Genomic DNA, 69,256 nt, shown 5'->3' on the forward strand with positions numbered 1-69,256 from the left:
TGCATTTTCCTAATTGTCTTTATTTTGTGGTGGTTTTTCCCAGGGCATTATTCCCAACCCGTTGTTTCTGTGGGGATGCCCCATGCCCAGCTCAGGGCAGGCTGGGGGGCATCCCTGTGGCACTGCTGGGCTGTGTGGGCACAGTGGGCACTGAAACCACCTCAATTCATCTCTCAGCATCTTCCATCCTGGCAGCTCATCCCCCAGAAGCTGCTGCAGGAGTGGGTGGGTTCCATCCTGACTCCCATGGGTGTCTCTGATGCCCTTGGGCACAGACAGGCACAAACTGTCACCCCAACCCTTCACCTCCCGAGCTTTCCTGTGCCAGGCAAGACCTTTTTTTTAAGCAGGAAATGAGCAAAAAACCTCAATTTCCTCTTTTTGTCCCATGACACCTCTTGCCCAGCCTTTGAGGGCAGCAGCATCCTGGTTATTTTGCCATCAGTGCCACCCTCCCTCGTGCCCAGGATGTGGGTGCTGGGACCCTCCCTGGGCCCTGGGCAGCAGTGGGGGCAGCAGTTTTGGGGTGAACAGGGTGAAAGTGGCCCAGGGCCCTTTTCTCCAGCAGATGGAGGCATTGCTTTGCTTCCAGCACCCCAGTCCGTGCTGGCAGTGCCAGGCCTGGGGCTGGCATGGGAGCAGGGTGGTCATGTGGTGGGATTTGGGGAGGTGCCCCTTTGCCAGGGACACTGGACTGGCCTTGGTCTCGTGGGGATGGCCATGGCAGCTCAGCCAAGGGTTGGGATGGCCTTGGGTGGGGTCAGGCTGTCCCCTGGGGTTGGTGGGACAGCAAAGGGGACCAAGGGGGTCACTGCAGTCTCAGAAGAGGAACCACCTCACAGAATGACAGAATGACAGAATGTGCTGAGTTGGAAGGGACCCACACGGGTCATCAAGTCCAACCCCTGGTCCTGCACATCTCCAAGAGTCTCATCGTGTGCCCCAGAGCATCGTCCAAACCCTCCTGGAGCTCTGGCAGCCTTGGGGCTGTGCCCACTGCCCTGGGGAGCCTGGTCAGTGCCCACCACCCTCTGGGGGAAGGACCTTTCCCTGAGATCCATCCCAACCCCCTGGCACAACTCCAGCCCTTCCCTGGGGCCTGGCACTGTCACACAGAGCAGAGATCGGAGCTGCCCCTCAGGAGGAGCTGCAGACCCCAAGGAGTCTCCCCTCAGTCTTCTCTTCTCCAGCTGAACAAACCCTGTGGAGGGTGAAATCCCTTCCCCATCCTGCCAGTCCAGCTGGATTTGGGCTCCCTTGGGAAGGAAAGATGGGAGGAGGAATCTCCCCAAGAATCCCACCCTTTGCCCCAGAGCATTGTCCAAACCCTCCTGGAGCTCTGGCAGCCTTGGGGCTGTGCCCACTGTCCTGGGGAGCCTGGTCAGTGCCCACCACCCTCTGGGGGAAGAACCTTTCCCTCTTTCCCTGACATCCATCCTAATCCCTCTGACACAACTCCAGGCCATTCCCTGGGTCCTGTCCCTGGTCCCAGAGCAGAGCTCAGGGCCTGCCCCTCCACCTCCCCTCGGGAGGAGCTCTCAGTCAGACCAAGCTGTCAGTCAGACCAGGAGATCCCAGCTTTGGGATCACTGCCAGGGTGGAGAGGATCATCCAAACCCTCCTGGAGCTCTGGCAGCCTTGGGGCCGTGCCCACTGCCCTGGGGAGCCTGGTCAGTGCCCACCACCCTCTGGGGGCAGAACCTTTCCCTGAGATCCATCCCAACCCCCCTGACTCAACTCCAGGCCATTCCCAGGGTCCTGTCCCTGGTCCCCACAGAGCAGAGCTCAGTGCCTGCCCCTCCTCTGTCCCTGCTATGAGGTCTCCCCTCAGTCTCCTCCTCTGCAGTTGAACACACCCAGTGCCCTCAGTGCCATCACACGCTGCCCCTCCAGGCCCTTCCCCATCTCCACTGCCCTCTTTGGACACTCCCTGATGGTTTCATGTCCTTCCTTCCATTGTGTCACCCCAAACTGCCCCAACATTGCAGGTGAGGCCACCCCAGCTCAGAGCAGAGGGGACAACCCCCCGTTCTCCTGCGAGCAGGAGCTGCGGCGCTGCCTCTGCCCCTTCGGTTGAGGGGCATCCTCATCAACACTCCATTAGCAATTAATAATGGATTAATCGCAGCAGCAGTTGTTTAACACAGGTGCATTAATCATTTATTAGTGATTAATTAATATGGGCTGTGGTACCCTCTGAGAGGTGGTTGAGCACTTTATTCAGGGCTTTGCAGGGCTGATGGTGCTGATGGGCTGCAAATCATAGCAGAGCCCTGCAGGGAAAGGTCTGCCACAATCCCAGAATTCCAGAATTCCAGGGTTTTCCCAGGCTGGAGAGCACAAAGCCACAAACCCTGCCCGTGGGGCAGGTTCCTCTGCCCCTCCCAGGTCCTGCTTGGGCTTTGTCTGCTGATTTTGGCTTTTCTCATCGAGGAAGAAAAGGGAGAAAAAAACCAAACGAGCCACAAAAGTTCTTTTTTTTTCTTTTTTTTTTTTTCTTTTTTGTTGTTTGCTCACAAATACATTTCACATGCTCTTTACATATAAAACTGTGCCAGGTCTGCAGTGCCCACACCTGTCTCTGCTCCCTCTGGGAGGGTCTGAGCCCGACCCCCTCCACACCCCCCACCCCACCCACCCCCAAGGTAAAAAATCCCATCCCAGACACCGAATATGGGGTGAGGTCAGTGGGACTCCAGTGGGGCCCCAGTGGGACCCTTGTGGGACCCTTGATAGGGCCAGGTGGGACCCCAGTAGGACCCTGGTGGGGTCCCTGATGGGACCCCTGTGGGACTCCAGTGGGACCCTGGTGGGACCCCAGTGGGACCCTGATGGGATCCCTGATGGGACCCCCATGAGACTCCAGTGGGACCCCTGTGGGACCCTGATGGGATCCCTGATGGGACCCCCATGAGACTCCAGTGGGACCCCTGTGGGACCCTGATGGGATCCCTGATGGGACCCCCATGAGACTCCAGTGGGACCCCTGTGGAACTCCAGTGGGACCCTGATGGGATCCCAGTAAGTTCCAGGTGAGACCCCAGTAGGACCCCTGTGGGACCACTGTGGGATCCCTGGTGGGACTCCAGTAGGACTCCAGTGAGATCCCAGTAGGACCCCTGTGGGACTCCAGTGGGACCCTGATGGGATCCCAATAAGACCCATGTGAGACCCCAGTAGGACCCCTATGGGACCCTTGATTGGACCCCAGGGGGACCCTTCATGGGACCCTGGTGAGACCCCAGTAGGACACCTATGGGACCCCTGTGGAACCCTTCATGGGACCCCCGGGGGACCCCAGTGGGACCCTTGATGGGACCCCCGTGAGACTCCAGTTGGACCCCTGTGGGACTCCAGTGGGATCCTGATGGGATCCCAATAAGACCCAGGTGAGACCCCAGTAGGACCCCTATGGGACCTCAGTGGGACCCTGGCTGGGACCCTGGCGGGACAATTCATGGGACCCCAGTGGGACTCCGGTGGGACCCTTGATGGGACTCCGGTGGGACCCCAGTAGGACCCCTATGGGACCCTTGATTGGACCCCAGTAGGACCCTGGTGAGACCCCAGTAGGCCCCCTGTGGGACCCAAGTGGGACCCTTCATGGGACCCCTGTGGGATCCCAGTGGGACCCTTGTGGGACCCTGGTGAGACCCCAGTAGGACCCCCATGGGACCGTCAGGGGACTCCAGTGGGACCCCTGATGGGATCCCAATAAGACCCAGGTGAGAACCCAGTAGGACCCCTATGGGACCTCAGTGGGACCCTGGTTGGGATCCTGGTGGGATTCCAGTCGGACCCCAGCAGGACCATTCATGGGACCCCAGTGAGACCCCAGTGGGACCCTTGATGGGACCCTCATGGGACTCCAGTAGGACCCCTGTGGGACCACTGTGGGACCTCAGTAGGACCCCAGTGGGACCCTTGATGGGACCCCAGTAGGACCCTGGTGAGACCCCAGTGGGACCCTTGATGGGACCCCAGTAGGACCCTGGTGAGACCCCAGTAGGACCACTGTGGGACCTCAATAGGACCCCAGTGGGACCCTTGATGGGACCCTTGATGGGACCCCAGTGGGACTCCAGTTGGACCCCAGTGGGACCCTGATGGGATCCCCATAAGACCCAAGTGAGACCCCAGTAGGACCCTTGATGAGACCCTTGCTGGGACCCCTGTGGGACCCTGGTGGGACATGGCATGCACGACTGGGGGGCCAGGGGCATGCAGGGGCTGGCAGGGAGGGAGGGATGGGGGGATGGATGGGAAGGGATGGGCAGCATCCCCACCACGTTGGGGCTGGATCCTGGCAGTGCCAGAGAGGTGGGAGCAGCTGGGGAGAACCTCAGGGAGGAGGGCTGGGGGCTGCCCCTCTTCCCCCTGGGGGCTGGGGGGCACCCAGGGTGTGGGGGGCATTCTGAGCAGCCACTTGTGCCCCACAAAGCAAAGCTCCTGAGGGCACAGAGCCCTGACCCCCCAGGTGGTTCTGCCCCAAAGAGCAGGGGATGCCCACCAGGAGATGGGCAGCTCCTCCTCCAGCTCCCAGCCTGACCAGGTGGGGAAGGGTCATCCAGGTGGGGAAGGGGCCTGCAGGAGTGGGGACAGAGGTGGGACCTGTGGCAGGAAACCCCCAGGGTGCACTTGGGAGGAGAAAGAGCAGGAGAAAGAAGAGGAGGAGGAGAAAGAAGAGGAGGAGGAGAAAGAAGAGGAGGAGGAGGAGAAAGAAGAGGAGGAGAAAGAAGAGGAGGAGTAGAAAGAGGAGGAGGAGGAGGAGAAAGAAGAGGAGGAGAAAGAAGAGGAGGAGGAGAAGAAAGAAGAAGAGGAGGAGGAGAAAGAAGAGGAGAAGAAGAAGAGGAGGAGGAGAAAGAGGAGGAGGAGGAGGAGAAAGAAGAGGAGAAAGAGGAGGAGGAGGAGGAGAAAGAAGAGGAGAAAGAAGAGGAGAAAGAAGAGGAGGAGGAGGAGAAAGAAGAGGAGGAGGAAGAGAAAGAAGAGGAGAAGAAGAGAAGGAGGAGAAAGAGGAGGAAGAGGAGGAGGAGGAGAAAGAAGAGGAGGAGGAAGAGAAAGAAGAGGAGAAGAAGAGAAGGAGGAGAAAGAGGAGGAGGAGGAGGAGGAGGAGAAAGAAGAGGAGGAGAAAGAAGAAGAAGAAGAGGAAGAGGAGGAGGAAGACGAGCAGGAGGAGGAGAATGAGGAGGAGGAGGAGGAGGAGGAAACAACAGGCTCCCTGGACCACACAGGTCACATCCAGGCTGTTCCCTTCCAGCTGGGTCACCTCCACTCCTTCTCCCAATCAAAACCCTGTGCCCAGAGGCAAAGCCAGAGCAGAGCCTGGGTAGGGTGGGTGGGAAGCAGGAGCCACCCCCGTGGCAGAGCTGGGGACATCAACCCTCTGTCCTCAGCACTGGAGGGTGCAGGGTGCAGGTGGACACCACGGAGGTGCCAGCCAGGATGTTCTCCTGAACTGCTTGTTCCAGGCCTCTCCTTTTCTTTCCCAGATTCCCTGCACAGGAAGAGGCAGGTCCTGCTCTCCCACAGCCCTGCAATTTGCAGCCCAAAGGAAATGCCCCCAAAGTGCCTTTAGCACCAGCAGGAATCCAAACCCCCACCCCTTCACCCCACCACTCCCACGGTGGCTTGGGCAGATGCAGAGACCTCACCCCGGGGCTGCTCCTCCTGATTTTAATGAGCTTGGCCTCATTTTGCCTTTTTTTGTCCCTTTTTTCCTGCTGGCACCTCCTCAGAGCCCAGCCCTGGATGGGACATTATTGCTTGTGCAGGAGCATCCCCAGGCTCCTGCCTTGGCAGATGATGCAGCTTAAATCCACTCCTGGGAAGCTCTCAAGGCACGGCTGTGCCCTGGTGGGTCTGTCTTTGCCAAGGGGCAGGAGGAGACCCCCAGCTTGGCACAACCTCCCCCAGAGCCCCCAAGTCCTGCATCGCCCCGGAAGACTTTTCTCTTGGAAATTCATTTAAAAAAAGAAAAAATACCCCAATCATTGGACCAAAAAACCCACCAACACCACGAAAAAAACCATGAACAACCACCAGGAAAGTTTTATCTGAAGAGTCTCTTAAAAAAAAAAGGGAAAGAGGGGGAAAACCAGGAAGAATTTTTTTCCCCAGGTCCAAACACTGTGGATCTTTTGGCTCGAGAAATGCATAGTTGGTAGCAAAAATTTCGGCTACATTGGGAGCCCCTGGAGCTGGGACTGCCCCTGAGCCGAGGGCTCATGGAGAGCCCCGAGGTCTCACATTGGGGTCAGCCCCTCCCTGACCCTGAGGTCCACCCAGTGCCACCCCTGCTGGCCTGTGGCACCTCTGGTGTGTCTCCAGCCACGTCCCAACACCAGCCCCGGGGGCTCCCACACCCCTCCCGGCCCCGTCGCGCCGTGACTGCACCCGGGGCCGGGCACCAGACAACTGTTCTCCTCTGGGAGAGGCTCAGATCATCTTCATGTTGAACTTCCTGGCCCCTCCCTGGCCGGTGGTGGTGATGGGCCCATCCACCTTGCGGAAGGAATACTCCACGGAGAAGTTGTTCTTGTGCTGCCCTCGGCCGCGGCTCCACACGAAGAGGAGCAGGAAGCAGAAGAGCACCACGCCCAGGAAGGTGATGCAACCCATGGCCGTGGACACCAGGATGGTCTTGAGGTCCAAGGTGAACTTCAAGAAGACCTGGGTGTCGTTGTGGAAGGTGTCGTTGAAGTCGCTGAGGTACAGGGTGCGGTTGGCGTGGTGGGCGCCGTTGGCCGCGCGCCCCTTCACCGTCAGCGTGGCAAAGTAGGTGTCGTTGCCGCCGGCGTTGGTGGCGATGCAGATGTAGGTGCCGCTGTCCTGCACCTGGGCAAAGCGGATCTCCAGCGTGCCCCCGGGCAGCACCGTGGCCCTGCCCGTGCTGCGGGTGGTGATCATGCGGTGCTGGGGGGACACCCACGCGATGGAGGGGTCGGGCTCGCCGTCGGCGCGGCACAGGAAGGACACCGACTGTCCCTCCCGCGCCGTCACGTGCTGCAGCTTCCGGTCGCGGATCTTGGGCTTCTGGCAGGTGAAGTACTCGAAGAGCACCGAGTCGGGGAAGTGGCGCAGGGCGTCGCCCTGGATCTCGGGCGGGGAGGAGCACATGGGCTGCTGCCCGTCGAAGTTGAGCGTCTTGCGGCGCTGCAGGATCCAGAGCAGGCGGCAGTCACAGGCCAGGGGGTTCCTGTCCACCCGCAGCGTCTCCAGCGTGTTCACCGAGTGGAAGGTGCTCTCCTCCAGAGTGGACAGGAAGTTGCTGGAGAGGTTGAGCAGCCGGATTTGTCTCAGGCCGGAGAAAGCCTGTGGCTCCACGGACACCAGGAGGGCACCCACGATGTGGAGCTCCTGGAGCCGGATGAGGTCCTTAAAGGAGCCCTTCAGCACAGTGCTAATGGGGTTGTAGGACAGGTTGAGGTACCGCAGGTACACCAGGTTCCTCAAGGCAGCGGCGGGCACGGCTGTGATGTTGGTGTAGGTGATGGAGAGCGAGGTGAGGTTCAGGCCCTGGAAGCTGGTGGGGGAAACCTCTTCCAGCAGCGGCCAGTTGTCGATCTCCAGCTGCAGGAGGTTGTAGAGCTTCTTGAAGTTCTGGTCCTCCAGCGCAGAGATGCTGAGGTGCCGCAGCCGCAGCACCTCCAGGTTCTGGAGGTAGGAGAGCGACTCGGCCGAGATGGAGGTCAGGTTGCACCTCTCAATGGTCAAGTGCTCCAGGCCCAGCAGCCCCGAGAAGGCGCGCTGGGAGATGTACACCAGGTCATTGTCACCCACATCCAGGCTCTTCAGGTTCCTCAAGTCCTGGAACATGTAGTCCAGCAGGATGACCAGCTTGTTCTCACTGATGTCCAGGAGGGTGAGGTTGGTCAGCTTGGTGAAGACCCCCGGGGGGATGAGCTTGAGCTGGTTGCCCCTCAGCCTCAAGGTCTGCAGGTTGAACAGGTTGCTGAAGGCTCCAGGCTCCACATTGGAGATGATGTTCTCGCTGAAGTCCAGCTCCTCCAGCAGCGGGTACGGCGAGAGGTCGCCGGGGTTGAGGCAGCGGATGCGGTTCTTGTTGAGCTCCAGGATCCTGGTCTCGGTGGGGATGCCCTCGGGGATGGCGGTGAGGCGCTTGCGGTGGCACACCACGGATTTGATGTGCGGGGCACACTCGCAGCGGGCCGGGCACGCCCCCGCCCGTGGGGGGCTCAGCAGCACCACGTGCAGCGCCAGCACCGGCAGCCAACATGTCATGGTGTGGAGCATCTCTAGGGGCTCAGTGCCACCCGCCCAGGCGTCTGCAACGGGGAGAGAGCGCAGTCAGTGCCAGCCAGGGGCGACTAACAAAGTCCAACCCAACCCACGTCGCCCATGTGGTCCCCAAACCACCACCCATGGGGCTGAGAAAGCCCCAGTCCTGCCCAGGAAACCCTCCAGACCTGATGTGTGACCTGGTGATGGTGCCCTGGGCAAACCTGGGGTGAAGGAGCCTCTCTGGGCACACACAGAGGAGAAGAGGGAAACTGAGATGGGAAAGATTCTCTGCAGAGCCACAGCTCAGCCTCTGCTCTCTCCCACAGGCTCACCCCACTCTGTTTGGTGCACACATGGGCACAGGGGACTGTGGGCACCCTGGGGTAACGGGGGCACAGACCCCCAAGGCAGGACAGGAGCAAAGGACACCCTGGGATAATGGGGGGCACAGACCCCCAGGGCAGGACAGGAGCAAAGAGCCCCCTGGGATAATGGGGGGCACAGACCCCCAGGGCAGGACAGGAGCAAAGGACACCCCGGGATAACAGGGGGCACAGACCCCCAGGGCAGGACAGGAGCATAGGACACCCCGGGATAATGGGGGGCACAGACCCCCAGGGCAGGACAGGAGCAAAGAGCCCCCTGGGATAATGGGGGGCACAGACCCCCAGGGCAGGACAGGAGCGAAGAGACACCAGCAGAGGCCTTGCACACTCGAGACACGGGCGGGATGCCCATCCCTCTGCTCCCCTCGTGGCTGGATCCTCCTCTCATCCAGCGGCACAAATCCAAGCATCCTCCTCCCTCCGGCCCCCACTGAGCCGAGCACCAGCCCCTTTAAGCCGCGCCTCTGGGAGCCACAAACCCCTTCCACGCCCCGGGGGCGTTGGGGCCGCACGTAGGGACGGTCACGTCCCCATCCCCGTCCCCATCCCCATCCCCATCCCCGTCCCCATCCCCATCCCCGTCCCCGTCCCCGTCCCCATCCCCGTCCCCATCCCCATCCCCATCCCCGTCCCCGTCCCCGTCCCCATCCCCGTCCCCGTCCCCGTTCCCGTCCCCGTCCCCGTCCCCGTTCCCGTCCCCGTCCCCGTCCCCGTCCCCGTCCCCATCCCCATCCCCGTCCCCATCCCCATCCCCGTTCCCGTTCCCGTTCCCGTTCCTGTCCCCGTCCCCGTCCCCGTCCCCGTTCCCATCCCCATCCCCGTCCCCGTCCCCGTTCCCGTCCCCGTTCCCGTTCCTGTCCCCGTCACCGTTCCCGTCCCCATCCCCATCCTCGTCCCCATCCCCGTCCCCATCCCCGTCCCCGTCCCCGTTCCCGTCCCCAGCCCCGCTCGCCCCCTCGGAGCGCAGATTAAAGCGGCCTCGGGCACAATCTTTGCCGGGGAGGGATTAACCCGGGCCGTGCCCGCGGTGCCCCCGCTGCCCTCCTTTGCAGGGATTGGCACTTCGCCGCCGCTTTCCCTTTTCTTTGCCTCCCCTTTGCCGCCCCCCGTGCCCTCCCGTGCCCCAAATCTGCCAGGCTGCCTGGAAAAGCATCTCCCAGCGCCGCTCCAAACACCTCAGCCACCTTTCCTTAATGAAACACGGTCGTTAAGCTAATTAAGTGGCACCGGGGGGTGTTTCTGGGCCTGGCAAGAGAACTTTGGGGTACCAAGGGCAGTGCCAGCCCCCCCTGCAGGGGTGCAGTGAGCAGGGAGGGCACTGACCCTCCCAGCGTGGGGGGCTTGGCCCGTCACTCCAGAGCACTGGGACAAACTGGGCTGCAGTCCCAGAGCACTGGGAGAAACTGGTGTGCAGTTCCCCAGCACTGGGCCAAACTGGTGTGCAGTTCCAAACTGGTGTGCAGTTCTACAGCACTGGGCCAAACTGGGGTACAGTCCCATAGCACTGGGCCAAACTGGTGTGCAGTTCCACAGCACTGGGCCAAACTGGGGTACAGTCCCATAGCACTGGGCCAAACTGGTGTGCAGTTCTACAGTACTGGGTCAAACTGGTGTGCAGTTCTACAGCAGTGGGGCCAAACTGGGGTGCAGTTCCAAACTGGTGTGCAGTTCCACAGCACTGGGCCAAACTGGTGTGCAGTTCCCCAGCACTGGGTCAAACTGGTGTGCAGTTCCATAGCACTGGGCTAAACTGGGGTACAGTCCCATAGCACTGGGACAAACTGGTGTGCAATTCCACAGCACTGGGCCAAACTGGTGTGCAATTCCACAGCACTGGGCCAAACTGGTGTGCAGTTCCACAGCACTGGGTCAAACTGGTGTGCAGTTCCATAGCACTGAGCCAAACTGGGGTACAGTCCCACAGCACTGGAACAAACTGGTGTGCAATTCCACAGCACTGGGCCAAACTGGTGTGCAGTCCCCTGGGGCAGCCAGGCTGGCTCCAGCCCTTCTGCCTTCAGTGAAGCCCCAACTGCGGCTCCAGGGAGCACTGGGAGAAGGCCAAGCCTCCCTCAGACGTCCCTCCTGTCCCTCTGGGCCTGTCAGGGTCCCCAGATGTGTCTGTTGGAGCTCAGCAGGACGTGGGGAGATGGGATGGGAGGGTGTGACATCTGTGGGTGCTCCAGCCCATCGTGCTGTGGCTGCATCTTCCATCTTGGTGCCACCACGTGTCCTCATTGCCCAAAAGCTTCCAAACAGGTCCAACTTAAGATGTTTAGGGGTGGGATGAGCAGTGGGGACCCCAGACCCCCCAGAGAGGTGACACTGATGGCGTGAGGACAGCAGGAGCTGGCCCATCCCAGCCCCTCTGCCCAGCACCTCCTGCTCCACACACCCCCTGTGCTGACAAAGGACACCACAGGCCGGTGTCACCCTCCCTGCTGTCCCCAAGGGGGTGGTGGCACTTGGGAACAGCCGCGGGGGGCACTGTTGATCCTCGCTGTGCTCACATGGCAGGGAAGGATTCAGTCTCCACGGATAATGTCCTGCCCTGATCCCATTATCCAAGCAGAGCAATTTCTGGCAATAAACCCATTTCTTGGTGCAATTTTGGAACCAGGAGGGATTATCTTTTCCAGACATGGGGATGTGGTGCTGAGGGACAAGTGGTGGCCCTGGCAGTGTTGGGGTGACAGGTGGACTCGATGACCCTTAGAGGGATTTTCCAACCTCAGTGATTCTGTTCTGTGATTCAATGACTCTCTTTTTTTTTTTTGATGCATGCCCTAATTTTATCACATTTCCCTTTTTCTTCCAATGACCAACAGGGAAGTGTTTTCATTTCATACGTGCAGGGAGGGGATTGAACAGCCAGTGGATGCAGCTTTGGCTTCCCTTGCTGGGGACAGTGGGGTGTGACTGGACACCCCACCACAGACCTGTCCCTTTTCCCCTCTCCCACCACTGCTCAGCTTCACTCCTTGCACCAACCCCCCTACCCAGGACTGGGGGTCCCCAAATGCCACCCAGGCACCGGCTCAGGGATTTGGCTGGAGCTGCTTGGCAGCCTCTGCCTTGCAGTGCCCACAGGCACTTTGTGGTGGCTCTACCTGGCTGGTGGCCCCAGAAACCCGAGCTGGATGTGGGGTGAGGTGGGAGCAGCTTCTTGGGGTCCTCTTGGCTCTCAAGGTTCTGCTCCTGCTCTGTCGTGGATGGGAAGGACATGCCCAGACAAACCCACAGGGAAAAACCCCTCCCAATTTATTGTGACACTTATTTGTTCTATTTAGTGTCTCCACACTCAATAACTGCACCCAGATGCTCTGCCAGGCGAAGGGTCTCCCTCACTGTGCCCACCACCCCTCCCTGCCAGGGGCTGGGGGGTTGCCCTTGCCCTCCCTGCCCGAGGCAGCCGAGCCCAGCCCAGCTCTGCTCCCTGTTCATTATGAATGAGCCCGAGGTAACCCGACTCCACTTTTGGTTACTCCTTGGGCCACCTGATCCTCTAAGCAAAGGTTGGCACCCGCTGGAGTTGGTTTCCCTGGCAGATGGGCAGCGGGAGCTGCAGCCCTGGGCTCACCTTCCTGCCCTGCAGCCACATCATCAGGCAGAGCCTCACCCGTGGGTGCACTGATGGTGCCAGACACAGCCCCCTCAGTGGGTGCACTGGTGGTGCCAGGCACAGCCCCCACCCCTGGGTGCACCGGTGGTGCCAGGCACAGCCCCTGCACTGCTGGTGCCAGGCACAGCCCCCTCAGTGGGTGCACTGGTGGTGCCAGGCACAGCCCCCACCCCTGGGTGCACTGGTGGTGCCAGGCACAGCCCCTGCACTGCTGGTGCCAGGCACAGCCCCCACCTGTGGTGCACTGGTGGTGCCAGGCACAGCCCCCACCCCTGGGTGCACTGGTGGTGCCAGGCACAGCCCCCACCCCTGGGTGCACCGGTGGTGCCAGGCACAGCCCCTGCACTGCTGGTGCCAGGCACAGCCCCCACCCCTGGGTGCACTGGTGGTGCCAGGCACAGCCCCCACCCCTGGGTGCACTGGTGGTGCCAGGCACAGCCCCAACCTGTGGGTGCACCGGTGGTGCCAGGCACAGCCCCCACCCCTGGGTGCACTGGTGGTGCCAGGCACAGCCCCTGCACTGCTGGTGCCAGGCACAGCCCCCTCAGTGGGTGCACTGGTGGTGCCAGGCACAGCCCCCACCCCTGGGTGCACTGGTGGTGCCAGGCACAGCCCCTGCACTGGTGGTGCCAGACACAGCCCCCTCAGTGGGTGCACTGGTGGTGCCAGGCACAGCCCCCACCCCTGGGTGCACTAGTGGTGCCAGGCACAGCCCCTGCACTGCTGGTGCCAGGCACAGCCCCCACCTGTGGGTGCACTGGTGGTGCCAGACACAGCCCCAACCTGTGGGTGCACTGGTGGTGCCAGACACAGCCCCAACCTGTGGGTGCACTGCTGGTGCCAGGCACAGCCCCCACCTGTGGGTGCACTGGTGGTGCCAGACACAGCCCCCACCTGTGGGTGCACTGGTGGTGCCAGGCACAGCCCCCACCTGTGGGTGCACTGGTGGTGCCAGGCACAGCCCCTGCACTGCTGGTGCCAGGCACAGCCCCCACCTGTGGGTGCACTGGTGGTGCCAGGCACAGCCCCCACCTGTGGGTGCAGTGGTGGTGCCAGACACAGCCCCAACCTGTGGGTGCACTGGTGGTGCCAGGCACAGCCCCCACCCGTGGGTGCACTGGTGGTGCCAGACACAGCCCCAACCTGTGGGTGCACTGGTGGTGCCACACACAGCCCCTGCACTGGTGGTGCCAGGCACAGCCCTGGTGCCCTCAGCAACCCCCACGCTGGCAATTAATGGGTGAGCCCCTTCCCTGCCAGTCTGGGGGAAATCCGAGCTCAGGAGCAGGGAGTGATGGTGAGGTCACTCCCTGGGCATCCTGCAGAGCTGCCCTGGCTACAGTGCCCCCGAGCCCCCTGCAGTGCCCCGCAGCCCCCTGCAGGGTCCCCCAGCCCCCAGCAGTGCCCCTGAGCCCCCTGCAGTGCTGCCCCAGCCCCCTGCAGTGCCCCCCATCCCACTGCAGTGCCCCCCAGCCCCCAGAAGTGCCCCTAAGCCCCCTGCAGTGCCCTCCAGCTCCCTGCAGTGTCCCCCAGCCCCCTGCAGTGCTGCCCCAGCCCCCTGGAGTGCCCCTGAGCTCCCTGCAGTGCCTGAGCCCTCTGCAATGCCCCTGAGCCACCAGCAGTGTCCCCCACCCCCCTGCAATGCCCCTGAGCCCCCCACAGTGCCTCCCAGCCCTCTGCCATGCCCCTGAGCCCCCTGCAGTGCCCCTGAGCACTCTGCCGTGCCCCTGAGCCCCCTGCAGTGCCCCCCAGCCCTCTGCAGTGCCTCCCAGCCCCCTGCAGTGCCCCCAAGCCCCCTGCAGTGCCCCCCATCCCCCTACAGAGCCCCTGAGCCCTCTGCAGTGCCCTCCAGCCCCCTGCAGTGCCCCCTGAACCCCCTGCAGTGTCTCCCAGCCCCCTGCAGTGCCCCTGAGCCCCCAGCAGTGCCCTCCAGCCCCCTGCAGTGCCCCCAAGCCCCCTGCATTACCCCCGACCCCCTGCATTGCCCCCGACCCCCTGCAGTGCCCCTGAGCCCCCTGCAGTGCCCCCCAGCCCTCTGCAGTGACCCCCAGCCCCCTGCAGTGCCCCTGAGCCCCCTGCAGTGCCCGAGCCCTCTGCAGTGGCCCCCAGCTCCCTGCAGTGCCCCGCAGCCCCCTGCAGTGCCCCCCACACCCCTGCAGTGCCCCTGAGCCCTCCACAGTGTCCCCCACCCCCCTGCAATGCCCCTGAGCCCCCCACAGTGCCTCCCAGCTCCCTGCAGTGCCCCCCAACCCCCTGCAGTGCCTCCCAGCCCCCTGCAGTGCCCCCCAACCCCCTGCAGTGCCTCCCAGCCCCCTGCAGTGCCCCCCATCCCCCTACAGAGCCCCTGAGCCCTCTGCAGTGCCCCCCAGCCCTCTGCAGTGCCCCCTGAACCCCCTGCAGTGTCTCCCAGCCCCCAGCAGTGCCCCTGAGCCCCCTGCAGTGCCCCCAAGCCCCCTGCATTGCCCCCGACCCCCGGCAGTGCCCTCCAGCCCCCTGCAGTGCCCCTGAGCCCCCTGCAGTGCCTCCCAGCCCCCTGCAGTGCCTCCCAGCCCCCTGCAGTGCCCCCAAGCCCCCTGCATTGCCCCCGACCCCCGGCAGTGCCCCCCAGCCCCCTGCAGTGCCTCCCAGCCCCCTGCAGTGCCCCCCAGCCCCCTGCAGTGCCTCCCAGCCCCCTGCAGTGCCCCCCAGCCCCCTGCAGTGCCCCTGAGCCTCCTGCAGTGCCCCCTGAACCCCCAGCAGTTCCCTCCAGCCCCCTGCAGTGCCCCCGAGCCCCCTGCAGTGCCCCCCAGCCCCCTGCAGTGTCCCCTGAACCCCCAGCAGTGCCCCTCCAGCCCCCTGCAGTGCCCCTCCAGCCCCCTGCAGTGCCCCCCAGCCCCCTGCAGTGCCCTCCAGGGCCCCACGGGCAGAGCCACCCTGTTTATTAATAGCCCATTGCTGGGATAGTGCAGCACTTCCCGGGGCTTGCCTGGTCCTGGGGGAGCCAAGGCCAATTAAGACTCCAGCAGAAGGCCTAGATAGAGGCTCTTCTTCACATTTAATTTGTTTTTAAAAATAACCTGCCCGCTGCATGCAGGGCTGGGGGGACAGAGCCAGCAGAGCTGGGGCTGAGGGGCTGCGACGGAAAAATGGAGCAGAGCCATTTTGGCCACTTGTGAGGCCCTGGAAGAGCCTCCTCCCTCCCCATGACCCCACCAGGATGTGTGACCTCCTGCCCATTCTGTCCCAGCCACTGGCAGCACAGAGGAGCTTGTTCTTGGATGCTCCCTGGCCACCCTGTGGCTGATCCATCCCTGGAAGGGTCCAAGGCCAGGCTGGAGCAACCTGAGCTATGGAAGGTGTTCCTGCCCATGGCAGGGGGTGGGACTGGATGTTCTTCAAGGTCCCTTCCAACCCAAACCATTCTGGCATTCCAGGATTCCTTCAGGTGTGATTTCATAGAATCAGAGAATCAGTTGGGTTGGAAGAGACCTCTGAGATCATCAAATCCAACCCTTGATCCAACCCCACTTTGATTACCAGATCATGGCACTCAGTGCCACGTCCAGTCTCATCTTAAAAACCTCCAGGGTCAGAGAATCCACCCCCTCTCTGGGCAGCCCATTCCAATGTCTGACCACTCTCTCTGGAAAGAATTTCTTTCTGATATCCAACCTAAACCTCCCCTGGCAGAGCTTCATTCCCTCTCCCCACCATTTCTCAGAGCAGAGGAGGCAGCACAGGCCCTTCCACCCCCTCCAAACATCTCCTGCTTTGCTGGCACGTGCTCAGCACCATCAGCTCCTCCACAGCAATTGCTCCTCTGCTGCCATTTCTCCCTTTTCCTGAATAAAGGCCAGAAATTCAGCCCAGGTTGACATCTGCAGGTTCCCCTTCTTGGACATCACCTGAATTCAAACACCTCAGTCAAAGCAACATCTTCTTTTATTCTTCCATAGATGTGCAGGATGCAAATGGTCCTGCTGAGACCTTCTCCTTCCAGACCCCCATCGACTTCCAGAAGCCAATCCCTGCTGCTCCAGGGGGATACCCCAGGCCTGCCCTGTCAATCAGTCCCCCCAGGTCCCTTTCTGCCCTTTCTCTTTTAAGTCTCAGCATCATTTTCAGCCCCATTTGCTGAGATGGTCTCAGCAGGACCATTTGCATCCTGCACAGGAAGCTCAACAGGAGCCACCAGTGTGTCCAGGTGGCCAAGAAGGCCAAGGGGATCCTGGCCTGGATCCAAAGTAGCGTGGCCAGCAGGTCCAGGGCAGTGACCCTTCCCCTGGACTCTGCCTTGGGGAGGCCACACCTTGAGTGTTGTGTTCAGTTCTGGGCCCCTCAGTTGAGGCAAGAGATTGAGGGGCTGGAGCGGGGCCAGAGAAGAGCAACGAGGCTGGAGAAGGGACTGGAGGTGGCACTGAGTGTCCTCTGAAACACCTCCAGGGACAGAGAATCCACCAGGTCTTGATCCAACCCCACTGGGATCACCAGCCCAGGGCACGGAGTGCCAGAGTGATCCCAGTGGGGTTGGATCAAGGGTTGGACTTGATGAGCTCAGAGGTCTCTTCTAAGCCAAGTGAGAAGAGAAGAGCAACGAGGCTGGAGAAGGGACTGGAGCACAAGTGCTGTGGGGAGAGGCTGAGGGAGCTGGGGGTGTTCAGCCTGGAGAAGAGGAGGCTCAGAGGTGACCTCAGCACTGTCTGGAACTGCCTGAAGGGAAGTTCTGGCCAGCTGGGGGTTGGTCTCTTCTCCCAGGCACTCAGCAATAGGACAAGGGGGGCTCAAGCTCTGCCAGGGGAAATTGAAGTTGGAGATCAGGTAGAAATTCTTTGCAGAGAGAGTGCTCAGGGATTGGAATGGGCTGCCCAGAGAGGGGGTGGATTCCCCATCCCTGGAGGTTTTTCAGCTGAGCTTGGCCGTGGCACTGAGTGCCATGATCTGGTAAAGGGACTGGAGTTGGACCAAGGGTTGGACTTGATGATCTCAGAGGTCTTTTCCAACCCAATCCATTCTATGATTCTATGAAAAGGTCAAGGGGGGAGGGATAATACCAGCCCTACCACACAGTCCCAGGGAGGTGCCCGTGCCAGCAACTCGTGCCAGTGTCAGTGTGTCCCAAATTTGGCACAGCACAGGAGAGGACTCCTACAAACACCAGAGGCAGCCAAATGCTGCTGGGAACACCCCGAGTGCTGCCCACCCTTTGCTGGCAGCCAGCCCTGTCCCTGCTGCCACCCTCGCTGTCCCCAGCCCACACCCAGCTCTGTGCCAGTGGCTCTCAGGGAATCATAGAATCGATTGGGTTGGAAAAGACTTCCAAGATCATCAAGTCCAACCCTTGGGAAGGCAGTGCCAACCCTGGCTTGGCTGTGCCAGCACCTGACAGACACATTCCCCCCCGGGCTGGGTTTGGGGGCAGAGGGAGTGTCCAGAAATCCCAGTGGAAGCAGCATGGTGTTTCCTGGCTCATTCACAGCCTGCCAGGATTGGGGGAAGAGCTTTGGAGTCAATCCCAGATGTGACCCAGACCAGATCTGGATTCCCAGGGGTAGGACAGGGTTGCACTGAGCAGGATCTGGGACTCAACCCCCCCCCCCCCCCCGAGCTGCTGGCAGAGCTTGGGGCAGAGGATGGGCACCCTGAACCCCAGTGCCAACCACTCCCTGAGCCCTGGCCCCAAGCTCTGCACACCTGGCCATGTCTCAGTTGGTTAAAACTTGGTTGTAATAATGCCAAGGTCATGGGTTCAATCCCCTGTGTGGGCCATTGACTTAAGGGTTGGACTCGACGATCCTTGTGGGTCCCTTCCAACTCAGAATAGTCTGGGATTCTGTGAAACTCTAAGGAGACTTCATGGTGACCTCAGGGCAGCCAGAGCTGCCACAGGACAGAGCTCCAGTCCCCAGGCCTGTGCCAAGGTGTGCCCAGATGATGCTCCTTCCTCCCTGCCAGGACACCTCAAGCCCTCAATCACACCTGGAAACAACAGGCAGAAAAAAACCCCTCCAGGTGGTTTTGGGGTTGCAAAGGCACAAAATTGGGGTCCCCATGGAGTTTCTGCATGCCCAGCTCTCACTGGTGATGCCACCAGCACTGACCTGTCACACCACGGGCTGGTGGAGATCCCTGGGAGGGCTTTTGGTGTTTTTTATGCCCAAATGTGAAGTCAGGGATTCAAACCATGTTTTCCCAGACACTGCTGCAGCCTGTGGCAGAGCACAGTTCCCAGAGCCACTGAGATGAGGACCAAAGGTGACCTGTGCCACCCCCAAAACCAAACCTGTGGCTCCTGTAGCTTTATTTTATCCAAAACAGTGGATTTGTGGCCACAATGGAAAAGCCCCAGAAACGCCATGAGGGGATGGGGAGGATGGAGGTGATGGGGAGGAGCTGCAGGGACATCCCCAGGACCTTCCCTGGCTCCTGAGGTGACACCAGCAGGTTCCTCCCTCTGTGTAGAAAACAGCCCAGTTTCTGCTGGGGGGGAGTGGAGGAGATTAAATCAGAGCTGAGACTTAAACAAAAAGGCAGGACAGCCGGAGGGTCAAAGGAGGCCAGTGCTGTGCCCACGCCTCGCTCGCCCAGGCTCTGGTGATCAGGCAATTAGCAAACCAAGCATGAGAGTAATGCAGCTGAAACAGGGAGGGGAGGACAGAGCTGGGGGTAAGAAGGAAGAAAATCAATCACTAAACCTAATGGAGAATTATCCAGTAGAGAGTTTTTCCTAATCCCATCAGAGGCTGGCTGGGAAACAAATTCTCCTGGCTCTGCCGCTCTCGGCGCGTTGTTTCTGGGTCAGTCCCTTTCCCAGCAGAGCTGGGCTGGGCTGGCAGGAGGAGCAGAGGGGAGATCTGGGGGGCTGGGTGGGCAGTGGGGCAGCCCTGGGGGCATGGGGGGCACTATGTGGGTCCCCCCCACCTTGCAGAACGTGGTGAATGGCCTGAGGGTCCCCAAGGCACTGGGTGGCCAAGTGACTGTCCCCACCAGGCCATGTCAGAGCCCAGCAGTGGGGCTGGGACTGTGCTGGAGGTGCTCCTGGTGGGCACCCTCCTGCCCCTCACACAACAGATTTCCCTGACAATGTGCAGAAAGGGAAGAGAAAGCACTAAGGGAGCTGCGTGCCAGGGGATGGGCACTGCTGGGGCACAGCACAGCAACCCCAGGCAAGGCTCAGGGCACGGCTGGAGAACACAAAGAGCTCCTCCAGAAGGGAGTTATTTTGGTGCCTGGCAGCTGCTGCCTCTCCTGCAGCTCCTTCTGCTCAGCAGCCCCAGGGCTTGGGGCCAGCGAGGTGGCACCGGAGCAGCGACTGCACAGGCAGGGGGGACCTTCCCAGCCATGGTTGGTGCCTTCATGGAGCCACCTTCCCACCCAAGGTCCCACCTGGAGTCCTCAACAGCCACAGGACTCTCCATTCCCACCCACATGGGGACTCCCAGCCCTCGCAAACACCACGAAACCCCAGAAATGAGGATTCCTGAATGAGCTGAGCCACTGAGGAGACGACAAGAGAGAAGTCACTGCTTATTTTTAGAGACAACCTTCTGATTCCTGAGCACGTGGCCCAGGCAAGACTGTGCAGGCAGCCACAGATTGGCCACAATCTGCTTTTCTTCTTGATAGACATCATGTCTGAATCTCTATCTCCACAAGATGCTCCCAGGAGAGAAGACATTTAGAGACGACCACAACGAACAACATTTCTGAAAGGTCACTGCCTGTACCAGGGAGGAGGTGCAGAAGCCACTCAGCAGCATCAGGGGCTTTGGGGAGGTGTTTAATATTCCAGGAGCATCTTTATTTCTCTACCAAGGTGAGTAACTCCTGTGAAAGGAGGGAAGGGAGGGCAGGACATGTTGGTGCTGCACTTATTTCTACCCAAGCAGCTGGATTGAACCACCACTCAGACCTGGGAAATGGTGACTGGGACTAAACCTGACCTGGATCTCAACAACTTCACTACCTGCTGGGCCACAGAGGAGGTAAAGCTCAGCTTGACTCCCAACTGCAGCCCAGAACATGTTGATGCCACTGAGCTGTTCCACCAGTGCCATCAGAAGTGCCTGTCCCCAGATGGACACCAGGGGTTCTTTTTTGAGAATTCCCAGCAAGTTCCTTCTGCACAGGGAGATATTTAATTTGCAGAAGCCCATTAACATCATGGGAGGGATGAGGAGGGTCTGGAAGGCAAATGTGGGCTGACAGCCCATGTCCCCAGGGCCATCCCAGTCTGTCACCAGGACCAGTTGCCTGGTGTCCAGTTGGTGTCCTTGCCCCTGAACACCCACCCAGCTGAGAGACACTCCATGTCAAGGAGACTCCCAGATCCCTCTCCAGGTCCCTCCATCCTTCCAGCAGGTTGACACTCCCTTCCAACTTGGTGTCATCAGCAAATTTGCTGCTGATGGACTCAATCCCCTCATCTCAAACAAGGGCTCCCCAGCAGGACAGAGGCTGTGCCACCCAGTGCCACCCAGTGCCACAGAGGGACCCCACGACTCTGCTGTGACAATTATAAAGGTTTGTGGAATGATGAAGGTTTTGGGGCTGCAGGCAGCTCTCTAGACCTAAAGGTAGGATGGTACCTCTTGGAACCAGATGGGAACAGTGAAAGATAATTAATTGTGTGAGAAAACTGGCAAGGGAACTAAAACAAAGTGAGGAAAGGAGGATTTGAGAGAAATGGAATGTGGGAAGATAAATTTCTCATGAAACAAAAGTACATCTGGACAGTGAGTAACATCCAATTAGAAGCTGTAAGAAAGTTTATGGACACTGATATGAACAAATGGTAGCTGAGCATGGGTGGGATTTTACAAGATATTTTGTGTAACTTGTAGTTAGTGAGAGGCTTCTGTTTTCTTTCTTTTTTCCTTCTTCACGTTCTTTTTGGTGTGATATAATAAACTATCATATGTGTGGGTGCCAGTTCAGCAGGTGGGACCAGTTTATCCCTGTGTGGGTGTGACCAAAGCTGGGCATTCTAAACCCTCTGGGCCATTGCCCAGCAACTGTTCCCAATGGCCCATTGGCAGCAGCTGCCCAGGGCACAGCTGAGCCCTCAGGCTGGGAGCTGGCTGGGAAAGAAGCCTGGCAGAGGAGCTGGGAGAACTGCCCTGCAGGGACTCCTTGGCACCTCCACACCCACCTGAGGGCTCAGCTCTGCCCATGGGCCAGCAACGATTCCAAAATTCCCCCTGACTGCCAGAGTCAGATCCCCCAGTGTGGAACTCCCTGCCCTGGGGGAGGCACTGGGGGCTCCCACCCAAACCTGAGGGGAGACAATCTTGGGGTTGGGCACTTCTGGGACCACTCATTGGATCCAGAGGAGGAGCAGAACCTGGACAGGAGGAGCCACCACTCTCCCCCAGACTGTGCCATCATCTGCACCAACAGGTTTGTCCCTTCCTTTTCCTTTGGCCTCGGAGGAACCACGTGGGGCTCAGCACAGGGGCCACCAAACCCCCCCTGTGTTTGTGCCCCAGGGGGTGGGTTATGCTACTGAGTTTTGTGATTTAAACCAAATTTCCCTTTGTGTCATTACATTTATTGTAATACTGTTATGAAATTGTAACTCTGACTTATAATCTCTCCTGAACTGGGGTCATTTCTCCTGCCCAGTTACCTTTAAACCAGCACAGTGTGACACACCTGCCACCTGTGCTCCTTTTGCCCACCACAACAAAACACGACCACAACTGGTGCCCCGTGGGAGCTTTATGACTTCATGGACCTCACGCAGCACTCGCAGCTCCGAGCCCCGGAGTGATGATTAATGGTGGCCCCAGCAAAGCATACGCTGTAATTAGCCACCCTTCAGCCTGATGGATGGCACTGCCCGCGGCGCTCGGGCTGCTGCACGGGCAGCCACCCCCCCGGTGCCAGCCCTGGGCTCAGCGCTGTGCCAGTCTGGCCAGTGGTGCTGTGCAGCAGCCACCCCCTCGGTGCTAGCCCTGGGCTCAGCACCGTGCCAGTCTGGCCAGTGGTGCTGTGAGTGGTGCTGTGCAGCAGCCATCCCCCTGGTGCCAGCCCTGGGCTCAGCACCGTGCCACTCTGACCAGTGGTGCCCAGTAGAGCCCCCCCCAGTGCCAGCCCTGGGCTCAGCGCTGTGCCAGTCGGGCCAGTGGTGCTGTGCAGAGCCCCCCCAGTGCCAGCTCTGGGCTCAGAGCCGTGCCAGTCTGGTCAGTGGTGCCCAGCAGAGCCCCCCCAGTGCCAGCCTTGGGCTCAGCGCCATGCCAGTCTGGTCAGTGGTGCCCAGCAGAGCCCCCCCAGTGCCAGCCTTGGGCTCAGCACTGTGCCAGTCTGGTCAGTGGTGCCCAGCAGAGCCCCCCCAGTGCCAGCCCTAGGCTCAGCGCCATGCCAGTCTGGTCAGTGGTGCCCAGCAGAGCCCCCCCAGTGCCAGCCCTAGGCTCAGCGCCATGCCAGTCTGGTCAGTGGTGCCCAGCAGAGCCCCCCCAGTGCCAGCCCTGGGCTCAGTGCCGTGCCAGTCTGGTCAGTGGTGCCCAGCAGAGCCCCCCCAGTGCCAGCCTTGGGCTCAGCGCCGTGCCAGTCTGGCCAGTGGTGCCCAGCAGAGCCCCCCCAGTGCCAGCCCTGGGCTCAGCCCCACACCAGTCTGGCCAGTGGTGCTGTGCAGAGCCCCCCAGTGCCAGTCCTGGGCTCAGCCCCACACCAGTCTGGCCAGTGGTGCTGTGCAGAGCCCCCCCAGTGCCAGCCCTGGGCTCAGCACCGTGCCAGTCTGGTCAGTGGTGCTGTGCAGAGCCCCCCCAGTGCCAGCCTTGGGCTCAGCGCCATGCCAGTCTGGTCAGTGGTGCCCAGCAGAGCCCCCCCCAGTGCCAGCCCTAGGCTCAGCGCCATGCCAGTCTGGTCAGTGGTGCCCAGCAGAGCCCCCCCAGTGCCAGCCCTGGGCTCAGTGCTGTGCCAGTCTGGTCAGTGGTGCTGTGCAGAGCCCCCCCAGTGCCAGCCTTGGGCTCAGCGCTGTGCCAGTCTGGCCAGTGGTGCCCAGCAGAGCCCCCCCAGTGCCAGCCCTGGGCTCAGCCCCACACCAGTCTGGCCAGTGGTGCTGTGCAGCAGCCACCCCCCCCGGTGCCAGCCATGGGCTCAGCGCTGTGCCAGTCTGACCAGTGGTGCTGTGAGTGGTGCTGTGCAGCAGCCATCCCCCTGATGCTAGCCCTGGGCTCACCCCCACACCAGTCCAACCAGTGGTGCCCAGCAGAGCCCCCCCAGTGGCAGCCCTGGGCTCAGTGCTGTGCCAGTCTGGCCAGTGGTGCTGTGCAGCAGCCACCCCCTCAGTGCCAGCCCTGGGCTCAGCGCTGTGCCAGTCTGGCCAGTGGTGCTGTGCAGCAGCCACCCCCTCAGTGCCAGCCCTGGGCTCAGCGCTGTGCCAGTCTGGCCAGTGGTGCTGTGCAGAGCCCTCCCAGTGCCAGCCCTGGGCTCAGCACCATGCCAGTCTGACCAGTGGTGCTGTGCAGCAGCCACCCCCTGGTGCCAGCCCTGGGCTCAGCACCGTGCCACTCTGTCCAGTGGTGCCCAGCAGAGCCCCCACGGTGCTGCTTGGACGATGTGAGTGCCAGTTGCCTCCCACAGACCCCGTTTGTGTGCCCACCCGGGTGTGCCAACCCTCGTTAGGTCAGGTCAGTGGTTGAGCTCAGCCGGCCTGAGCCCCATGGGAGGTTGGCACAGAAATCATGCCATGATCACTGTTGGCTGCTGCCAGTGCTGCACCTCCTCCTGATCCCTCCCCTGGTGGGCACCCACCAGCCAGGAATTGGTGCTCAGGGCAGTCCCAGCCACCTCTCTGAGGCTCCTGGACACAACAACAGCTTCTTTCCAGGCTTGATGCTCAGAAAGGAGGGCTCGGCCCCATGGGGTGCCATCACCCATGGCAGGGGCTGCCTGGCATGCCCAGCCTCCCTCCAGAGAGGAGTCCTGGGCTGGCTGTTCCCATCCCGTGGGCTCCACACCTTGGGAGGGTGATCCATCATTCCAGAGGCTTTAATTCGACTGGATGGCTGGAGTTGTGGGCAGATGGACGGACTGACAGGCCAGACTGACAGACAGCTGCCTGCTCCGAGGACAGCAGGGAGAGGCAGCTGTGGGTGGCAAACAACCAGGGCCTGGCAGGACTGCTCAGCTCTCTGCAGGAAAAGCAGCTCAGAGCTCTGCAGGCAAAACTCTGTGGGAGCAGAGCTGGAGCCCCAAATCCTGCTTGGAGTGGGAATTCCAGGCAGGAGGAGCACGGAGTGACAGCCTCCCCTCCACCTTCCAGCTCTGCTCAGCATCAGCCCTGGGCTGAAGGCGTTTTTGAAGCCCTGTCTGCAGCTGCTGCATCGGGAATTTTATTGCCATCCCAATTATGATCACGGAAGCAGCGAAAGCAAAATGCCATTACGGGGTGAGATAAGGGCTGGCATTGCCATCCATCCCTCATCCTGCCAGGTGGGAGTGACACCAACCCCCCTGGAACAACCCCTGAGAGGGGAGGGCACAGGGGCTCATCCCAGCCCCCCCCCGAGCCCTGCAGAGCACAGATCTCTGCCAGCCTCGCTGCTCAGATGGCAGGGGGAGCCTGTGGAGCCCGGGGGGGTCCAGCTGTGCCACCCCCACAACGCCCCCAGGCTGGAGATGGCAGCGAGCGCTGACATTTGGAGCGAGACACGCTGGCGTCAGTCCCCAGATCTGCAGCTCCAGGGCATCAGCTGGGGCTGTGGCACCAGGACAGCAGCTCCTTGGCCATGTGCAGCCACGAGAGGTTCCCAAAAGTCTCTGTGGTGGGAGGGGAAGGGGATGGCAGGGCTGTGCTGTTCAACTCCCTGTCCAGCACCTCCAAGCAGAGCAAGGGCAAAGCCTCCAGAGTCCCTCTGCCAGGGTGGAGCTGGTGGACTCTCAGATGCCAAGAAACCTGCCCAAATCCCAGATCACTGCTCCTCAAATGGGTGCCGTGCCCACATCCTGGCACAACCAAGGCTGGGATCTCCACTAAGGCCAAGGCTGGGATCCCCACTTGTGGCCAAGGCTGGGATCCCAATCTGTGTCCAAGGCTGGGACCTCAACCTGTGACCAAGACTGGGATCTCAACTTGTGTCCAAGGCTGGGATCCCAACCTGTGTCCAAGGCTGGGATCCCAACCTGTGTCCAAGGTTGGAGTCCCAACCTGTGCCCAAGACTGAGATTCCAACCTGTGTCCAAGACTGGGATCCCAACCTGTGTCCAAGGCTGGGATCTAAACCTGTGTCCAAAGCTGGGGTCTAAACCTGTGTCCAAGGCTGGGATCCCAACCTGTGTCCAAGGCTGGGATCCCAACCTGTGTCCAAGGCTGGGATCTCAACCTGAGTCCAAGGCTGGGATCCCAACCTGTGTCCAAGACTGGGATCCTCCCTGTGTTCAAGACTGGGATCTACCTGTGTCCAAGGCTGGAATCCTCCCTGTGTCCAAGGTTGGAGTCCCAACCTGTGCCCAAGACTGAGATTCCAACCTGTGTCCAAGGCTGGGATCCCAATCTGTATCCAAGACTGGGATCCCAACCTGTGTCCAAGGCTGGGATCTAAACCTGTGTCCAAGGCTGGGATCCCAACCTGTGTCCAAGGCTGGGATCCCAACCTGTGTTCAAGACTGGGATCCTCCCTGTGTCCAAGGCTGGGATCCCAATCTGTGACCAAGGCTGTGACCACTGCTCCCTCCCAGCTACCTCAGAACAAGCTCCAGAGCTGCACCCCCTGAGCTTCACATTCAGCCCCACCTGAGTTACTTCTTGCTCATTTTGGGGTCATGGCAACAGGTCGGAGATTTCCTACGTGGGATAAACCCCCAGCTCGGTGGGTGGGGACACAGAGGGGGGTGATGCCACCAAGCAGGGCTGGCCAGGAGCTAAAGATGAGCTGAGTTTCAAGTGTCCCAGTGCAGGGTGTGAGGGCAGGGGTGATGCTGATCCCCCAGCCCTGGGCAGCACTCACCGTTCTGCAGGTCTGGGGCTGCACCATCTGGGTCTGCTGAGGCATCCGAGCCTGGGGGTGCTCACATGGCAAAGGGTCCAACACAGCCAGCTCTGGCCCCTCTGGACAGAACAGCACAAGGAGATGACTGTGAATCACCTTTTCAGGGTGTTCAGCTCAGAAATCCCAAATAAATCCCCCCAAAGCTCAAGGATGTGGCACATGGACCCCTCCCAGAGAGGGGAAGCATCCCTAGTGCTGCTCCAGCCTGATGAGTGACCTGCCCATTGCAGCTTATATAAATAAATAATTATAAAATTACAGAGCACTTTGCACCCTGAAAGATCTCCTGGAAGCAGGAGAGTGTCTGAGCCCAGCACTGCCATGGACAGAGCAAAGCTCTTTGGGAATCACCTATGGGGGTTTCAGGAGATGGCACCCACCCAGTGGATCCTCTCATTTGGGGGGATTCAACCCAAATTTCACAGAATCATAGAATGGATTGGGTTGGAAAAGACCTCCGAGATCATCAAGTCCAACCCTTGGTCCAACTCCAGTCCCTTTACCAGATCATGGCACTCAGTGCCACGGCCAAGCTCAGCTGAAAAACCTCCAGGGATGGGGAATCCACCCCCTCTCTGGGCAGCCCATTCCAATCCCTGAGCACTCTCTCTGCAAAGAATTTCTACCTGATCTCCAACTTCAATTTCCCCTGGCAGAGCTTGAGCCCCCCTTGTCCTATTGCTGAGTGCCTGGGAGAAGAGACCAACCCCCAGCTGGCCAGAACTTCCCTTCAGGCAGTTCCAGACAGTGCTGAGGTCACCTCTGAGCCTCCTCTTCTCCAGGTTCAACACCCCCAGCTCCCTCAGCCTCTCCCCACAGCACTTGTGTTCCAGTCCCTTCTCCAGCCTCGTTGCTCTTCTCTTCTCACTTGGCTTGGAAGAGACCTCTGAGCTCATCAAGTCCAACCCTTGATCCAACCCCACTGGGATCACTCTGGCACTCCGTGCCCTGGGCTGGTGATCCCAGTGGGGTTGGATCAAGACCTGGTGGATTCTCTGTCCCTGGAGATGTTTCAGAGGACACTCAGTGCCACCTCCAGTCCCTTCTCCAGCCTCGTTGCTCTTCTCACTGGGGTTGGAAAAGACCTCAGAGATCATCAAGTCCAACCCTTGGTCCAACTCCAGTCCCTTTACCAGATCATGGCACTCAGTGCCACGTCCAGTTTGGAAGCAGAAGGGCCACTGTGTCCATCCCTTGGGTATTTTGTGGGGTTAAAAGATGTTCCCAAACACTTTTTGCAGCTGATGCTCAACACCAACCTACAAGCAAATGGTTTGCTGGTTTTACTAAAGCGTCTTGAGCTCTGTGGATCAAGTTTAATTTGCCTGTGACAAAGAAAGAGGGAATTTAAGTGGCTTCTTCTGGAGGGGAATCCAAACTCCTCCTGTTTAACAGCCCCCAAAAGTCCCAGACTTGGGTCCTGCTCAGCTACACCTGCACAGAGATGCTGCTGCTCCAGCTCAGCAGCTGCTCCAGCCCCTCAAGACCCCTGTCCAGGTCCCCCCTTGTCCCTGTCCCCAGAGCAGCAGCAGCAGCAGCAGCCAGGGAAGTTAATTCCTGCTGAGAGAGGCTTGGGCAGCCTGAGCCAAAGGAGCTTTCCCTGGCAGGGATTTGCTGGGGAAGGATGGAGGGATGAGGAGACAGCTCTGCAGGGCACCAGAGCTGGGGACACACAGATCACACCCACCCTGTGCCCAGGGGACAGCCCTGGGGACACCAGAGAGCCCAGAGCTGACTCCAGGAGGGTGAGTGCCCCCCTGCCATGTGCTCCTGGGAGCTCCAGCACCATCCAGGTGCTGCTCATGGAGAGGTGGAACATCCCTTTGGGGCTTCCTGGAGAGCTGACAGCACACAGAGCTCTGGAAAAGCTCAAATTCCTCCAGGGAAGTGTCACTACCCCAAACCAAAGCCAGAGGGATTCCTCCAAACCCCACCAGCTGGGCAGACACCACATGGAGGGGTCCACTTGCCCAGGCACCCCCAAAGAGGGGTCCTGCACAGCCCCTGGGGTGGGGGGTGCCAGGGCTTCAAGACTGAGTGACAATCCCATCCCAGCTCATTCCCTGCTCCAGATCTTCCTCTTGTCCACTATCCCTGGGGCACCCAAGCTTCTCCCTGGGAAGGCAAACACCCATTTCCAACTCCAGAAGATCTTCCTCTTGTCCACTATCCCTGGGGCACCCAAACTTCTCCCTGGGCCACCCAAACTTCTCCCTGGGGGGACAAACACCCATTTCCAGCTCCAGAAGATCTTCCTCTTGTCCAGTGTCTCTGGGGCACCCAAACTTCTCCCTGGGAGGACAAACACCCATTTCCAACTCCAGAAGATCTTGTCCACTACCCCTGGGGCACCCAAACTTCTCCCTGGGTGGACAAACACCCATTTCCAACTCCAGAAGATCTTCCTCTTGTCCACTGTCCCCCAGGGCACCCAAACTTCTCCCTGGGTGGACAAACACCCATTTCCAGCTCCAGAAGATCTTGTCCAGTGTCTCTGGGGCTCCCAAACTTCTCCCTGGGAGGGCAAACACCCATTTCCAGCTCCCAGAAGGTCCCAGTGATGCCCTGGGTGAGCCCTTCACCCCACCCTGCTGCTTCACAGGTGGCAGGGATGCCAACACCCCCCAGCCTGGGTGGCATACAGGGAGCTCTGGCAGGGATGTGCCCCTCCAAAGGAGCAGCACTTCCTTAGCAACCAACCTCTCCTGCCATGGGTGGGGCTGGCAGGGGCATCCAGGGGATGCAGCAGCCTCTCCAGGGTGGTCTGAGGCAGGGCTGGGACAGCAGGGACAGGGAAGTCTCCAGGGCTGGCAGAAGGATGGGAAAAGCCCAAGATGCCAGGCAGGGATGCCCCTGCAGCACACACAGTGTAGGAGTAACTCACACCCACACCTAAAAACAGTGGCAAGAGTGACCCAAACCAGGCCCCCAAAACACCTTGGCCTGCCCTCAGCACCTGTAGGGGGATGTTTGTGGCACCACCACAAGGGTTTTGCCCAGAAGGGATCCAGAGGGATCCCAGCTCCATGGAGTGGTGCCCAAAGATGTGCTGGGCATACCTGGCACTCTGCAGGGCACTGGGGCTGCTCCAGTGCCCAAGGAATGTGGTCACTGGGAGGGCAGAGGGTTTGTTCCCCACTCCAGTGGGCTCTGGAGTTCCAGAAGGGATGGAGGAGGCGCCATCACCAGCCAGGGGTTAAACACAGCCCCAGCAGAGCAGCTCAGCTGCTGTTCCTGCCAAGCTCCAGCTCAGTGGGTGGATAAAGCAAAATTTAAACCAAATTCCAGCAAGATGAACACATCCCTGTGTTTACTGCAAACCTGCTGGGAGCAAACTGCAGGAAACCCAAACCTGCTCAGCCCCTGGTGCTGCCTGGCCCCTCCTGCCCTCCCTGCAGGCAGCCAAGCATGGAGAGGTTTTGCTTCCAGACCCATCTGAGCCTTGGGAATGCTGGAATTTCAGCCCACTTTAGAGACCACCTGGGCTTGGCTTGTTACAGGAGTCACTGCCAGCCCTGGGAACAATCAGGGGCTCAGCTGATGGTCTTGGCATTTGTTTTTGGCAGCTCCCAGGTCACTTAGCAACCTCTGGTTCAGGTTACCTCAGGGGTTTTTGTCTCCAAATACATTTTAATCCCTGTGAAAGGGGACCCACCAGCACGTGGGGGCAGTGGCTGAACCACCCTCTGGTCCCATCCTTACACTGGCACAGCTCCCCGTGCCCCCCGTGTTGGTACCACCAGAGCAGTTGCCACTGTCTGGCCCCTGTGCCTTGTATTTTAAGGAATATATTCTAAAAGTTTGTATTTTAACTGTTCTTTAGGCTGCTCAGTCTTCCCTGGGGACACCCCCTTGTTGCGGGGGATGATGCCAAAGGGGCTTTTGTTCTGATTTTCACATTTTGTAGGTTTTAGGAACACAGTAGTTGTAGATTTTTAGAGGGTTAATATTTCTAACAGTTTAATGCCTTTCTATCACTACCCCTGTCCCAGAACAGCTCAGATTCCTTTAGTTAATTAATCTTGTTCAGACTCCTTTCCAAGGTAGAGCTGAAGGATATCAGAAGGCCCACAGAATGAAACACAAACACAGGTCAGAGTGACCCAAAAGCCAAAACTGGATGAACTCCAAGAGACCTTTGTGTGCCTGAAGAAGAAGAGTTGATGAAGACAGAGGGTCTTGACGACCCCAGACCCAATTCCGGGGGGTTGGACCAGGGGTGGGACTGGGGCTGGACTGAGAAATGTGTAAAGCAATGATTGGAGGGATCTGATTATAAAAGCCATGGAAACAAGAACTGGGACACATGGATGTCATCCTGTATTCCTGTGGGCTGTAGGGCCTGTGTTATTAAAGGACCTTTACTTTTTATCTTACCCTGCACTAACGTGGCTCCAAGTCCTGGTTTGGGGGGAAGGGTCATTCATGGCATCAGGGAGAAGCCAGATATGGCCATGGACTCTCTGAGCCCTTTCCAATAACCAGTGGTGTGAAACAAGGTTGTGTTCTTGCACCAACCCTATTCACAATCTTCTTCAGCAGGATGCTCCAAAGAGCCACGGCAGAGCTCGATGAAGAAAACGGCATCTCCATCCGATATCGTGCCAATGGAAGCCCATTCAGCCCAAGGTGACTGAAGGGCCACACCAAGACCCTGAATCACCTTGTCCTGAGCTGCTCTTTGCTGACGGTGCCGCCCTCGTTGCTCACACAGAGGCAGCTCTGCAGCACTTCACATCCTGCTTTGCAGAGGCTGCTGAGCTTTTGGGGCTGGAAGGCAGCCTGAAGAAGATGGAAGTTCTCTACCAACCTGCACCTCAAGAAGTCTTCCATCATCCCCACATCACCACAGGCAATTCAGAGCTTAAGCCAGTCCAGCAGTTCACCTGTCTGGGAAGGATCATTTCCTCAGACGGTAAGATCGACAAAGAGACAGACAACAGGCTGGCAAAGGCACACAGAGCTTTGGAAAACTCCATAAAAGAGTCTGGTCCAATAAACACCTGAAGAAAAGTACAAAGATCAGTGTCTACAGAGCCATTGTACTGTCTACTCTTTTATATGGGTCTGAATCCTGGGACATCCACCGCCACCACCTGCGGCTTCTCGAACGCTTCCACCAGCGCTGCCTCCGTTCAGTCCTAAACATCCACTGGGCTGATTACGTGACCAATGTGTCTGTTCTGAACAGGCAGGGTCACCAACTGAGGCCATGCTGATGAGAACGCAGCTGCGCTGGGCAGGGCACGTCTCCAGGATGGAGGATCACCCACTGCCCGGGGCAGGGCACGTCTCCAGGATGGAGGATCACCCACTGCCCAGGGCACGTCTCCAGGATGGAGGATCACCCACTGCCCAGGGCACATCTCCAGGATGGAAGATCACCCACCCACTGCCCAGGGCACATCTCCAGGATGGAGGATCACCCACTGCCCAGGGCACGTCTCCAGGATGGAGGATCACCCACTGCCTGGGGCAGGGCACGTCTCCAGGATGGAGGATCACCCACCCACCGCCCAGGGCACGTCTCCAGGATGGAGGATCACCCACTGCCTGGGGCAGGGCACGTCTCCAGGATGGAGGATCACCCACCGCCCAGGGCACGTCTCCAGGATGGAGGATCACCCACCGCCCAGGGCACGTCTCCAGGATGGAGGATCACCCACTGCCTGGGGCAGGGCACGTCTCCAGGATGGAGGATCACCCACCCACCGCCCAGGGCACGTCTCCAGGATGGAGGATCACCCACCCACTGCCCAGGGCACGTCTCCAGGATGGAGGATCACCCACTGCCTCCCAAAGATTGTGCTCTGTGGTGAACTCGCCACCGGCTGCCGCAAGAGAGGAGCCCCGAAGAAGAGATACAAGGACTGCCTGAAACAACAGCTCAGCCTTGGCCATATTGAGTGCCCCAATGGTCCACTCTGGCCTCCAATTGGGATTCATGGAGACACACCATTCACGACGCTGCTGCTTCCTTTGAGAATGCACAGAGGGTCAGTCTTGAGGAGAACAGACAGCACAGACAGAACCATTCCTTGCCAATGTCACCCAGGGAGATGTTCCCTGTGCCTTCTGTGACCGGACCTGCCTATCCCGTATCGGCCTTTTTAGCCACCAGCAGCTCACACCAAGCCTGGGCAGTGCCCTTCCCAAATCTTCGTTCGTGAAGCCTGGCCATGAGTGATGATGATGATGACGGAGCCATTGTACTGTCTACTCTCTTATATGGGTCTGAATCCTGCGTCATCTACCACCACCACCTGCGGCTTCTCGAACGCTTCCATCAGCGCTGCCTCCGTTCAGTCCTGAACATCCACTGGGCTGATTACGTGACCAATGTGTCTGTTCTGAACAGGCAGGGTCACCAATCAAGGCCATGCTGCTGAGAACGCAGCTGTGCTGGGCAGGGCACGTCTCCAGGATGGAGGATCACCCACCGCCCAGGGCACGTCTCCAGGATGGAGGATCACCCACCCACCGCCCAGGGCACGTCTCCAGGATGGAGGATCACCCACCGCCCAGGGCACGTCTCCAGGATGGAGGATCACCCACCCACCGCCCAGGGCACGTCTCCAGGATGGAGGATCACCCACCGCCCAGGGCACGTCTCCAGGATGGAGGATCACCCACTGCCCAGGGCATGTCTCCAGGATGGAGGATCACCCACTGCCTCCCAAAGATTGTGCTCTATGGTGAACTCACCACCGGCTGCCGCAAGAGAGGAGCCCCGAAGAAGAGATACAAGGACTGCCTGAAACAACACCTCAGCCTTGGCCATATTGAGTGCCCCAATGGTCCACTCTGGCCTCCAATTGGGATTCATGGAGACACACCATTCACGACGCTGCTGCTTCCTTTGAGAATGCACAGAGGGTCAGTCTTGAGGAGAACAGACAGCACAGAAAGAACCATTCCTTGCCAATGTCACCCAGGGAGATGTTCCCCTGTGCCTTCTGTGACTGGACCTGCCTATCCCGTATTGGCCTTTTTAGCCACCAGCAGCTCACACCAAGCCTGGGCAGTGCCCTTCCCAAATCTTCGTTCACAAAGTCTGGCCATGATGATGGAGGCTGCTCAGTGGAGGAACCAAGGGATGAGTCTCCTCTCCCCGGGTGCCACATGGGACTTACCTCTCCATGGAGGACAGTGCAAGTTCCCAGGGCAAGTTCTGGGCATGGGAGACTCTTGAAGAAGAAATTCAGCAGCAAAGTCAAAAGCCAAACAGACCCAAGTGTCCTGGAAAGCAGCAGAGACACTTGGACCTTCAGAGGACCAGAGCAGGATGTCCAAGGTGAGCTCTGCTAAGGCAGGAGCATCCCCTGGAATGAGCACACGACTCTTCCATGTACAGCAGGAAATCTGTGACTCATCCCAGACAGCAGTGGGAAGGGACCTGGGGGTCCTGGCAGGTTGGGTATCAGTCAGCAGAGTGTCCTGGCAGCCCAAAGGGCCACCGTGTCCTGGGGGGCATCAGGCCCAGCATCATTGGCTGGTGAGGGAGGGGATTGTCCTGCTCTGCTCTGAGCTGGGGCAGTTTGGGGGTCACAATATAAGAAGGATCTGAAGCTGTTGGAGTGTCCAAAGGAGGGACATGGAGGTGGAGAAGGGTCTGAGGAGCAGCTGAGGGCACTGGGCTTGTTCAGCTGGGACAGAGGACACTGAGGGGAGACTCCTCGGGGGCTGCAGCTCCTTCCGAGGGGAGGTGGAGGGGCAGGCCCTGAGCTCTGCTCTGGGACCAGGAACAGGACCCAGGGAATGGCTGGAGCTGTGCCAGGGAGTTGGGATGGATCTCAGGGAAAGGTTCTTCCCCCAGAGGGTGGTGGGCACTGACCAGGCTCCCCAGGGCAGTGGGCACGGCCCCAAGGCTGCCAGAGCTCCAGGAGGGTTTGGACAATGGGACAGGGTGGGATTCTTGGGGAGCTTCCTCTTCCCATCTTTCCTTCCCAAGGGAGCCCAAATCCAGCTGGACTGGCAGGATGGGGAAGGGATTTCACCCTCCACAGGGTTTGTTCAGCTGGAGAAGAGAAGCCTGAGGGGAGACTCCTTGGGGTCTGCAGCTCCTCCTGAGGGGCAGCTCCGATCTCTGCTCTGTGTGACAGTGCCAGGCCCCAGGGAATGGCTGGAGCTGTGCCAGGGGGTTGGGATGGATCTCAGGGAAAGGTTCTTCCTCCAGAGGGTGGTGGGCACTGACCAGGCTCCCCAGGGCAGTGGGCACGGCCCCAAGGCTGCCAGAGCTCCAGGAGGGTTTGGACAATGGGACAGGGTGGGATTGTTGGGGTGTCTGTGCAGGGCCAGGGGTTGGATTGATGATCCCTGTGGATCCCTTCCAGCTCAGGACATTCCAGGAGCACTTCAACACCCCTGATGGTGCCCAGGCTCCAGCCAGCATTGCACTGCCCTGGCACCCAAGAGCAGGGAGCAGTAAAGCCTTCTGCTCATTAGTGTAATTAATGTCAGGCCTCCCAGGCAGTCAGGCTTCCATTTGACCTTTAGGTATTGAAATATGAACAATAAAAGTGACACGTTATCACAGAGGAGGTGTCAGGAGATGCTCATTTGAAATTCTCTCTCAGGGAAAAACCCCTAAAAAGAGTCTCTCAGCAAAAGTAAAGGGGAAAACTTGGAAAACCAGCAGGGAAGGAGGAAAAATTCAGCTCTATTTGTCCACAGAAACACAGCAGGGATGTGGCACCACCCAGTCCTCAGGGGGCACACCCAGAAATGACCCCAGGGAGAGAAATGGGAAGAGAAATAAAGCAGAGCTGTTAAAAACATGAAACAGAGGGGGGAAAACTGTTTCTGAAGAGTCTTGGGAAAGTGGGAAGTCTCTGAGATGGAGGAGCTGAGCCAGACTCCAGTGGCACATTATGGAACCAGCATGGATGGGATGGATCCCAGTCCAGCAGGGAGTGATCCCTCCTTTGGATGATGATCCACAGCTCACTGGGCAGCAACAGCCTGAGCAGAGGGACCCCAGAGCAAGGAAAACTCCTGGGAGTGTTGGTGGTGATGGATGGGCCTGATCCAGCAGGTCCCAACCCCGTCTGTCACTACAACAGCACTGCCAGAGGTGGCCAGATGTTGGGGCAGGGCTGAGCAAGGCAGGGGAAGGCAGAGGGGCCACATCCCAGGGGGACAATCACTCCCCAGGCTGGGAATTGCTTTGCCACAAGGCCGGTGCTCGATGCAAAACACCCTGAAGTACTAATTGAGAGGAAGCTCAACATGAGCCAAGAGTGTGCCCAGGTGGCCAAGAAGGCCAATGGGATCCTGGCCTGTATCAAAAATAGCGTGGCCAGCAGGCCCAGGGCAGTGACCCTTCCCCTGGACTCTGCCTTGGGGAGGCCACACCTTGAGTGTTGTGTTCAGTTCTGGGCCCCTCAGTTGAGGCAAGAGATTGAGGGGCTGGAGCGGGGCCAGAGAAGAGCAACGAGGCTGGAGAAGGGACTGGAGGTGGCACTGAGTGTCCTCTGAAACACCTCCAGGGACAGAGAATCCACCAGGTCTTGATCCAACCCCACTGGGATCAGCAGCCCAGGGCACGGAGTGCCAGAGTGATCCCAGTGGGGTTGGATCAAGGGTTGGACTTGATGAGCTCAGAGGTCTCTTCCAAGCCAAGTGAGAAGAGAAGAGCAACGAGGCTGGAGAAGGGACTGGAGCACAAGTGCTGTGGGGAGAGGCTGAGGGAGCTGGGGGTGTTGAGCCTGGAGAAGAGGAGGCTCAGAGGTGACCTCAGCACTGTCTGCAACTGCCTGAAGGGAAGTTCTGGCCAGCTGGGGGTTGGTCTCTTCTCCCAGGCACTCAGCAATAGGACAAGGGGGGCTCAAACTCTGCCAGGGGAAATTGAAGTTGGAGATGAGAAAGAAATTCTTTGCAGAGAGAGTGCTCAGGGATTGGAATGGGCTGCCCAGAGAGGGGGTGGATTCCCCATCCCTGGAGGTTTTTCAGCTGAGCTTGGCCGTGGCACCGAGTGCCATGATCTGGTAAAGGGACTGGAGTTGGACCAAGGGTTGGACTCGATGATCTTGGAGGTCTTTTCCAACCCAATCCATTCTATGATTCTGTGATTCTATTCTATGAAGGGAAGGAGAGAAACCAGAGCCTGAACTTCCCGATGGGAAAGGTCCAACCTGCACCATAACTCCTGGAATGGCAGAGCTGGGACACTGAGCATGGCTGGGAGGGATGTGTGGCATCACCTGCTGTGATTCCTCAGGAGCAGGGGGAAGGTTCCAGCTCCATGCCAGCCCCGAGCACGAGGATTAGCCAAGGATTGTTCCCACCCCACTCCATTAGTCACACTTAGTTAATATTCCTCCTTATTGCAAAAGGTCACAATCCGAGCTCATTTATGTCACTCCACCTTCCCCTTGCAATTGCAGGGTCCTGCTCATTTCCCAGCCCTAATTAATGTCTAATTATGGGGCCCTGCAGCACACAGAGGTCTTGGCCACACCACCCACCTCCCAGCGAGGAGATGCCCCATGGAAAGCTGCCCCAGGAACAACCTTTTTCCCCTGGAAGCACTGAGGGAACCAGATGGACCTTCCTCCAAATGAGATTTAAATGGAAAAGCACAAAATAGCAAATTCTGCCAATACTGAAGGGTTGGTGTCCAGCTGTCCTGAGCAGGGGAAGGTCACACCAGGTGACCCTCTGGAAAAAACAGGCTAGAAGGACCAACCACCCTCGTGGGTGCCCCTCTGGCTGCTCTGGGTTGGAAACAACAGCCAGGACATGGCTCTGGGCCTTGAGCTCAACACCTCCCACCCTTCTAAGAGGAAACAAACCCACCCATCCAGTTTGAGGTTCCACACCACGAAGATGTGGCTGATGGAGTTTGGATGCTCAGCCAGAGCCACTTTAGTTCCCCTGCTCTGCTCTGCCAACTGACCTGTGAGGAGCATCACACTATGAGGCCCTTGGAAGATGGAAGGTGCCTTCCCAAGCCTGCCTGAACCCTGCTCAGCCCAGCCATGGTCCATCCCCAGGGGCAGCTCAGGGTCTGACCAGGCTGTGGCACAGGGAAGCTGCTCCCACAACACCCTTCTCCATCATTTCAGTCTAGAGCTGAACCCCTTCATCCACCTGGACTGAAACAGTGGCCAAAGTGAGTAGGAAGAGCAAGTGGGGCCTTGGGGGCTCTTTTCTGGAGATGCCAAGGGTGGGAGATGAGCTGGAGATCAGGTGCATCCCCTGTGTGTGTTATTGCTGCTCCTTCCCTCCTGTGTGACCAACCACGATGTCCCCACACTCCTGGCTCTGAAGCCAGTGGGTTCCTTGGCCCCAGGACCATCCCCACCTCCCAGGCTCACTCCAGCTCCCACAGGACCCTCCTTGAACTTCCTGGGAACATCCAAGTCCTGCAACGTGGCAGCTGCTCAAATGCACCCAGGGCAGCAAAATGGAGAGAGGGACAATATTTGATTTAATTTTTTCCACTATTCCCTTCCCATTAAATGTTTTCTCTCCTCCTTTCCAAGAACCTCCTTTATTCCTCCCCATCTCCCTCTAGCAACGGTATCTCGGAGAGACAATGAATTTTTAATAAGAGGGGGCGGTGGGAAGAGGCAGCCCCGGAGGCAGAGAGAGAAAAGCCTTGATCTGTTAAACAACCCACAGCAGCACAAAGGCACATTCCGGGAGGGGGAACCACGGGAGGGACCACCCAGCGCCTCGGGGAGGGGCATGGACAGCCCTTTCCAGGAGAATCCTGCTCGGAGGAGCTTTGCCAGGCTCTCCACACACACCTGGGCATGGCTGAGGTGGGGCTGGGTGTGCCAGACCCCCAACCAGGCCATGGCACAGGAAGGGGGACCCTCCAGTCTCCTGCCTTGTGGCACCATGAGTTGTCCCCCTGCAGCACCTCCCTGGGAGGGTGGGCAGGCCCTGGCACAGGTTGGGCAGAGCAGCTGCGGCTGCTCCATCCCTGGAAGTGTCCAAGGCCAGGTTGGACAGGGCTTGGAACAACCTGGGCTGGTGGGAGGTGGCACTGCCCATGGCAAGGGTGGCACTGGATGGGTTTTGAGGTCCCTTCCAACTCCAGCCATCTTGGGATTCTGTGACCTCCAAGTTGACCTGTCCCCCCTCTCCTGGTCCCTGTCCCCCCCCTGCTGGCCCCTGTCCCCTCTCCTGGCCCTTGTACCCCCTCCTGTCCCCTGTACCCTCTCCTGTTCCCTGTACCCCCTCCTGGCTCTTGTGACCCCCCCTCCTGGCCCCTGTGCCCCCTCCTGGCCCTTGTGCCCTCTCTCCTGGCCCCTGGCCCCCCATCCTGGTCCCTGTACCCCCCACCTGGTCCCTGTACCCCCTCCTGGCCCCTGTGCCCCCTCCTGGCCCCTGTACCCCCCTCTCTTGCCCCCTGTCCCCCCCTCCTGGCCCCTGGCCCCTCTCCTGGCCCTTGTACCCCCTCCTGGCCCCTGTACCCTCTCCTGGTCCCTGTGCCTTCCTCCTGGCCCCTGTACCCCCCCTCCTGTCCCCTTGCCCCCCCTCCTGGCCCCTGTACCCCCCCCTGCTCCCTGTACTCCCTCTCCTGGCCCCTGTACCCCTCTCCTGTCCCCTGTCCCTCCTCTCCTGTCCCCTGTACCCCTCTCCTGGCCCCTGTACCCCCCTCCTGTCCCCTTGCCCCCCCTCCTGTCCCCTGTACCCCCTCCTGACCCCTTGTCCCCCCTCCTGGCCCCTGTACCCCCCCTCCTGTCCCCTGTACCCCCCCTCCTGTCCCCTTGCCCCCCCTCCTGGCCCCTGTACCCCCCCTCCTGGCCCCTGTACCCCCCCTCCTGTCCCCTGTACCCCCTCCTGGCCCCTGTGCCCCCTCAATCCTGCCCAGGCTCTGCAGGGCACAGAGCTGAGGATGCCCAGCTCCCCTCCCACGGTGCCCAGCCCTGTCTCCCCCTCACAGGCTGAGCCTAAATATAGCCCCTGGTTCTCTTTCCTTGTAGTGCTCTGAGTGAAAAGTCCTTTCCCATGAACTCACTGTTGCTTAATAAAGCACAAACCCTGGGAGACCTCAGTGCTGGGCTCTGGCACTTTAATTGTCACTGCCACTTGTTCCTCTGAGCTCTGGAATGTGCCAGCTGCTATTTTGGTTGGCACATCAGGAGTTGAACGAGCCACTCCAGGTCTGAGCTGGTGAGAGCTGGGGCAGCTTTAGGCACCTCCCCATGTGATGGATGGGGCAGCAAATTCCACCAGGCTTGTGGCTGTGGAGTGACAAATTCAGGGAGAAGGAGGCAGGAAAAGCCAGGGAAGAGCTGGGCTGAGCCAGAAGGTGCAGGAAGGAGGAGGGCACGTGCCAGGAGGGCTTTGCCATGCGGTGAGATGGATGGATCTGCCAGCCTGGCACCTGGGCTGCCAGCCATGGGGTGCCAGTGTGGATGCCAAGGCACTGTGACCACCTGGGCATCACAGCCCAGCCCCTTCTTTGGCTTTGGTTTTTAATTCCTCTCCAGGGAAGGTGTTTCTCACAGTCTGCCCCAATTCTCCACCCAAGTCCCAGCTATTTGTCCACACTTGAGGGAATTTGCTCCTGTCCTTGGTTTTCTGTGAAGAAGAGAGAAAAGCCTGGGCCAAACTTTGGGAAATGTGGGCCTTGGCTGTTTCTGTGCCACGTTGGAGCCACCACCCCAAACCTGCTCGTTCTGCTCCCCAAATCCCACCCCAAAGAGTCCCCTGGGGACCCTCCAGCCCACCTGAAGTGGGATTGTCCAATTGGAGAGATGTCACTTGGTTGGACAAGCCAAATGTTGGAAATTTGGGTCTTGGCCATTTCTGTGCCACATTGGAGCCACCACCCCCAACCTGCAGGTTCTGCTCCCCAAATCCCACCCCAGCAGAGCCCCCTGGGGACCCCCCAGCCCACCTGAAGGAGAACTGGGACTGTCTCATGGCAGAGACTTCAGGACTGAAGGTCAAAGTTGGGTTAAAACACCCCCATTTTGAGCCAAACTTTTGGAAGTTTCAGTCTATGCCGTTTCTGTGCCACATTGGAGCCACCACCCCAAACCTGCAGGTTCTGCTCCCTAAATCCCACCCCAAAGAGCCCCCTGGGGACCCTCCAGCCCACCTGAAGTGGGATTGTCCAATTGGAGAGACGTCACTTAGTTGGACAAGTCAAATGTTGGAAATTTGGGTCTTGGCCATTTCTGTGCCACGTTGGAGCCACCACCCCAAACCTGCTCATTCTGCTCCCCAAATCCCACCCCAAAGAGCCCCCTGGGGACCCCCAGCCCACCTGAAGGAGAACTGGGACTGTCTCATGGCAGAAACTTCAGGACTGAAGGTCAAAATTGGGTTAAAACACCCCCATTTTGAGCCAAACTTTTGGAAGTTTCAGCCTATGCCGTTTCTGTGCCACGTTGGAGCCACCACCCCAAACCTGCAGGTTCTGCTCCCCAAATCCCACCCCAAAGAGTCCCCTGGGGACCCTCCAGCCCACCTGAAGTGGGATTGTCCAATTGGAGAGACGTCACTTAGTTGGACAAGCCAAATGTTGGAAATTTGGGTCTTGGCCATTTCTGTGCCACGTTGGAGCCACCACCCCAAACCTGCTCGTTCTGCTCCCCAAATCCCACCCCAAAGAGTCCCCTGGGGACCCTCCAGCCCACCTGAAGTGGGATTGTCCAACTGGAGAGACGTTGCTTGGTTGGACAAGCCAAATGTTGGAAATTTGGGTCTTGGCCATTTCTGTGCCACGTTGGAGCCACCACCCCAAACCTGCTCGTTCTGCTCCCCAAATCCCACCCCAAAGAGCCCCCTGGGGACCCCCAGCCCACCTGAAGGAGAACTGGGACTGTCTCATGGCAGAGACTTCAGGACTGAAGGTCAAAGTTGGGTTAAAACACCCCCATTTTGAGCCAAACTTTTGGAAGTTTCAGTCTATGCCGTTTCTGTGCCATGTTGGAGCCACCACCCCAAACCTGCTCGTTCTGCTCCCCAAATCCCCCCCCAGCAGAGCCCCCTGGGGACCCCCCAGCCCACCTGAAGGAGAACTGGGACTGTCTCATGGCAGAGACTTCAGGACTGAAGGTCAAAGCCTGGGGCCAGGGAGGGCTCTACACTGACAACAAGCACCATCTCCCTGCTGTGCCACCCACACCAGCCCTGGCTTGGTGTCCTGCCCTGCCTGAGCCCCGGGCACCCCACAGAGCTGGAGCACCCCGGGGGTTCCAGCCACAACCCCAAAGCCCCACAAGCTAAAGCAGAAGGACCCAGAGGAGAAACCAGCACGTGCCACCCCCAACGGTCCCACACCCCCTGAGCCAAACCTCATGGAAGCATCTTCTGTGCCTTCCAAGGTAACCCCCACACAAACTTCACTCCCAAAGAGTGGAAGGGTGAGGCCTGAAGCCCAATCCCATTCCCTCTCCATGGCCAGGAGCCAGCACAGCTCCCAGCAGAGTTTCCAGGTGCTCTCGTGGGGTTTATTGCTTTCCTTCACCTCCTCTCAAATCTCTGCTCTGAACATTTCTGCCCTCCCTGTTCATTTTGGTGCTTTTCCAGGACTCCCAGAGCGGCTCTTTGGGCTCTGGTGGCATCACCTGGTGCCCCTCCCTGCTGCAGTCCCTGCCCATGGACCACAGAGATGCTGCAGAATCCCAGAATCCCAGACTATTCTGAGTTGGAAGGACCCACAGGGATCATCGAGTCCAACTCTTCAGTCAATGGCCCACACAGGGGATTGAACCCATGACCTTGGTGTTATTCCAACCAAGTTTGAACCAACTGAGCTGATCTCAGGCTCCATGGATGCTCCATGATGCTCCTTCCACCCTGCTTAGACAATTCCATGCTCACTTTACAGCCACACACACACAGAGGCAGCAGGAGCTGGGCTGTCTGAGAGAATGTGCCAACCTACAAAGGACTAAACCAGGCACAGACAGGGAAACTGAGGCACGGGATGGGCACTGAGGGGTGTTACAGAGAGCCCCTGTGGCTGGGGACAAGCTTGGGAATGGCCTCACTTGCCCTTCCTGCTTCCCTTCGCTCCCAAACGTGGCATTTGGGACTCGGGGAGATGTTGCTGGTGACAGGAATCCCACCCGGGTTGCCCACAGAGCTGGCACTGCCAACTGCCCACCCCGAGCGCTCCCGGCCCCGCGCTCCGCTCCGCGCTCCCGGCGCGATTCCAGCGTTATTCCAGCAGCTCCCTCCCATCCCGGCGCCGGGAACAGCCACACTTGGGGGTGCAGCCCAACTCCTCCTGCCTTCTGGCAGCTCCGCTTCGCTGCTGAGCAAAGAGGGCCCACCTGCTCCCGGCGGGAAAACGGGAGCGATGCGACAAGCAGGAGTCGGGAAAAAAAAACCGGCTCCGACGAGATGCGGATTTAAAGACTTTAAAGGCTGAGCACAAACGTGGTCAGCGCCTCGCCCGGCGTTTGATTTGCTGCTGGGAGGGAAGTGCAGGGATCAGGACTGGGCCTGGGAGGGAGGGATGGGTTGTGTGGTGCTGCAGGATTAACACAGCTAATAAAAGACGACGTTCCTGAGCTCTAAACGCTGTAAAAGAGGGAAAAAAAAAGCCCCCGGCCCTGCTATCTTTGGAGAGGGATGAGAAAAATGAGTCCCCTGGGAAAGGCTGAGCGTGGCAGCAGTGGGAGATGGGGCAGGATGTGGCTGTGCCTGGGAGATGCCCTGGCTCTGCCACCACAGCGATGCTGAGGCTCAGCCTGGCACAGCCACGTCTCACCACAGGCACCAACACCAAGGAGGGTGAAACAACAACCCTGTTTCTCCAGTGGTCCTGCTCCCTTCTCCCAACAGGGCAGGATAAACCCCAAATCTACTGATTTTTAAGCCAGCTCTTTCCTGGAGCTGCTTTTCCTTCTGCTTCCCTGTGCCAGTGGGAACAGGTTTGCTCCCTGCTCGTGGGATGCTCCTCTGGCTCTTTCACAGGCTGGACATCCCTGGGTTGGAGCATCTTCCCCCAGCTCAGCTGCCAAACCAGGGGCTTTGGGAAAGGCTGAAGACACCAAAGTGAGATTTTTGCAACCTCTGAAAACCTCGGGGGGACCAGAAATCACCTCTCCAAGCTGCTGTGGCCAGAACTGCCCTGGCACTGCCAGGCCTCCAGGGCAGCTCCACTCACTGCCCTCCACCTCAGCCACAGAACTGCCCATCACAAATCCATCAGCTGAAATGAAATCAGAATAATCACAGGCTGCCAAACTGGCTGCTCCCCAACTCATCTTGAATTATTTTCCTGTTTAAAGGACATGCCCCACATTTCCTGGGGTGCCAGGACCTTACCCCATCTCCATCCTGCAGCACAAAGGGGGGTGAAGCAACAGCAAAGGGCAGAGCTTTGAGGGTGCAAACCCCTTTACCAAAGGGCTATTTCAGGGTTCACCACCTGCATTTTTAAGGTCAGGAACAGAATCTGTCCCTGGATTTAAAGCCACTCATGGCTGTGTCACCTCGAGCTGCTGCTCAGCTCGCTGGGAGCCTCCAGGCAACTCTGCTCTTGGAGAGCTTTTTGGTTTTAATCCCTTGCATTTTCATCAAGAGGTTTGTAGGAACTTTCCCTCTCTGGATGTGGCTTTTCCCGTGCTGTCACCCCATGGGGCTGGGGTTTGGGATGCTCTGCTCCAGGCAGGATGGTCTCTGTCCCACAGGGAAGCACATCCCTGGCCAGGGTGAGAGCAGCACCACATTAACAGCCAAGACCACGAAACTAAGCAGCAACTGGGAGCTCTGCCAGGCCCAGGCTGGTCCCACCAGGCCACCAAGCACCCCCAATCCCAGCCAGTTCCCAGGGTCCATCCCCTCCAGCTCCAATGCTCTCCGCTCCCAAGGGCTGGCTTTGTGCTCTGGGTGCTGCCAGGCTGCCCATCCTGGCACTGACCCATCCTCTCTCCATCTCTTTTCCAGCCACTCTACCTGCTCCTGTCATCCTCTCCCCTCCTGGTTGCTCTTTTCTCCTTCCCAAACCTCTCGGGGCAAGGCTGGGCACGACCCTGAGGAGCAGCTGCTCCTCTGCAATCGCTGCCTGTGCCAACGCCGTGGGAATTAGAGCACCTTTCGTCAGGTTTTAGCTCAAGCCGCTTTGCAAGTGGATTAAGGAACTGGCACCAAAGTACTCTGGATGTGGAGTGGGAAGAGGCAGAGCTGCTCTTCCAGCACGGCGACAGGAGCCAGGGATGCTGCGCTTGCTGCCTGCTCCATTTCGCCGAGAAACACAACCCGGTAACACCCGCGTTGGATCCAGCGCTGGGATTTTCGACAGGAGAATCCGCCTAGCCCTAAAATCCGGGCTGCTGAGGGAAGGAAGGGGCAGGCAGGGCCCTGGGGTGGCGAGGAGCGAGGACCTGCAGCGCCAGGGGGGGAAACAGGAGCGAGAGGGGATGGGGAAAACCTCTCCCGACGCCTGGCGATGCTCAGCCCCGCTCGGCTGTGCCGGGGAAGGGGCTGCGAGCGGCGGCCCCGGCGCTGCGGGGCGAGGGGACTGCGGGCACCGGACCCCCGGGAGCGGCGCGGGGGCTGCAGCGGGAGCGGGCTGGACCCCGCGCAGAGAGCACCGACCCCCCCGGTGCCACCCTGCCCGGGGGCACAGCCGCGGGGCGCGGAGGGGCCTGGCGGCCGCGGGCGGTGGGCACAGCCCCCGCGGAGCCGCTCTGGGGGCGCCGGGGGCAGGCGGAGGAGGGAGAGGAGAAGGCGGCTGGGTGGGTGAGTGAGAAGCCACGTCCCCACGTGTGCGGCCCGGCGCGACCCCCCTCCCCATTCCCGGGACCCCCGCACTCACCGCTCGGCTGCCGCTGCCCGGCTGCCCATGGCGCGGCGGCGGCGCGGGCAGAGCCGCAGCCCCGGGGGCGGCGCGGCGGCGGCTCCGGACGGACCCCGGCCCGGCCCCGGCACGTCCCCGGGGGCGGCGCGGCGGCGGCAGCGCCTCTCGAACCGCCGCGTCGGGCCGTGCGTGGAGCCGCCCCCGCCGCGCCCCCCGCACCGACCGGCCCGGGGGCGATGCGGGAACGGGCGCCGAGCCCGCGGAGGGACGAAGGGAAGGGCAACGGGGGGTCCCCTCCCCGCTTCGCTGTGCCCAAAGGGGAAGGGTCCCCAAGCCCCGGAGTGCCCTGCGTGAGGTCCCCGACCCTGTGTCAGCGCCCTCGGGTACCCCCATGCCACCCTGCCTGGGGCACTCGGCACCATGCCAGCATCCCTGGGTACCCTCGGTCTTCCTGTCTGGGCTCCCCAACCCCGCTCCAACACCCCCAGGTACCCCCACACCACCCTGTCCGTGTTCCCTCCCTGTGCCAGCACCCACAGGTACCCACTGCCACCCTGCCTGGGCTCCCCACTCTGTGCCAGCACACACAGGTACCCACTGCCACCCTGCCTGGGCTCCCCACTCTGTGCCAGCACCCACAGGTACTCACTGCCACCCTGCCTGGGCTCCCCACTCTGTGCCAGCACCCACAGGTACCCACTGCCACCCTGCCTGGGCTCCCCACTCTGTGCCAGCACCCACAGGTACCCACTGCCACCCTGCCTGGGCTCCCCGCTCTGTGCCAGCACCCAGAGGTACCCACTGCCACCCTGCCTGGGCTCCCCACCCTGTGCCAGCACTCACAGGTACCCACTGCCACCCTGCCTGGGCTCCCCACTCTGTGCCAGCACCCACAGGTACCCACTGCCACCCTGCCTGGGCTCCCCACTCTGTGCCAGCACCCACAGGTACCCACTGCCACCCTGCCTGGGCTCCCCACTCTGTGCCAGCACCCACAGGTACCCACTGCCACCCTGCCTGGGCTCCCCACCCTGTGCCAGCACCCACAGGTACCCACTGCCACCCTGCCTGGGCTCCCCACTCTGTGCCAGCACCCACAGGTACCCACTGCCACCCTGCTTGGGCTTCTCACTCTGTGGCAGCACCCACAGGTACCCACTGCCACCCTGCCTGGGCTCCCCCAGCCCCACTTTACCATCCCCAGGTACCCCCACACCACCCCCAGGTACCCACTCCCCCTCCAGCCCCATGGCAGCCTGTTTGCATTCCCTCCCCCTTGCCCCGTGTCCCTCTGCCTGCCCTGGCACAGGGTCCAGGTGCCACCTTCCCCTGAGCTCTGTCCTTCACTGGAGGCTCAGCCCGTGCAGGTGCTCATGGACCAACAGCTCTTTCCCCTCCATCCCACGGAGGAATTGGGGCCATCAGGGCACAAACAGCCCCAGGGACAGTCACAGCCCCCAGCCCAACCATGGCTGTCCCCACTTTGGGCTCCACTGCCTCTTGTAGAAGTCCCAGGGAGGTGCCAGGAGCCCCCCACCAGCACCCACTTCCCACCTGGAGACAGCACTCACCATTGCCCCTTCCTCCTTGGAGCTCTGATCTTGCTCCTCTCCCACAAAGGTGATGATTTGGTTAATTAGGCTTTGAGGATGAGAGGGGCCAATTCCCTGTTAGGGCTGGTTTCTTTCCCGGGTGGAATTGTTGCTCCTCTCCATTCTCATGCTTGGCCCAGGCTGGTTTGCTGCTCCCTGGGCTGCTGGAGGGGAGTGTCCTGTGCCCTTGATGTGTGGTGTGACAGCAGAGCAGCACCAGCTGAGCCTCTCGGTGGCATCTGCTGCATCTGACAGCGCTTCTCAAGCAGGTGTTGGCAGCATCTCCTCCAGTTTGCTGGGGAACCTGAGGGAGGAGCTCAGGGGGAAGGAGCTGAACCCCAGGCCTGTTCCTTGCCGTGGGTTCTCCTGGGTGATGTTCTGCCCTCCATCAGCTCCACTCATGCAGGGTGTTGTCAAGGGGAATGGGAGCAGCTCTTCCAGCTTGGGTTGCCTTATGGTTCCACTCCCAATTCCCAGCCCTCGCTGCAGCTTCTGCTGCTGGAGCTTCCTGGTGCCTCCTGCTGCTCCTCTGGGATTTCACAAGCGCCTCAGGCTCTCCCCTTTAAGGTTCATCCCCACACCCAGCGCCGGATCTGCAGCGAAAACCAGGAGATTTACGAGGCTGGGATGGAATTTCAGTGTTGTTTTAAACAATATCAACTCATCTGCTTAACAAAAGCTGAAAAATCCCAGCATGAAAACCACGACTGGTTCAGTTGGAGACGGGTTTTTAAGAGGCCAGTGGTGGGGGGAGGCTGTGCCAGAGGAATCCACGGCTCATTTCAATTCCCCAGGATGAAAACTCGATTCTGGCTGATTTGAACATCGTCATTAAACTGCTGTATCCAACCCACAGAGTCAATTAAGCAGGTCCCCCCTGGCAGGGCTGCCTTGTTTTCAGTCAGGGGATGGGGGGAATTGCTTGGATCTCCTTGCTGGGAGTCAAGTGCTGCTTTGATTTTGTCTGATGGAAGAGGCCTCCCTGCCTGCTGGCTGGATCTGGGGGGAGCAGAGTGCTGGCAATGCTCAGGGGGAGCTGGGGGACCACCTTGTCCTTGTCCCCTCCCCAAGAATCTCACCAGAAAAACAAGTTATTTCTGTCTCTCTGTGCCTGCTTTGTCCCTTTATTTTACTCTGAGGAAACCAAGGCACAGACAAGTGATTTTTCTCAGGGTAAGGCAGAAGGCAGGTTGTGATTCAAGCCTGTGATGTGGGTTTGGCTCAGCCCTGCTCCAGCTCCTGGGGCTGCCCCATTTCTGCCTCCTCCCATGAGCTCTGGTGCCCCTTTAGCACCACTCTGGGCTCTAAAAAGAGAGCAAGATGAAGATGTGGAGGAAAGGCAGCAGATTGAGGTTCCCAGCTGGGCTTCCCTGAGCTGGAGCCCCACAATGGACATTGGCCCTTGGTTACACTTTCCAATTAATTCAAATTGGCTTCAATATGAGCATTAATCAGAGAGGAAAGAGATTGAGGGGCTGGAGCGGGGCCAGAGAAGAGCAACGAGACTGGAGAAGGGACTGGAGGTGGCACTGAGTGTCCTCTGAAACACCTCCAGGGACAGAGAATCCACCAGGTCTTGATCCAACCCCACTGGGATCAGCAGCCCAGGGCACGGAGTGCCAGAGTGATCCCAGTGGGGTTGGATCAAGGCTTGGACTTGATGAGCTCAGAGGTCTCTTCCAAGCCAAGTGAGAAGAGCAACGAGGCTGGAGAAGGGACTGGAGCACAAGTGCTGTGGGGAGAGGCTGAGGGAGCTGGGGGTGTTGAGCCTGGAGAAGAGGAGGCTCAGAGGTGACCTCAGCACTGTCTGGAACTGCCTGAAGGGAAGTTCTGGCCAGCTGGGAGTTGGTCTCTTCTCCCAGGCACTCAGCAATAGGACAAGGGGGGCTCAAGCTCTGCCAGGGGAAATTGAAGTTGGAGATGAGAAAGAAATTCTTTGCAGAGAGAGTGCTCAGGGATTGGAATGGGCTGCCCAGAGAGGGGGTGGATTCCCCATCCCTGGAGGTTTTTCAGCTGAGCTTGGCCGTGGCACTGAGTGCCATGATCTGGTAAAGGGACTGGAGTTGGACCAAGGGTTGGACTTGATGATCTCAGAGGGCTTTTCCAACCCAATCCATTCTAGGATTCTGTGATTCTATGGATGTGGCACGGAGTGAGAATCCACCATGTCTTGATCCAACCCCACTGTGATCACAGTGGGGTTGGATCAAGGGTTGGATTTGATGATCTCAGAAGTCTTTTCCAACCCAATCCATTCTGGGATTCCAGGATGTCACACCAGGGGACAGGTTGGGCAGCAGGTCCCTGTTCTCTGTGCTCCCTGCAGCATTTGGGGTGCTGAGAGAGGATCTGGTGCCCTCCTTATGTCCCTTGGGCTCCACCCTCACTTGTCACCCCTGTCCCAAGAGCTTGGCCATGCTCAAAATGAGATCAGCTCAGTTGGTTAAAACTTGGTTGTAATAATGCCGAGGTCGTGGGTTCAATCCCCTGTGTGGTCCATTGACTGAAGAGTTGGACTCGATGATCCTTGTGGGTCCCTTCGAGCTCAGAATAGTCTGTGAAAATAGTCCCTTCCCCCCAAATGAAGATGGGGATCCACAAACCACATTGCTCCAAACTCTGCCTCTGGCTGAGCATCAGGACTGGGATGGAATGGGGTCACCTGGGTGACACCTGGGGACACGAAGGTTGTGGAATCACAGACTCATCAAGGCTGGAGGAGACCACCAAGATCATCCCCTGAGCTTTGGGGGGGACACAGAGAAGCAGCAGGACCCTGGGGGCTGTTGGAGTCTTTCAGGAAGGGTCCCTGCCTTTGGAGATGCTGTTCCAAGAGAACCAGCACTGGGAGTGTCTTGACAAGTTTTGCTGCTTTCTGGGGCATTTTCACACAGACTCAGCAAAATGCTTTAAAAAAAAAAAAAAGTGTGAGAGAAATAAAAAAAAAAAAATCCCAGCTGCTCTGGCACACGCTCAAAATCCCCAAGAGTGTTTGGCAGAAACGTGCCAAGGGGACAAAAATAATTCCAACAAACAGAGAGGTGAACTCCTTTTTGCCCTCCATGGTGAAATGTGGGAGCTTTCCCTGCTTGACCCCAGAGCCAGGGCCTCTGCCTGCCCGTGGGGAGCTGTGCCAGCCCCCTGTGCCCCGTGCCATGCTGGTCCCCTGCCAGCCCAAATGCAGCATTCCAGCCCTGCCAGCTCTGGTGACAGCCAGGGATATTTATCCCCTCTAAGGATGCAGCAGTGGGAGCCATGTGATGACTACAGGCTCTTGGTGGCCATTCATTTTGCTTAATGGAAACCTCGATTAACTCCTAGAAGGAATCAGCCCTGTGGCTCTGGATCCACCCCTGCAGGAACGGGGCACTGGGTGCCCACCAGGAGCCCCTCTGGGTGCTGGAAGGACTCAGGGGTGTTGGGGAGCCAGTCCTTGCTTGGTGGGACACCCTTGGCCCAGACACCCCACCCCCAAATGTCCCTGAGCAGAGCCAGCCAAACCACAGGGACTGGGCACAACGCCATCCCTGGGGTGGGCACTGCCAGGGCTGAGCTGGGGGGGTTCTTACCCCCAGAGATGTGCTGGCCAGAGGCTCTGCAGAGCCCCAAACACAAGAGGAGGGTGACACCGCATGGCTGGTGGCAGCACCGTGCCCTGGAGACACCACCCTGGCTTGTCCCCTCCATGTGCAGGTTCCCAGCCTGGGTGACCTGCCAAGGTGGCACCAGGGTGGTGACATGGGCTCATTCTAATCGTGTCCCACATCAGCAACCCAAAATGCAGCCTCCCCTTACCTGTGCCACTCTGGCAGGACTCCAGTGGGGGGCACAACCCACTGCCCCCCTTGGGGCTTTGGGGGGCACAGGGCAGAGTTGCTGTGGCACCGTGAGGGGTGCCCATGACCTGCCCTGCCCCGGGGCTGTTGCTGTTCCCTGCAAAGCCCGTCCCTGCTCGCCCTGCCCTGCCCCCGATGGATCTTTTGACCCCTTTCAGAGCATAAACCCCCGAGGGGAAACATCTCCCCTCGTATTTGGTGCCAAAGGCTGGACCGGGCGAGGCTGCTCTGCCCGAGCCCGTGACTAAGCCCTGTTACTTTTAATAAATATTTGGTAATAACAATGAAAGTTTCTTTGGCCAAGAACCTGCTGTTTGGAGCTGTCACCAGCAGAAACACCATCAGGTGAAGGGTTTGAATCCAAGCACCAAGGAGAGGGACCTTTCCCCTCTCCAAGTGCCTGGGTTTGAGTGACAGCAGAGACCTCACCTGTCCCTGCTCCTGCTGCTCTGAGCAACCCCCAGCTGAGCCCTTTGCCATGGCTGGGTCAAAGTGTCCCTTCTGGCAGTGAAGTGACCCCAAGGTGACAAAGTGGCACAGAAGGAGGACTTTCCCCCCACCCCTTTCTGAAGGGGCATGTCTCAGTTTTGCAGAGTCACCCAGCTGGTCTCCTCAGGGGCTCTGCAGGCTCAGCAGCCCTCAAAGCCAGCCCAAGCCTTTCCCTGCCCAGAGAAGGATAAAGCAAAGTAATCTCTGGTGTGCCAGCCTGGGATGTGTTTCTCCTGCTGGGGCTCAGCCCACCCCAGGCTCCCTTTCCAAGGCCATCACTTCCTTGCTGTGGCACAGAGGGGCTGGCACAACCTCCAGGTTCCCCATGGAGCTGATCCCTGGGAACACACAGGCTCCAGGGGCTGGTGCTCCCTTTCCAGGGCTGCTCATCCCAGGGCTCAGTTCTTGGCCCCACAGACCCCACAGCTGCTGATTTACCCCCCACAGCTGCTGATTTACCCCCCACAGCCAATGATTTATCCCCCCCCAGTCAATGATTTATTCCCCACAGCCAATTATTTATTCCCAGCAGGTGGGGCCAGCATTGCCCAGCTCATTTTCTCATCTTGGCAGCTGAGTGGTTTCTGTTTGCCCTCCTAATCCAGGAAGGTGTTCCAGGTGCCAGGACACGTACCAGGGGCACCACTGCCAGGGGATGTGCCCCAGTTCCTGCTCCCCACTGCAGTCCTTGGCTCCACACTGGTGTTTTCTGCAGCTGCCCAGCCCTGCCCAGCCAGGATGGCAGAGCCACCTGTGCCCCCAGGCACCCCCAGCCCCCAGCCTGGGGACAGTGCAGTGACACTGTGGGGTTGGGGGTGTCCCTGGAGTTGGGGAGACTCATTCTGTGATTCTCTGCTCGACCCAAAAGCAGTGGGGAGCAGGAATTCCCAGGCTCTGAATCCAGCCCTGAGTGCAGCTTTCCAGGCTCTGAATCCAGCCCTGAGTGCAGCTTTGCAGGCTCTGAATCCAACCCTGAGTGCAGCTTTGCAGGCTCTGAATCCAACCCTGAGTGCAGCTTTCCAGGAATTCCCAGACTCTAATTCCAGCCCTGAGTGCAGTTTTCCAGGCTGTAAATCCAACCCTGAGTGCAGCTTTCCAGGCTCTGAATCCAGCCCTGAGTGCAGCTTTCCAGGCTCTGAATCCAGCCCTGAGTGCAGCTTTCCAGGCTGTAAATCCAACCCTGAGTGCAGCTTTCCTCCTTTCTGTCCATCCCTGATTGCCTCAATTTACTTACAAATTTTCCCTGTGTTCACCACAGATCCCCTCAGGCAGGGAGGGAGCAGCTGAAAATGTTTCCCCCAACCCACCTGCCTCTGCCAAACCCCTCCAAAATGCAGATTTTTACGGCGCTGGGGTCACCCAGGGGCTGGAAACACACGGAATTCAGCACTGCAGCCACTCTGCACCAACAGGGCAGTGAGTGGCCCTTCCCAAAGCACCACCCATGGCTCTGTGGTGCCACCTCTGTCTCCTTGGAGGTGGCAGATGCCACCCCAGCTCAAGGATTTGCTTCCCATTTCTTGCCCTGCTGCGCATCCACCTGTGTCCACACCACGGAGCTTCTGCTCTGCTCTGCCAGGAGGAGCAGGACAAGGGATCTGGGACCACCAGGACCATTTCCAGCTGCCCAGGAGGACCAGGACAAGGAATCTGGGGCCACCAGGACCCCTTCCAGCTGCTCAGGAGGACCAGGACAGGGAATCTGGAACCACCAGGACCCCTTCCAGCTGCCCAGGAGGAGCAGAACAAGGAATATGGGACCACCAGGACCCCTTCCAGCAGAACTCTGGACTCTGCCATGAGGAGCAGGACAAGGAATGTGGGACCACCAGGACCCCTTCCAGCTGCTCAGGAGGAGCAGGACAGGGAATCTGGGGCCACCAGGACCCCTTCCAACAGAACTCTGGACTGCCCAGGAGGAGCAGGACAAGGAATCTGGGACCACCAGGACCCCTTCCAGCAGAACTCTGGACTCTGCCAGGAGCAGCAGGACAAGGAATCTGGGACCACCAGGACCCCTTCCAGCTGCCCAGGAGGACCAGGACAAGGAATCTGGGGCCACCAGGACCCCTTCCAGCTGCCCAGGAGGACAAGGACAGGGAATCTGGAACCACCAGGACCCCTTCCAGCAGAACTCTGGACTGCCCAGGAAGAGCAGGACAAGGAATGTGGGACCACCAGGACCCCTTCCAGCAGAACTCTGGACTGCCCAGGAGGAGCAGGACAAGGAATCTGGGACCACCAGGACCCCTTCCAGCAGAACTCTGGACTCTGCCAGGAGCAGCAGGACAAGGAATGTGGGACCACCAGGACCCCTTCCAGCTGCCCAGGAGGACAAGGACAGGGAATCTGGGACCACCAGGACCCCTTCCAGCTGCCCAGGAGGAGCAGAACAAGGAATATGGGACCACCAGGACCCCTTCCAGCGGAACTCTGGACTCTGCCCAGGAGGAGCAGGACAGGGAATGTGGAACCACCAGGACCCCTTCCAGCAGAACTCTGGACTCTGCCAGGAGCAGCAGGACAAGGAATGTGGGACCACCAGGACCCCTTCCAGAAGAACTCTGGACTCTGCCCAGGAGGAGCAGGACAGGGAATGTGGAACCACCAGGACTCCTTCCAACAGAACTCTGGACTGCCCAGGAGGAGCAGGATGAGGAATCTGGGACCACCAGGACCCCTTCCAGCAGAACTCTGAACTGCCCAGGAGGAGCAGGACAAGGAATCTGGGACCACCAGGACCCCTTCCAGCAGAACTCTGAACTGCCCAGGAGGAGCAGGACAAGGAATCTGGGACCACCAGGACCCCTTTCAACAGAACTCTGGACTGCCCAGGAGGAGCAGGATGAGGAATCTGGGACCACCAGGACCCCTTCCAGCAGAACTCTGGACTGCCCAGGAGGAGCAGGATGAGGAATCTGGGACCACCAGGACCCCTTCCAGCAGAACTGGAGTGCTCAGCACCCTCCTGGCGTGGACAGGCAGGAGGAGAAGGGGTGATGACAAGTGCTGGCACAATGTTTTCCTGCCAGATGCTGCCTGTTCCACCTCCCCTCAGGTGTCTCAGTGTGACATCTCCTCCCTGCAGAGGCTGCTGGGCAGGTCCAAGGTGGCCTCCCCACCCCTGAACGAGCTCATGGGGGAGAGCAGAGCGCTCACCTGAGAGAGTCGGGGGCGGCTCCTCCGCTGCCTCCCCCCCCGAGGAAATCGCTCCTGCTGGAATTCAGCCCACATTGCCTCGCTCGGCAGTATCGTGCCAATCGCGCTGCCCGCCCCCGTCCCCCTCGCCCTCCCTCCGCGCTCCTCCTGCAGCTGCGAGAGGCAGCGAGTCCCTCCCGGCGGCTCCGAGCTCGTTTTCCAATATCATCAGAGCCGCTTTGCAGGCCGTTTGGATTCCAGGCACTGCGGGCGGCAAGCACAGCGTTTGTACCCGCCAGACGGGCACTGTCCCTGGTGCCCCGTGTCCCTGTGCCCCTGCCACCCTGTGCCCCTGCCACCCTGTGCCCCTGCCACCCTGTGCCCCTGCCACCCTGGCTGACTCCACCTCAGCGCAGACACAGCGCGTTCTCCTCCCCGTCATTCAGCAGCTCCAGCCTCGGCCGTGTCTGCGCCGGGAGCTGCTGGTTCCTGGGCAGAGGTGGGGCTGGGGCAGCAGAGTCGTGTCCCCTTGGCTGTCCCCTTGGTTGTCCCCTTGTCTCTCCCCTTGTCCCCTTGGCTGTCCCCTTGTCTCTCCCCTTGTCCCCTTGGCTGTCCCCTTGGCTGCCCCTTGTCCCCTTGGTTGTCCCCTTGTCCTCTTGACTGTCCCCTTGTCCCCTTGACTGTCCCCTTGGCTGTTCTCGTGCCCCCTTGGCTGTCCCCTTGTCTCTCCCCTTGGCTGTCCCCTTGTCCCCTTGGTTGTCCTCTTGGCTGTCCCCTTGGTTGTCCCCTTGGCTGTCCCCTTGGCTGTCCCCTTGTCCCCTTGTCCCCTTGACTGTCCCCTTGGTTGTCCCCTTGTCCCCTTGACTGTCCCCTTGGCTGTTCTCTTGTCTCTCCCCTTGTCTCTTGCCTTGTCCCCTTGGCTGTCCCCTTGTCCCCTTGGTTGTCCCCTTGTCTCTCCCCTTGTCCCCTTGGCTGTCCCCTTGGCTGCCCCTTGTCCCCTTGGTTGTCCCCTTGTCCTCTTGACTGTCCCCTTGTCCCCTTGACTGTCCCCTTGGCTGTTCTTGTGCCCCCTTGGCTGTCCCCTTGTCTCTCCCCTTGGCTGTCCCCTTGTCCCCTTGGCTGTCCCCTTGTCCCCTTGGTTGTCCCCTTGGCTGTCCCCTTGGTTGTCCACTTGGTTGTCCCCTTGTCCCCTGTGAGTCTGAACTGAACCACAGAATCACTGAATGTGCTGACTTGGAAGGGACTCCAATGGATCATTGAGTCCAGCTCTTATCCCTTCACAGGGCCCTCCCCAAGGATCCCACCCTGTCCCCCAGAGTGTTGGCCAAACACCCCTGGAGCTGTGGCAGCCTTGGGGCCATGCCCACTGCCCTGGGGAGCCTGGTCAGTGCCCACCACCCTCTGGGGGAAGAACCTTTCCCTGAGATCCAACCTAACCCTGCCCTGACACAACTTCAGATCAATCCCTGAGTCCCCAGAGAGAAGAAATCAGTGCCTGCCCATCTTCTTCCCATGGCAGAGAGGAGCACAGAGCAAGAAACCCCCCCAGATTCCTGCAGGGACACGATGTGGTCACTCCAATTGGGGGCAGGAGAGAGTTCATGGCCCAGGCTGGGGACCCTCCTGCCTGGACACATCCCCCTGACCCTTTGCTATTGTCTCACTGCCATTTCTGATCCACTGGTCACTCCAGGAGAGTCTTGGGAGAAAAGCTGCCAGTTGGTGTGAATTGTGTGACATCCACAGTCACCACCAGGCTCATCCCCATGTTTGGAAGGAATGAACCCAAAAAGCACCAACAGGTGAAGGAGACCACCCCCAGCCCAGCCTGGGCTCAGTGACCCCCTGCCCTGCTCTCCTGTGCCCAGCTGTGCCTGGCAGGTCCCTGTCTCTGCTAACTGGAGGCTCTCAAGGTTCTCCACCCTCTGCTGTGCCCTGTCCCTGCTCACTGTGCCCTTCTCAGTCCCTTTCCTGGGTCAGGGTCAAGGTGCCAGTTCCCAAATTTCTCCATCTTCCCTGTCCTCACTTGTACCACGTCCACAAGATGAACTCAACCCCCTCTCTTCCTGCTCTGTCAGGTCCAGCCCGTGGGCTCCTGGTTTTTTTGGCTGCCTCCTCTTACTGCACATCCTCAGAGTGGGCTGAGAGTCGTTATGTTGAAAGACAAGACAAATTATGCTGGAATGAAGTGATGGCAGAGCTGATTCATAAGCCAGGTGGGTCTACAAGGTCTAATTTGGGAGGGAAGTTGGCTGATGAATCCTTCAGTTACCTGGAAGACTTGGGAAAGTAACTTTTCCTTGATGAGCACATTAGTTCCTGCCAGCCTAATGATGCCATTTCCCTTCCAAGTGCTTGGATTCTCCAGGACAGAAGGGCTCTTATGATTAGGAAAGAATTTAAAAAGTGAAAATGTTTTCATAGAAAACAGCTTAAAATTGCCAGGAGGATCATCATTAATGGCTGATGATCTTAGAGGTCTTTTCCAACCTTAACAATTCTCTGCTCTCTATCCATGTGTTGGTCTCTGAGGGCTTGGCCAACACCAGTTTGAAGATGGTTTTTCTCCCAGGCAATCCAGCTGTTTCCAGCTGCTCAGAGTCTCTTCTGACCCTCACATGAAGCTCCACAGTGGTTTGTCTGCCAGAACAACCCTCATTCTTTCTGTCTGCTGAGGGGACCAGAGGTGGCCACCAGAATGCTCTGCCTGCCCCGAGGCTCCAGGGCATGAAGGAACTTCTCCAGCTGCCCTTTGGCCACCCCAAGCCCTGCAGCGCTCCAGGCTGGGCACAGAGTGGCTGGAGAGCAGCCAGGCAGAGGGACCTGGGGGGACTGAGGGACAGGAAGCTCAACAGGAGCCACCAGTGTGCCCAGGTGGCCAAGAAGGCCAAGGGGATCCTGGCCTGGATCCAAACTAGCGTGGCCAGCAGGCCCAGGGCAGTGACCCTTCCCCTGGACTCTGCCTTGGGGAGGCCACACCTTGAGTGTTGTGTTCAGTTCTGGGCCCCTCAGTTGAGGCAAGAGATTGAGGGGCTGGAGCGGGGCCAGAGAAGAGCAACGAGGCTGGAGAAGGGACTGGAGGTGGCACTGAGTGTCCTCTGAAACACCTCCAGGGACAGAGAATCCACCAGGTCTTGATCCAACCCCACTGGGATCAGCAGCCCAGGGCACGGAGTGCCAGAGTGATCCCAGTGGGGTTGGATCAAGGGTTGGACTTGATGAGCTCAGAGGTCTCTTCCAAGCCAAGTGAGAAGAGAAGAGCAACGAGGCTGGAGAAGGGACTGGAGCACAAGTGCTGTGGGGAGAGGCTGAGGGAGCTGGGGGTGTTGAGCCTGGAGAAGAGGAGGCTCAGAGGTGACCTCAGCACTGTCTGGAACTGCCTGAAGGGAAGTTCTGGCCAGCTGGGGGTTGGTCTCTTCTCCCAGGCACTCAGCAATAGAACAAGGGGGGCTCAAGCTCTGCCAGGGGAAATTGAAGTTGGAGAGCAGGTAGAAATTCTTTGCAGAGAGAGTGGTCAGGGATTGGAATGGGCTGCCCAGAGAGGGGGTGGATTCCCCATCCCTGGAGGTTTTTCAGCTGAGCTTGGCCGTTGAACTGAGTGCCATGATCTGGTAAAGGGCCTGGAGTTGGACCAAGGGTTGGACTTGATGATCTCGGAGGTCTTTTCCAACCCAATCCATTCTCTGATTCTCTGATCCTGTGGGAACTGGCACCATGACTCAGGCTTGCCTGGAGCCAGGCAGGCAGTTACAGCCCCTCTGGCATCTTCAGGAGGCTGGAGAAGACTCGATCCCCTCGGGCTGTTGGTAACTCTGCTGCGGGCTCTGTGCAGTTGGAGCTGCTCTCACGCACCCACTGCAGCTCCCGGGGAAGGGGCTGTGGGGTGGGCACGGGCATGGCATGGGATGTGGGAGTGTTTGGGGGATTCCTGGAGGTGGAAACAGGCACAGGCATGGCATGGGCTGTGGGAGCATTTGGGGGACTCCTGGAGGTGGGAAAGGGCACAGGGATGGCATGGGCTGGGGGAGAGTTTGGGGGATTCCTGGAGGTGGGAACGGGCACAGGGATGGATGGCATGGGCTGTGGGGGCGTTTGGGAGACTCCTGGAAGTGGGAACGGTCACATGGATGGCATAGGCTGTCGGAGCATTTGGGAGTCTCCTGGAGGTGGGAAAGGGCACAGGGATGGCATGGGCTGTGGGAGCGTTTAGGGGACTCCTGGAGGTGGGAAAGGGCACAGGCATGGCATGGGCTGGGGGAGCATTTGGGGGACTCCTGGAGGTGGCAGCGGTCACAGGCATGGCATGGGCTGGGGGAGCATTTGGGGGACTCCTGGAGGTGGGAACAGGCACAGGCATGGCATGGGCTGGGGGAGAGTTTGGGGGACTCCTGGAGGTGGCAGCGGGCACAGGCATGGCACAGGCTGTGGGGGCGTTTAGGGGACTCCTGGAGGTGGGAAAGGGCACAGGGATGGCATGGGCTGTGGGAGCATTTGGGGGACTCCTGGAGGTGGGAAAGGGCACAGGGATGGCATGGGCTGGGAGAGAGTTTGGGGGATTCCTGGAGGTGGGAACGGGCACAGTCATGGCACGGGCTGTGGGAGCGTTTAGGGGACTCCTGGAGGTGGGAAAGGGCACAGGGATGGCATGGGCTGTGGGAGTCTTTGAGGGACTCCATGAGGTGGGAACGGGCACAGACATGGCACAGGCTGTGGGAGCATTTGGGGTCTCTTGGAGGTGGCAGCGGGCACAGGGATGGCACGGGCTGTGGGAGTCTTTGAGGGACTCCATGAGGTAGGAACGGGCACAGACATGGCACGGGCTGTGGGAGCATTTGGGGGACTCCTGGAGGTGGGAACGGGCACAGTCATGGCACGGGCTGTGGGGGCGTTTAGGGGACTCCTGGAGGTGGCAGAGGGCACCGCGCTGGCACCCAGCCAGCGTTATTAGTGTCTCACTTTCCCAGGCAACAACCCCGCCCACGGCCTCGATGGAAGGGAAAACTGTTTGGAAACAAGACCTGTACCTGGCACAGCGATGCAGAGCCACCTGGCACCTCCCTGCCCGCGGGCAGCTCAGCGCTCAGCTCCCTGCAGGCTGGCGGGGGACAGGCAGCTGTGCCCAGGGACCCACCGCTCTGCTGGGGCCGTGCCCACCTCCCAGTCCCCTTCCCTCCCTTCGTACCAGCTCCTCCCTGCCCCTCCCAGCGCTGAATATGCGAGAGGGGGCGAAGAGCGCTGCCCCCTGCCTGGCACCGTGAATTATTAATCCAGCGGGAGGCAGCTTGGACTGTTCCATCTCCCCGCAGCCATTCCCGGCTGTGCCCCCGGAACACCAGGGGAGCTTCTCCAGGTCCTGCTGGGGGAACTGGCCAGAGACTGAGTGCCCAGGGCCCAGTGTGGTGCAGCCTGCCCAGGGTCCCTTCCCCTAACGCAGAACTCAAGGTTGCCCTTGCCCTGTGCCAGTTCCTCTGCTCTGCTCCAGGGTCAGCCCTGGACCGAACCTTGGGGTCCTCCTGCCACGTGCTGATGCTCCTGGGAACGAGCTGAGCACAGGGCAGGGTGCTGCAGGGGAGAGGGTGCTCCCAGGGGTGCTCCCAGGGGTGCTGCAGAGAAGGGGGTGCTCCCAGGGGTGCTCCCAGGGGTGCTGCAGGGGAGGGGGTGCTCCCAGGGGTGCTGCAGAGAAGGGGGTGTTCCCAGGGGTGCTCCCAGGGGTGCTGCAAAGAAGGGAGTGTTCCCAGGGGTGCTCCCAGGGGTGCTGCAGAGAAGGGGGTGCTCCCAGGGGTGCTGCAAAGAAGGGGGTGTTCCCAGGGGTGCTCCCAGGGGTGCTGCAGGGGAGGGAGTGCTCCCAAGGGTGCTTCTGGGGGTGCTGCAGGGGAAGGGGTGCTCCCAAGGGTGCTCCTGGGGGTGCTGCAGAGAAGGGAGTGTTCCCAGGGGTGCTCCCAGGGATGCTGCAGGGGAGGGGGTGCTCCCAGGGGTGCTAGAGAGAAGAGGGTGCACCCAGCACTGCTCCTGGGGGTGCTGCAGGGGAGGGGGTGCTCCTGGGGGTGCTGCAGAGAAGAGGGTGCTTCCAGGGGCACTCCCGGGGGTGCTGCAGGGGAGGGGGTGCTCCTGGGGGTGATAGAGAGAAGAGGGTGCTCCCAGGGGCGCTCCCAGGGGTGCTGCAGGGAAAGGGGGTGTTGCTGGGGGTGATGGAGAGCAGTGGGTGCTCCCAGGGGCGCTCCCAGGGGTGCTGCAGGGGAGGGGGTGCTCCCAGGGGCACTCCCGGGGGTGCTGCAGGGAAAGGGGGTGTTGCTGGGGGTGATGGAGAGCAGTGGGTGCTCCCAGGGGCGCTCCCAGGGGCGCTCCCAGGGGTGCTGCAGGGGAGGGGGTGCTCCCAGGGGCACTCCCGGGGGTGCTGCAGGGAAACGGGGTGTTGCTGGGGGTGATGGAGAGCAGTGGGTGCTCCCAGGGATGCTCCCAGGGGTGCTCCCAGGGGTGCTGCAGGGGAGGGGGTGCTCCCAGGGGCACTCCCGGGGGTGCTGCAGGGAAAGGGGGTGTTGCTGGGGGTGATGGAGAGCAGTGGGTGCTCCCAGGGATGCTCCCAGGAGCGCTCCCAGGGGCACAGCAGTGCTGTACCAGGGAGCACGTGGGCTCCGAGCCCAGGTCCCAGCACGGGGTCAGGGTGTGGGGCAGGGACCAATGCCAGGGTTGCCAGGGGCGATTCAATAAGGGAGAGACTGACCTGGCTCCCTCGGGGCAGCACCGAGGGCCAAACCCCTGCCAGCCCCTGCCAGTCCCCGGCCTCACCTCCGCTTTCCACCCCAGGCATCCCGGCGAGCATTCCAGAGGCAGGGAGGAGGAGCGCAGCATTCCAGAGGCAGCGAGGAGGGAGGAGGGAGGGCAGCTGGCGGCTGGCACGGCTCTCCCCACAGCTCCGGCCACACGGGTGACCCCAGCGTGTCTCCCGTCACTCCGCGTTTGTGTCGCTGCTGCCCGAGGGCTGTTCCTTACCGAGCCACCCTCCTTGGTGGGGAACAACCAGCGCTGCAGGCAAAGGGCAGACGCTGCCAACTGCTGTGTTTGTCCGAGATGTCTCTCCCTGGGTGCCTTCTCAGCAGGTTAAACTTGGATGCCAGGAAGGGCAGCTCCATGAGCAGCTCACCAGATCACTGGGAGGCTGAAAAGGAGCCTTGGGGGGGCTTCTCCAAGTCTGGGAAGCAGGAGGAAATTTTTTATGCTCAGGGTGGGCAGGCCCTGGCACAGGTTGCCCAGAGATGCTGTGGCTGCCCCATCCCTGGAAGTGTCCAAGGATGGGGCTTGGAGCAACCTGGGCTAGTGGAAGATGTCCCTGCCCATGGCAGGGGGGCTGGTCTAGGTGACCTTTAAAGGTCCTTTCCAACCTAAATCATTCCATGATTAGTGGAGACCAGATCCCTCTCTCAGAAAGACCCAGGTGTGAAGATGCCAATGATGAAGCTGTTCATTGGGGCCACTCCTCCCATCTGGGTGTTGAGGGGATGTGGCTTTTGGGGGATCACTCCAGCCTGGGGGACACATCCCTGTTGGATGACACTGAGCCAGGATGTCTCTGCTCCATCTCAAGGGGCCTGTCCCACCTCCAGGGTCTTCTCCACCTCCTCGTGTTCAACACCACCTCGCTCAGCCCTGTCTCTTCCCACAACAAACCTCACTGAGGCTTCATCCAGTAAAGCCCCTGCACCTCCTGGAAGCCCCCAAATGTATCTCCATGAGAGGAAGAGAGTGGGATGAAGCAGGAGCTGAGGGGCATTAAAGCCAAAGGAAGCATCATCTTGTTGCTCTCCACATCTGACCAAAACTACTAAAGCTCTATTAAACTTTAGGAGCAACAACAATCAGTCACAGCACTGCTGCCATTAATCCTTGGTAATTGTTTCTATAATTAAAGGCTCCACTGTGTGTTGTGTCTCCAACATGATTTATCAGGTGGGGAGCACTCTTGCATGAACGATGCAGGGCTGGTGGGAGGACATCTGCTCTGAGCTGCTGCCACTGGAGAGACGTGCAGGGTCTGCCTCCAGCACTGGCTGATCCCTCTCCATCCCCAACCCTCCTGTGCACCTCAGGCTACCCAACCCCGGGGTGAAATCCCCAACCTCAAGACTTGCTGCTGGATCTCAGGGAAAGGTTCTGCCCCCAGAGGGTGGTGGGCACTGACCAGGCTCCCCAGGGCAGTGGGCACGGCCCCAAGGCTGCCAGAGCTCCAGGAGGGTTGGGATGATGCTCTGGGGCACAGGGTGTGACTCCTGGGGATGGTCCTGTGCAGGGCCAGGGGTTGGACTCGATGATCCTTGGGGTTCTCTTCCCACTCAGGGCATCTATGGTTGATCAACATCAGGAACTGGATCCACAAGTGAGCTACAGCAGAGAGCAAAACTAACTCATGGGTGGAAACAGCCCAAGAGATGCCACCTCCTTCCCTGGAAAGGCAGGAGGGCTGGGATTCATGTCAGCAGATCCTGCCCTGCCTCTGATTGAGCTGCATTAAAAACCTAAAACAAGGTGGGAAAACTTGCTCTTTGTTGGCTGGTGATGAACTGGAGGGTCTTCAGATTCCTTCTTGCTCAGAGACCCTGGAGCTGGTGAAGGGACTGGCTGGGATGTGCAGCAGAAGAGGCAAACCAGGAGAGGTCCATGGCTGCACAGAGCTGTCCTGGGCATGAACCTGCCTGGGCTGTTGGATCCTCCTGAGAAAGAATTTTTGGTGGGAAAGCATTTTTGGTGGAAAAGCCCTCTGGGTGGGAAAGCATTTTTGGTGAGGAGGGCAGGAGATGGAATAATGAGAGCTTGGAAAAACCCTCCAAGATCAGAGTCCAACCATTCACCCAGCACTTCCAGGCCCACCACTAAACCACATCCCAAAGTGCCACATCTGTGGTCATTTATGGTCAGTCACTGAGGTCTCAGTGGGTCACCCACCTCCTGCTCTGCAGGAACAGCAGCCTGGGGCAGGTGCCTGGAGCCCCTGGCAGTGCCACTGGCAGCAAAGGGTGACCCTGAGGCACCCTGGGTGAGATGGGAGGGCACAAAGTTCCCTGGGCACAGAGCAGGGACCTGCAGCCCCACCTGCCCCTCCACACTGCAGGCACCTGCCCAGGGGTCCTCTCCCTGCAGGGCTGGCACGTGGGGACACATCAGAGAAGCACCCACAGCTGTGGACGAGGTCCCTGGGGAGAAGGAGGTGGCAGAGCAAGGAGGGGACAGGTGACAATCTGCACTCCAGCCTTCCTGGTGCCCTGAACTGAACCCACAGGTACCTCCTCCTGTACAGACAGACCCAGATCCAGGTGCTCTGGGCAAGAACCTCAGCCCAATCATGGAATCACAGGATGGTTTGGGTTGGAAGGGACCTCAAAGCCCATCTCATTGCACCCCTTGCCATGGGCAGGGACACCTCCCACCAGCCCAGGTTGCTCCAAACCCTGTCCAGCCTGGCCTTGGACACTTTCAGGCATGAGGCAGCCAAAGCTGTGGCAGAGCCTCCCCACCCTCATAATACAAATTTCTGTCTTTATAATATCCAATTTTGTTGGTTTGAAGCAACTCCCCCTTGTCCTGTCACTACAAGCCCTTGCAAACTGTCTCTCTCCAGACAGACTGGCCAATTCTTGGCTCTTTGGGGCTGCTTTGGCCCCACAGCTGGAGCCACCTGGCACCACATCTGGAGCACAGGAGGTCACCCAGCAGCTCAGCCCACTCCCAGGGCTCATCCCTGCTCCCTGTGTGGGGCTGGAGCCACCTGGCACCACATCTGGAGCACAGGAGGTCACCCAGCAGCTCAGCCCACTCCCAGGGCTCATCCCTGCTCCCCGTGTGGGGCTGGAGCCACCTGGCACCACATCTGGAGCACAGGAGGTCACCCAGCAGCTCAGCCCACTCCCAGGGCTCATCCCTGCTCCCTGTGTGGGGCTGGAGCCACCTGGCACCACATCTGGAGGTCACCCAGCAGCTCAGCCCACTCCCAGGGCTCATCCCTGCTCCCTGTGTGGGGCTGGAGCCACCTGGCACCACATCTGGAGCACAGGAGGTCACCCAGCAGCTCAGCCCACTCCCAGGGCTCATCCCTGCTCCCTGTGTGGGGCTGGAGCCACCTGGCACCACATCTGGAGCACAGGAGGTCACCCAGCAGCTCAGCCCACTCCCAGGGCTCATCCCTGCTCCCCGTGTGGGGCTGGAGCCACCTGGCACCACATCTGGAGCACAGGAGGTCACCCAGCAGCTCAGCCCACTCCCAGGGCTCATCCCTGCTCCCCGTGTGGGGCTGGAGCCACCTGGCACCACATCTGGAGCACAGGAGGTCACCCAGCAGCTCAGCCCACTCCCAGGGCTCATCCCTGCTCCCTGTGTGGGGCTGGAGCCACCTGGCACCACATCTGGAGCACAGGAGGTCACCCAGCAGCTCAGCCCACTCCCAGGGCTCATCCCTGCTCCCCGTGTGGGGCTGGAGCCACCTGGCACCACATCTGGAGCACAGGAGGTCACCCAGCAGCTCAGCCCACTCCCAGGGCTCATCCCTGCTCCCTGTGTGAGGCTGGAGCCACCTGGCACCACATCTGGAGCACAGGAGGTCACCCAGCAGCTCAGCCCACTCCCAGGGCTCATCCCTGCTCCCTGTGTGGGGCTGGAGCCACCTGGCACCACATCTGGAGCACAGGAGGTCACCCAGCAGCTCAGCCCACTCCCAGGGCTCATCCCTGCTCCCTGTGTGGGGCTGGAGCCACCTGGCACCACATCTGGAGCACAGGAGGTCACCCAGCAGCTCAGCCCACTCCCAGGTCTCATCCCTGCTCCCCGTGTGGGGCTGGAGCCACCTGGCACCACATCTGGAGCACAGGAGGTCACCCAGCAGCTCAGCCCACTCCCAGGGCTCATCCCTGCTCCCTGTGTGAGGCTGGAGCCACCTGGCACCACATCTGGAGCACAGGAGGTCACCCAGCAGCTCAGCCCACTCCCAGGGCTCATCCCTGCTCCCTGTGTGGGGCTGGAGCCACCTGGCACCACATCTGGAGCACAGGAGGTCACCCAGCAGCTCAGCCCACTCCCAGGGCTCATCCCTGCTCCCCGTGTGGGGCTGGAGCCACCTGGCACCACATCTGGAGCACAGAAGGTCACCCAGCAGCTCAGCCCACTCCCAGGGCTCATCCCTGCTCCCTGTGTGGGGCTGGAGCCATCCCTGGCTCTCGGCCATCCCTGCTGCCTCCATCCCACTTCTCTGAGCTAATATCTTGCAGCATCTTAAATGGCCAAATTCAGATGAACAAATACAGGTTTTTTGGAGGGTGCACTGTCGAAGCTAATCAGCCCTGAAAATGACTCTCCTTCCTTGTGTGAGTCACACCTAATGTATGTGCATATTAATGCTCCCAGCACTGCTCTTCTCCCCAGCTTTGTTTCCAAGAGCTCTCGCTGGGGTTTGGCTGCAGAGACCCAACCACAGCAGCTGTGGGAGAGGCAGAGCTCAGCTCGCAGCTCAGATCAACATGACTGTCTGCACAGAGGGGTCTGACTGCTGGATGCCACTTTTCCATCACTTCACTCACGGTGTGACAAGCAATAAATCTCCAAGTCTCAACTGGATCCCAGCCTGGTCATGGCATAGAATCACAGAATCAGTTGGGTTGGAAGAGACCTCTGAGATCAAGTCCAACCTTGGTCCAACCCCACTGTGATCACCAGATCATGGCACTCAGTGCCACCACATTCAATCTCATCTTAAAAACCTCCAGGGATGGGGAATCCACCCCCTCTCTGGGCAGCCCGTTCCAATCCCTGAGCACTCTCTCTGCAAAGAATTTCTTCCTAATCTCCAACCTGAACCTCCCCTGGCAGAGCTCAAGCTGTGCCCTCTTGTTCTACTGCTGGTTGACTGAGAGAAGAGACCAAGCCCCACCTGGCCAGAACTTCCCTTCAGGCAGTTCCAGACAGTGCTGAGGTCACCTCTGAGCCTCCTCTTCTCCAGGCTCAACACCCCCAGCTCCCTCAGCCTCTCCCCACAGCACTTGTGCTCCAGTCCCTTCTCCAGCCTCGTTGCTCTTCTCTTCTCACTTGGCTTGAAAGAGACCTCTGAGCTCATCAAGTCCAACCCTTGATCCAACCCCACTGGGATCACTCTGGCACTCCATGCCCTGGGCTGCTGATCCCAGTGGGGTTGGATCAAGACCTGGTGGATTCTCTGTCCCTGGAGGTGTTTCAGAGGACACTCAGTGCCACCTCCAGTCCCTTCTCCAGCCTCGTTGCTCTTCTCTGGCCCCGCTCCAGCCCCTCAATCTCTTGCCTGAGCTGAGGGGCCCAGAACTGAACACAACACTCAAGGTGTGGCCTCCCCAAGGCAGAGTCCAGGGGAAGGGTCACTGCCCTGGGCCTGCTGCCACTCTATTCTTGATCTGGTGTAGCACCAGTTTCTCCACCCCACCCCACTGTGACCCACAGCTTGGCTCCAGCTGGAGTCCACAACGAGGGCAGCAGCAGCACAAACATGGGCTCAAAGCCTTTGGAAAACTTCAACACTCACAGGACACGAGCCAAAAATTCCTATCCTGGGCACTGTGCACCTCCAAAGGTGATGGCTCCATTTCCAGGGGTGTCAGTGCTGGCCAGGAGTGCTCTGGCACCGGTGTGACCATCTGCTCCCAGTTCCACCCCTTGTGTGCCCAGCTTGGGCTAACCCACCACTCAGGTGGTCCAAGGCATCTCTGGCCTCTCAGAGCCACATAATCCACCAGGAGCAGAGATCAGCCTTGATGCAAAGCCCTCCCTGGCCCCTGCAAGCCCCTGAAGGGGCAGCTCAAGGCTGGGTCCCTCCAGACACACCCCTGAGTGAGGCAGAGCCCAGCACCAGCCCTGCCTCTGAACCACCACCTGCTGTGCCCTTGGAGAGGCCCAAAACATCTCCCCCGTCACCCCATCCTGGGAGATGGGCAGACCTGGGGACAGCTGTTTGTCCCTTGGCCATGCAGATGTGCAACACCTGCTGGGTTTGGGGCATTACAGTGCCCTGGCACTGCATCAGTGAGGAGCTGGATGCTCTTGGCACGGGCTGAGCTTGTACCAACCTCCCCAGGGACAGATCAGAGGCTGCCCCGTTGCTGTCGCTGTCACAGCAGGAAGATAAAGCCGGGATTGTCCTTGTCAGCTGCCAGTGACAGGCGGGAGCCTCCCGTGGGTGACAGCCCCGAGCAGGAGGGTTGGGATCCTCCATGGAGAACACAGAGTGAAGCCCAATCCTGTGCCATGAGAGCTGCCAAAGCTCTTCAGGAGTGGCAGTGCCCCCTGCCCGCTGCTCCTGCTGGCAGCTCTACTGGTTTTACTGGGACCTCAGCAGGATGGCAGTACCCTCTGCCCACTCCTGCTGGCAGCTCTACTGGTTTTACTGGGACCTCAGCAGGATGGCAGTACCCTCTGCCCACTCCTGCTGGCAGCTCTACTGGTTTTACTGGGACCACAGCAGGATGGCAGTACCCTCTGCCCAGTCCTGTTGGCAGCTCTACTGGTTCTATTGGGACCACAGCAGGAGGGCAGTGCCCTCTGCCCCCTCCTGCTGGCAGCTCTACTGGTTTTACTGGGACCTCAGCAGGAGGGCAGTACCCTCTGCCCACTCCTGCTGGCAGCTCCACTGGTTTTACTGGGACCACACCACAGCAGGAGGGCAGTACCCTCTGCCCCCTCCTGCTGGCAGCTCTACTGGTTCTACTGGGACCACAGCAGGATGGCAGTACCCTCTGCCCAGTCCTGCTGGCAGCTCTACTGGTTTTACTGGGACCTCAGCAGGAGGGCAGTACCCTCTGCCCCCTCCTGCTGGCAGCTCTACTGGTTTTACTGGGACCACAGCAGGATGGCAGTACCCTCTGCCCACTCCTGCTGGCAGCTCTACTGGTTTTACTGGGACCACAGCAGGCACAGCACCACAGCCCAGCACCCCAAGGGGTTCACACCCTCCTGGTTGGATTTTCAGGCAGTGGGTCCCATTGTTGGGCACAGAAGGTGTTGCTGGGCTGGTGTCCCAGTTCAGCAGGTGGGACCAGTTTATCCCTGTGTGGGTGTGACCAAAGCTGGGCATTCTAAACCCTCTGGGCCATTGCCCAGCAACTGTTCCCAAGGGCCCATTGGCAGCAGCTGCCCAGGGCACAGCTGAGCCCTCAGACTGGGAGCTGGCTGGGAAAGAAGCCTGGCAGAGGAGCTGGGAGAACTGCCCTGCAGGGAGTCCTTGGCACCTCCACACCCACCTGAGGGCTCAGCTCTGCCCATGGGCCAGCAACCATTCCAAAATCCCCCCTGACTGCCAGAGTCAGATCCCCCAGTGTGGAACTCCCTGCCCTGGGGGAGGCACTGGGGGCTCCCACCCAAACCTGAGGGGAGACAATCTTGGGGTTTGGGACTTCTGGGACCACTCATTGGATCCAGAGGAGGAGCAGACCCTGGACAGGAGGAGCCACCACTCTGCCCAGACTGTGCCATCATCTGCACCAACAGGTTTGTCCCTTCCTTTTCCTTTGGCCTCGGGGGAACCACGTGGGGCTCAGCACAGGGGCCACCAACCCCCCTGTGTTTGTGCCCCAGGGGGTGGGTGGCACTGCTGGGTTTGGGGGTTAAACCCAATTTCTCTTTGTGTCATTGCATTTATTGTAATTTTTTATTAAATTGTAACTCTGACTTATAATCCCTTTTGTGTTGGGTTCGTTTCTCCTGCTGGTTCACCTTCAAACCAGCCCAGCTGGCAGAGGCAGGGGTGGGTTTGGGGGGTGCCCAGTGCCTGCCCCTCACTCTTGGAATGGGGGGAATAATTAGTGTTGGAAGAGGAGCAGGAGATTGAACAGGAAAGAGAAGCCCAAGGAGAAACGTGTTTTCATGTTTTTCCCAAAAGAGAGGAAAAAATTCAGCAACAGAAATTATGACCCATAAAGATGCTTTGGCTGGAAATGAATGTTTCCAATCCCAGCCAGTTGCACAGACATGAGAGGAAAGAAATGCCTGCTGGAATATAGAACAGCACAGTTAATATTTAACCTTGTTATTTCCAGCATGCCAAGGCTGCAGCTGGGCACGTGCCCCCTGCCACAGCCCCCCCAGGCCTGCAGGCTGCCCAGCTGGCACCCCTGAAGGACAAACAGCAGCAGTTTCTCCTTGCAGAAAAGGGCAAAACGCTCCTTGCAGCCCCGGAGCAAGGTTGGCATGAGGCTCCTGAGCCTCTCCATTACCAGCCTTGCAGGGCATTTGTTGGGAAGCACAGCCTGGCAGAGCCGTTTC

At 59.5% G+C, this 69,256-nt stretch overlaps 2 protein-coding genes across 3 annotated transcripts in view; one reads left to right on the forward strand and one right to left on the reverse strand.

The window, feature by feature from the left end:
• LOC139683076 (TATA-binding protein-associated factor 2N-like) overlaps positions 1–2,077 on the forward strand; it is a 3,907-nt gene extending 1,830 nt beyond the window's left edge. The window contains exon 2 of the mRNA XM_071577828.1: positions 1,989–2,077. Coding sequence (XP_071433929.1) covers positions 1,989–2,077 — 89 coding nt within the window. The remainder of the gene's footprint in view (positions 1–1,988) is intronic.
• Positions 2,078–5,056: 2,979 nt separating this feature from the next.
• Positions 5,057–46,570, reverse strand: LINGO3 (leucine rich repeat and Ig domain containing 3). 2 transcript variants are annotated; one of them, XM_071578043.1, is made up of 3 exons: positions 44,959–45,031; positions 26,178–26,278; positions 5,057–8,285 (listed from the first exon to the last, which is right to left on the reverse strand). In XM_071578043.1, exon 3 carries the CDS (start codon positions 8,251–8,253, stop codon positions 6,436–6,438), a length of 1,818 nt encoding a protein of 605 aa, XP_071434144.1. In that variant the 5' UTR covers positions 8,254–8,285; positions 26,178–26,278; positions 44,959–45,031; the 3' UTR covers positions 5,057–6,435. The 2 variants fall into 2 exon arrangements, 1 of the variants encoding a protein (XP_071434144.1); XR_011699754.1 differs by lacking the exons at positions 5,057–8,285; positions 44,959–45,031 and adding an exon at positions 46,512–46,570 and having other exon boundaries at positions 26,231–26,278.
• Positions 46,571–69,256: the final 22,686 nt, after the last annotated feature.

The sequence above is a fragment of the Pithys albifrons genome, chromosome 27 (genome assembly GCF_047495875.1).
Source record: "Pithys albifrons albifrons isolate INPA30051 chromosome 27, PitAlb_v1, whole genome shotgun sequence".
NCBI classification, from domain to species: Eukaryota; Metazoa; Chordata; class Aves; order Passeriformes; family Thamnophilidae; genus Pithys; species Pithys albifrons.

Excerpts from the sequence above, each read along its gene's own strand:
- LINGO3 (XM_071578043.1), bottom strand. The coding sequence starts at position 8,253 with ATGCTCCACACCATGACATGTTGGCTGCCGGTGCTGGCGCTGCACGTG.